Below are 72,089 nucleotides of genomic sequence, written 5' to 3'. Positions count from 1 at the left end.
GTACTTACCTGTGAGATTGGGAATGGATGTGGGAAGGGAAGGCGATTAAGGGTAGACTGTCAAGTTCGGCCTACTTACTAATGTATTGCCAGAATATATTATTATATTATAGCAAGTATATATTCAAGTACCACTTGTGTCCAAAAAATAAAAAAAGATCATTACTGAGGATCCTCATTGGTGAAAGTGAAAGAGATAGCAGTGCAGTCCCAAGATAAAGCCCTCAGACACCTGCATTATTTTTGCTGCTGTCAAGAACATTTCTGTCAATGAAAACTATTTTAGTGACCAGGACAAATGCCCCCTATGCCCATGGCTCCTGAGGTTTTACCAAAATATAAATTCAAGTAAAAGCAATTTAACTAGTAGAAATGTAGGAGCTTTTATGGATTCAAGGTACACTCTATGCCATGGGTATCAAACAATGAAGAAATATGAGAGATTATACCAAAAAACACTAAGCTAAATTTTCCCAGTTCCCTCCAAATTCCAAGCACTTAACCAGTATAACTCCTGGATGAGGTGTTTGGGGGAAGCTATAGAAGAAGGAGCATCCTAAGGTGTGACAGGATGAATCAGCTCAGTGCCACATCCTCATCCATTCCTAGAAGGAACCTTTTCCCCTCCTCCTGGCAATCTCTTGGCATTCCATGGTGTTTAGCATGTATCATAAATATGGAATGACTGGATTCTCTTAGAGGTCTTGGTGCTTGAACTCTTCCACTGTGTCAGCCTCATTAGGTCAGCAGGCATGCACCCATGATCGTTGATATCCTATGTATTATCACAGAGCAAGGTGAAAAGCCAGGAGGGTTCACCTATTGGTCCTGAACATTGGATGAGGAAATCCACACTGAAGAATGTGAGCTAATTGAGACCCATCCCATTCCAGTGCTTAAGTGAGAAGTCCAGAATATTCCCTAATTGTGTTAATGCTAGCTTGTATGTGTGCTCATTCACTCAGTCTAGCCCAACTCTTTGTGACCCCATGGACTGTAGCTCACCAGGCTTTTCTGTTCATGGGATTCTCCAGGCAAAAATACTGGAGTGGGTTGCCATTTCCTCCTCCAGGGGATCTTCCCCCCATCTAGGGATCAAACCAGCATCTCGTGTGTCTCCTGCATTGGCAGGCAGATTCCTTTACCACTGAGCCACTTGGGAAGCCCCTGAACAAATCATCTTTGCCTAAATTTTAACCATGCCACCCGGTAAAGAGATGGCCCTTTTATGACTTAGCAGGTTGATTGGTCTGTGAAATAATGTTTGAAATGAGCAGACTGGATAAATTTTCCCTAATCAATGACACATGTTTGTTCCCCCCAAACTTTTTTTCCAAACTGGCACCCTGTCTGTATTCCCCTAAATACTAAAAAAATCACAGTTACCTAAGATGTTTTAACAAAACAAAACTATCAGCTCTATCAGAATGACAAAGTTAATGAAATTCCCACATTTTTACTCAACGCATCCTTGGTTCATTTTAAAGAACATCGGAAGTTTTCTTAGTGGAGGCTGCCCACTGGTGATGGTCTGTAGGCTGTGAGAATGTCCCCAGGACTGATTCAGTGGACCACACCCCCACTCCATGATCCTACCTCTCTAACCTCAGCCACTGATGCAGGGGGAACTCAGACCCCACCAGGCCCATCAGGTGCTCCTTCTAGGAGATTTGTCCTGGATGAAGACAGAGAGGAGAGTCGGAGCTGGGGCACTTGGCACTGTGGCTGTCTTGAGAGCGAGTCTCCAGACCTTTGACTGAACTGCCACAGGGTCCTTTTTAGTTTCCTTAAGCTACCTGGAATTGATGTCTGTTGCATCCAGCAAGAAGAAAAAAAAACCCTTTTAATTATTGCCCTATACATTATGATTAAGCTATGTAGTCAACACTACAGTTTTCATTTAATTAAGGGGATTTTAATCATTGTTACAATCTTTCTTCTGTTTTCTTCAAAAGTCAGTGATTAAAGAGGTAGGCTGCAATAGAAATGTTGAAAAAAATATTGTCTGTCTTTTAAAACATCTGACATAACACTTTCAGGTGAACTTCTTGGCATTTTATCAAGTAATGAGTCTCAAAATGTATTCTGTTATACAGGTGCTATTTCGATGCTTCCTAAGCTCAAATATGTACAGGGTCTTCTTAAAGGAAGACCCCAGTACACCAGCATTTATTCAGCTGATTAGAGATTGAAGAATAGCTTTAAACTACCAAAGTTGGAAGTGAAAGAAAAAAACCAGTGACTCTATTTCAAAATAAAACATTACATAAATATGAATTTATGATTACATAGAAATACTGTTACTAATATTAATAATAGATATTTTTGCAAAGTAAAACAAGGGAAAGTCATTTCCATTAACTTTCTGCTCTGGAAATTTGAAACAACATTTATCCTGCCTTTGAGGAGGAACTGCATTTCATCCTCAGTAGAGGAGGGAAATCTTGTTTCACTGTAGAATGCCAGCTAATATGTGGAGAAGAAATGAGAGAACTAGGAAATCACCATTTTCTGATTTGCCAAGTAATCATAGATTCAGTCAAGGGCCATCAACACATCCTGAAAAGTATCACCCTATAGAGAACTTACTAGAGAGAATGAATATAGCTTTACAATGGGGAGGTAGGGTGTCACCACCAATATGATCTTCTGCGCTTCCTGAAGTGATGTTCTTTACCACAGTATTTTATTGAATCTAATAAAGCCTTTGAAACTAACTGCCAGGATACAGAAAATATAGTGGGTACAGAACCATGGTAAATGACACCACAATAAAGTAGGCAGATAAACACAAGATGTAGGACATTATACCTGACCTCCTAAAAAAAGACAACGTTCTAAAAAGATTGGCGGGGGACCACTCTAGACTTAAAGCGAATAAAAAGTCATGAGCACCACAAGCAATGCACAAATCTTGACTTGATCTTTCTTTGGGGAAAAAAAAACAGCTATAAAAGATATTTTAAGGACTATTGGAGAAATTTGAGGGCTTCCCTGGTGGCTTGGCAGTAAAAGAATCCACCTGAAATGTAGGAGACCCAGGTATATGACCTGAATATTAGAAAATTCTTAATTCCTTTAGCTGTGATAATAACATTTTGATGCTGAAGAAGAATGTTCTTAATTGTAGGAGATATAAATTGAGGTATTTATAGCTGAAGTGGCATAATATATCAATGTTTAGCTTATTTTCAAACAGTTTCATTTATACTTTTTGCCATTTATACAGTGAAATTAAGTGAACAATACAAAGAAATAGAGGAAGATAACAGAATGGGAAAAACTAAAGATCTCTTCAAGAAAATTAGAGATCCCAAGAGAACATTTCATGCAAAGATGGGCGCAAGAAAGGACAGAAACAGCAAGGACCTAACAGAAGCAGAAGAGAATAAGAATAAGTGGCAAAAATACACAGAAGAACTGTACAAAAACGGTCTTAATTAACCAGATAGCCGTGATGGTGTGGTCACGCACCTAGAGCCAGACATCCTGGAATGTGAAGTCAAGTGGACTTCAGGAAGCATTACTATCAAAAAAGCTAGTGGAAGTGACGGAATTCCAGTGGAGCTATTTCAGATCCCAAAAGATGATGCTGTGAAAGTGCTGCATTCAATATGCCAGCAAATTTGGAAAACTCAGCAGTGGCCGCAGGACTGGAAAAGGTCAGTTTTCATTCCAATCCCAAAGACGGGCAATGCCAAAGAATGCTCAAACTACTGCACAGTTGTGCTCATTTCACATGCTAGCAAGGTTATGCTCATAATCGTTCAAGCTAGGCTTCAACAATATGTGAACCAAGATTTTCCAGATGGACAAGCTGGATTTTAAAAAAAAGGAACTAGAGATCAAATGGCCAACATCTGCTGGATCATAGAAAAAGCAAGAGAATTCAAAAAAAATCTCTACTTCTGCTTCATTGACTACACTAAAGCCTTTGACTGTGTGGATCACAACAAACTGTGGAAAATTCTTAAAGAGATAGGAATACCAGACCACCTTACCTGCCTCCTGAGAAATCTGTATGCAGGTCAAGAAATAACAGTTAGAACCGGACATGGAACAATGGACTGGTTCAAAATTGGTAAAGGAGTATGTCAAGGCTCTATACTGTCACCTTGCTTACTTAACTTGTATACAGAGGACATCATGCTAAATGAGGGATTCAATGAAGCACAAGCTGGACTCAAGTTTGCCAGGAGACATATCATCAACCTCAGATATGCAGAAAGTGAAGAGTAACTAAAGAACCTCTCAATGAAGGTGTAAGAAGAGAGTGAAAAAGCTGGCTTGAAACTCAACATTCGAAAAACTAAGATCCCATCACTTCATGGCAAATTGAAGGAGAAAATGTGGAAACAATGACAGATTTCATTTTCTTGGCCTCCAAATTAATTGTGGATGGCGACTGTAGCCATGAAATTAAAAGACGCTTGCTCTTTGGAAGAAAAGCTGTGACAAACCTAGACAGCATGTTAAAAAGCAGAGATATCATTTTCCCATAAAGGTCCGTATAGTTTAAGCTATGGTAGTCATGTATGGATGTGAGAGTTGGACCATAAAGAAGGCAGAGTGCTGAAGGATTTATCCTTTTGAACTATGGTGCTGGAAAGATTCTTGGGAGTCCCTTGAACAGCAAGGAGATTGGACCAGTCAATCCTAAAAGAAATCAACCCTGAATATTCATTGAAAGGACTGAGGCTGAAACTGAACTTCCCATACTTTGGCCACCTGATGCCAAGAGTTGGCTCATTTGAAAAGACCCTGATGCTGGGAAACATTGAGGGCAAGTGGAGAAGGGGCAACAGAGGATGAGATGATAGATGGCATCACTAACTCAGTGGACATGAGTCTGGACAAGCTCCAGCAGATAGTGAAGGACAGGGAAGCCAGATGTGCTGCAGTTCATGGGGTTGCAAAGAGTCGGAGACGACTTAGAGACTGAACAATATATGGATAATGCAAACATGGCAAAAGTGTCAATTAATATTGAATTTAGGTGATAAGTATCCAGATGTTCATTGTACATATATCATTTTAACTTTTCTGTGTTTTGAAAAACTTTCTTTAAAAATCTTAGAACAGAATATTGTAGTGGCTTTTGCCATACACTACAATATTGTAAAGCAATTAGCCTCCAATTAAAATAAATAAATTAAAAAAAATCTTAAAACAGAATAAATGAAAATAAAACATGGGGGTGATTTTTTACATTACAGAAGAAATTGATGCATAGCTCTATCCTAGTCAATCTGAAGACAGAAGAATTCTGTTAAAAATATGGATTATTTCAAGTTGATCTCATCCTTTAAAATTTCATTTTTTGTATTTTGTAGTGCATATAAAATTAATATATTAATATAGTGGTGCATATAAATACTTTATGTCAAGTATTTATGTGGATACTTGATTTAAAAAGTATACATGCTCAAAATTTCTTGTTTATGCAACATGCAATCAAAAACATTTGGAGACTACTTCTATGCTAAAAATTTCTCATATTTCCAGGTCAACTTTTGAACTGCTACCAAGGCAGGTAGAATAACCTGCTTGTGGGTTTGTACAGCAGAAAGTAAGCAGAGTAATCAATTAACAAGAATTTGTTAGGGGGCTTCAATCAAGATTGGGAGTGTTTTGTTGGGGGGTGGGGGTGTCTCGCTTAAGCCTCAGAAGTTAAAATTATGGCCATACCAAGCAAAATTGCAGAGAGCTCTCTATACTGTGTTTCTCTGTCTTCAACAACTTATTTGACCCCTTGGAAATTTGAAGTCTATGTAATATGATCAAGAAATTTCCTATAGCTGAGCTCCCTATGGCTCTGGCTGCAGTGTTTCCTGGAACTAAGACTCATGGAAAGATAATAAAATGATAATATATTATATGCACTGTAAAACAGAAAATCAAAAAATTTAAAGGATGAGGTCAGCTTAAAATAATATTTTTAACAGGACTGTTGTCTTCAGATTAACTAGGATAGCTATGTATCACTTTATTTTGTAATTTAAGAAACCATCCCCATGTTTTATTTGCCTTTATTCCAAGATTTTAAAGAAAGTTTTCAAAAAAAAAAAAAAAACACAGAAAAGTTAAAATAATGGTATAATGACCATCTGGGTACTCACCATGAAAAAGTGAAGTGAAGTGAAGTCACTCAGTCATGTCCGACTCTTCGCGACCCCGTGGACTGTAGCCTACCAGGCTTCTCCATCCATGGGATTCTCCAGGCAAGAATACTGGAGTGGGTTACCATTTCCTTCTCCAGGGGATCTTCCTGACCCAGAGATCGAACCTGGGTCTCCGGCATTGGAGGCAGATGCTTTAACCTCTGAGCCAAAATTCAACATTAATTAACATTTTTGCCACATTTGCTTTGTCTCTGTGTATATACGTATAAGTGAAACCATTTAGATCATTGGTAGAAGAAGGTGTCCTTGAGGAATGATGCTTGAGTCAAGAAATGAGTGAGGCAAGATTGTGGTCACTAGGGGAAGAATGTTCCCAACAGAGTTAACAAGTACAAAGGCCACAGGCAAGAAGGAGCTTTGGTTGTTCCAGAACCATCAAGAAAACCAGAGAGCTTAAGGTAGAATGAGCAGGGCTGAGGGGAGTAGGAGGCCAGGAGGGGTAAGAGACTTCTCCCTTTAGCAGAGGGCAGAGCTGGATCATGGAGGGCCAGATCATGGGGATGTTCAGAGAAGAAGTGAACAGTTAGGGTATCTGGGAGGTGACAGACTGTGAATTACAGAGAGTAAGTTTTGGAGTTGGGAAGGAGTAAGAAACTGAGATTTGCATATATGTTGAACACATAGGTATTAATATGACACTGCTGTTGCTGCCGCCAAGTCGCTTCAGTCGTGTCCGACTCTGTGCGACCCCATAGACGGCAGCCCACCAGGCTCCCCAGTCCCTGGGATTCTTCAGGCAAGAACACTGGAGTGGGTTGCCATTTCCTTCTCCAATGCATGAAAGTGAAGGTGAGATTAATATAAGATACTAGATGAGAAGTGATCTTAGACCTGACTGAAGCAAACAGGGCTGTGGGGCATGATGAGATGGATCTGATGGAAAATAATTAGCTCTAATTGCAGCCTCCAATTAGGCTTTGTCTATGGGCAGCTGAGTCTTTTGTGGTGTCCTGAAGGAGAGGAAGAGGAAGCATATTACCAGGGCCATTCAGAACTCATCGAGGTTTCATTATTTTTAACTGAAGGCCCTGTCCCAGCAGGGAAGGATGGTCATGCGGGTCCAGTTTCCTTGAGGATGAGAACTATGTTCTCTTCTTCTTATGCATTTCTTAGCCCCTTGCTGTACACATAGCTGATTTTCACTAAGTGTTTTTTTCCAGTGAATTGAATTTAGATCTTGTGACTTTGAGATGAACAATCTAGAACAGAAAGTGACATGCACTATAGCCAACAGAATTCACTGGAAGGACACATGCTGAAGTTTCAATACTTTGGCCACCTGATTTGAAGAGCTGATCAGGGAAACACTGCTGGGAGTGTTTGTGGGCAAGAGGAAAAATTAACAACAGAGGATGAGATGGTTGAGTGGCATCACAGACTCGATGGACATGAGTCTGAGCAAACTCTGGGAGATGGTGAAGAAAAGGGAAGCCGAAGCCTGGAGTGCTGTGGTCCATAGGGTCGCAAAGAGTTGAATATGACTTAGTGACTGAACAACAACAGGATCCAAATCCATATCAGCTGAGAGAAAGATAGATTCACAACACAAGAAACCTTATGAACATTTCTATTATAACCATTAACAACACTCATAATATTAAAAATTTAAACACTTCAAATGAAAACAATGGGCTTTATGCATATTAATAAAACACGTATTATTTTACATGTATTATGTGTATGAGATACTTATTCATGTTAATAAATCATGTGTTATTATACCATGTGTTGATCGTGTAGAAGAGATATTAAGCTTAAAACCTTCTTTGATGTTCAGTGTGTATTTGAATCTTTGTTTTCCTCCTTAAGGGAAAGAGAAAAACCTTTATTATCATTTTTATCTAATTGTTGTTCAGTTGCTAAGTCTTGTCTGTAATTTGATCTAACTTAAAAACGTAATTTCTTCTCTGGCCATCATTATGCTGGAAAAAAATTAAAAGCTATTGAAAATGTGACTAACCATGCCCTTTCTGTATAGCAGTTTCTTGAACTGATGAGAGGTTAGCTAATACTCCTGAACTTTTCTGTAGGGCTCATTAACTCCCTGCCAGACATTAACCCCAGAAAGCATTTCTGTTTCACCGTAATGACTGGAGAATATGTACTGGTTGAAAGTAGTAAAGGTATCATTATCATTTAATTTTATTGCTGGAAAAAGCTTGAGAATTTATTGAGAAGCAATGTAGACTGGGGAAGAATGTTGACTATAATTTGAGACAACAATGAGCTTGTTTCCTCTGTTATGACCCTGTGTGTGAAGAGCCATCAAAAAATATAGAACATTCATCAGTAGGGAGGCAGTCACTTAACCCTAAGGAAATACTAGTAATATCAATGTGTAAAGATCAAATAATATTTAAATTTGTAATATGCTTAAGATTTTATTTCCCAAAATCAGAGAAAACAGAGAAGCAGAAAGAATAACATAAAAGCCCCCCATGATAACCACCACCACCTCGGACCATTACTACTACTTCTCTTTCGGAGTATTCTATTCCCATTTTACAATTGGTAAATTAAGGATTAGAGATGTTAAGTGAATCCTCCGAAGTTACAAATGAAAAATTAGTAGCAAGGGTAGTTCTAGGAGGGGATGGCAGATGATTCAGGCCTTTTTGTCATTCACTATACATAGTTCAAGTTCTCCCTTCCAGCCTAGGGTCCTTTCTACCTTCTGAAGCGGCCTCTAGGTAGTAGTGGATTGGTTTAGGGATAGAACTGGTTCACCTGATGCCTGAACCAACTCTCTTATACCTGCTGCTGCTGCTGCTGCTAAGTCGCTTCAGTCGTGTCCGACTCTGTGCGACCCCATAGATGGAAGCCCACCAGGCTCCCCCGTCCCTGGGATTCTCCAGGCAAGAATACTGGAGTGGGTTGCCATTTCCTTCTCCAATGCATGAAAGTGAAAAGTGAAAGTGAAGTCGCTCAGTCGTGTCCGACTCTTAGCGACCCCTTGGACTGCAGCCCACCAGGCTCCTCCATCCGTTGGATTTTCCAGGCAAGAGTACTGGAGTGGGGTGCCATTGCCTTCTCCACTCTCACACCTAATCTTATAAAAAAAACAAAGCCATAAAGTCGGATTTTTATCTCAAGCTTTGATCTTGCTTCAGGGGACTACTTTTAGGATGTGGACAATCACTGACAGATTAATACCATTATCAGCCCTACTGAAATCCATCCTCTTAGTGAACTAAGGTCTTGTTTGCTAGATTTGCTACTTAAAAGAATGAGAGCTATAAGGGAATAAAATAGGTGCCAACTTGGCATCATTCTTTCAGTGATAAATATTTCTGAAAGAGGAGTTTCTGATTAAAGATGCAGGGACCCTGTCTTGCTAATTTCAGCCAATTTCCTGCCTCGAAATGTCTTCCTGTCTCTCTCACTGCCGGTGACTGACAGCTGGCTTAATAATTAAATTCAAGGAGTGTTTGCTTTTCTTGACCTTTACTGAGAAATGAGTTTTCAAGCTCTGGACATGAACAGAGTGCTTTAATTTGGGGGAAATAATGTGTTGCATCATTGCCAGCAAACCATGGATCTGATTACCTGTGCTATTTCTACATTCCACTTCACAGCAGACTTCCAGAGGATGACTGGTATTGTAGCCTCTCTGTAATTAATTCTGAGCTTTGGCTATCTGCACATTCATTACCTAAGAGAGGGCATGCTTGTTTTTGATTTGATGAATAAAGGCTCTAGCTGATCACTGCTCTCTAGAGCCTTCAGAACCTATTTATTTTGAACGCTCGATTTTTCATGTTTTACTAAGGTCTTTGTTCATGCTGGTTCATATGATCAAATCGTTTTGTCAAGTTGTAGTCTTGATTTTCTTTTTAAAAAATTTTATTTATTTTAATTGGAGGTTAATTACTTTACAATACTGCATTGATTTTGCAATACATCAACATGATTTTCTTGCCTGTCTTCACTTTGTCTTTCCTTTGTTTCCCTGTTGCTCTCCATCCCCCTCTACTGGGGAAGGCCTGATGGTGCAGCAGTAAAGAGCCCTCTGGTTTAAAGAGTGAATTTCAGGATTTCAAGGGTAAAATGGAGAATAGCCATTTCATCCGTCTAGTCAAGGCTATGGTTTTTCCAGTAGTCATGTATGGATGTGAGAGTTGGACTGTGAAGAAGGCTGAGTGCCGAAGAATTGATGCTTTCGAACTGTGGTGTTGGAGAAGACTTGAGAGTCACTTGGACTGCAAGGAGATCCAACCAGTCCGTTCTGAAGGAGATCAGCCCTGGGATTTCTTTGGAGGGAATGATGCTGAAGCTGAAACTCCAGTACTTTGGCCACCTCATGTGAAGAGTTGACTCATTGGAAAAGACTGATGCTGGGAGGGATTGGGGACAGGAGGAGAAGGTGACGACAGAGGATGAGATGGCTGGATGGCATCACTGACTCGATGGACGAGAGTCTGAGTGAACTCCGGGTGTTGGTGATGGACAGGGAGGCCTGGCGTGCTGCAATTCATGGGGTCGCAGTGAGCTGGACATGACTGAGTGACTGAACTGAACTGAACTGAGTCCATGGGTCGCTAGGAATGGACACGACTGAGCGACTTCACTTTCACTTTTCACTTTCATGCATTGGAGAAGGAAATGGCAACCCACTCCAGTGTTCTTGCCTGGAGAATCCCAGGGATGGGGGAGCCTGGTGGGCTGCCATCTCTGGGGTTGCACTGAGTCGGACACGACTGAAGCAACTTAGCAGCAGCAGCAGCAGATGTATTGAAAGGATGAGGTCAAACTATGTATGTAATGTGCCCAGCAAGTGCTTGGCACATGCTGAAGGTGCTGAATCCATGTAACTGCTGCTATTTTCTTACATATCCAAAGTCTTCTTTATGACCTTGATTTTTCCTGCTGTGTGGCCTTACAGGTGGTCTCCCTTCCTTCCTTTTTTTTTTTTTAACTGTGCACATTTCTCAAATCCTTCAAAGAGAATCAATTTCTTGAGTGAAAACTCCCCTCTCCCCTTTATCAGCATTGGTTTAGCTATTTCAGAACATCCTGGGACTCTTTCTTTGGTTAGTCCTTACCCTGAAATTTCTCCAGTCCTCTCTGGACACTGGAAGACTCCACCTCTAAGAACTCAGCTGACTCCAAGGAATAAACCTCCTTTGTAAATGAAAGGGTGATTCCATTTCTGAGAACTCATCTAAATTGAGTCTAAGGAGGAGTAAGGACAAGCCCATAAACCTTAGAGGCCTGTGGTGGAGGTACGGGATGTCCCGACATTTTATGTAAAACCAAAGTGACCGTATTATATATCACCCCACTGGGACACTTCTGAAAGTGAATGGAGACACTAAAATTATCAGAATTAAATTATTTTGAAAATACTTACTTAACCAAAAAATTGGTTTCATTATATTGGCAGGCCTGCAAAAGAGTTTTTATCCAAAACTACTTTTCAAAACTAAAAATCTTTTTAAAAACTTGAATATGTAAGAGCATAGAGTAGATCAAAATTTAAAATTCCCTTATAGGGTTTCTTTAATATTAAAAAATAACGTTAGCAGAGTATTTATTTTGGATAAATCCAAACAGACTTCTAAAAAGATGGTCAACATCACTTATCATTAGGGAAATGCAGATAAAACCTGCAATGAAATATCACCTCACACCCACGGGGATGGTTACTTTCCAAAAACTAACTATTTCCACAACAAAACCCAGAAAATTACAAATGTTGATGGTGATATGGAGAAATTGGCACACAAGCGTGTGTACAATTGGTGGGATAAAAGATGATGAAGCGATTGTTGGAAACGGTACAGAGGTTCCTTAAAAAATTAAAAATAGGACTGCCATGAGATCCAGCAATTTTACTTCTGGGTATACACGCAAAGGAGTTGAAAGCAGTGACTTAGATGTATTTGCATACCCATGTTCATAGCAGCGTCATTTACAATAGCCAAAAGGCAGAAGAAACTCAAATGCGCACTGACAGATTAATGAATAAACAAACTGTGCTGCACACACACAATGCTGATTTTTCAACTTCAAAACAGAAGGAAATTCTGACACATGCTGCAACATGGATGAACCTGGAAGATACTATGCTCAGTGAAATAAGCCAGTCACAAAAAGACAAATAGTGTTCCACTTATTTGAGGTATTAGAGGCGTCAAATTCATAGAGACAGTTTGCTAGGGGTTTGGGGTAGGGAGAAAGAGGGCAATTGTTGTTTATGGGTATAGAATTTCAGTTTTGCTAGATAAGATCTGAGATTTCCTTGTAAAATAATGTGAATATACTTAATATTACTGAACTATTCACTTAAAAATGGCTAAGATGGTAAACATTATGTTACATGTATTTTTAACACAATTGAAAAGAAAGAGGGCAGAGGTGAGAGGAGGAGCCTGGGGAGCGCCCCACGTCAACCTTCCTGCAGTTGCCTCACTACCATAACTTCACCTACCCTCTCAACCACCTCTCCAATCCCTCCAACCCCCAATTCCCAAATGGTAGCATCCACCAGCCTTCCCAGCTTCCCAGCCTTCCCTTGCAGTCGCCAGTACCTGCTTTAGCCTCTGGGACTCAGTTCAGTTCAGTCGCTCAGTTGTGTTCAACTGCAACCCCATGGACTACAGCACGCCAGGCTTCCCTGTCCATCACCAACTCCCGGAGCTTACTCAAACTCATGTCCATTGAGTCGGTGATGCCATCCAACCATCTCATCCTCTGTTGTCCCCTTCTCCTCCCGCCTTCAATCTTTCCCAGCATCAGGGTCTTTTCCAATGAGTCAGCTCTTCACATCAGGTGGCCAAAGTATTGGAGTTTCAGCTTCAGCATCAGTCCTTCCAATGAATATTCAGGAGTAATTTCCTTTAGGATGGACTGGTTGGGTCTCCTTGCAGTCCAAGGGACTCTCAAGAGTCTTCTCCAATACTACAGTTCAAAAGCATCAATTCTTCAGTGCTCAGCTTTCTTTATAGTGTAACTCTCACATCCATACGTGACCACTGGAAAAACCATAGCTTTGACTAGACAGACTTTTGTTGGCAAAGTAATGTTTCTGCTTCTTAATATGCAGGTTTCTAGGTTGGTCATAGTTTTTCTTCCAAGGAGTATGCGTCTTTAAATTTCATGGCTGCAGTCACCATCTGCAGTGATTTTGGACTGTGGGACTATTAGAAAATATCAGTTAAAATTCTCATTTAATTTTTAAAGGTCCTGTAACATATATAGGAATAAACGTCAATGTTTTTGTTTATAAGCTTTGTTTTCAATGATTGTAATTTGCTAAAAGCTTTAAAACTTGATTTATTTTGGTATTATAGTTAGTGACACTTTAATTGCAGATTTTAAACTATTTTATGCTTAAAATGCATCCAAATTTAAAATTTTAAATTGAATACAATTGTAAGATACTTTAATTTACAAAATTATCCCTTAAGGGCCCCAGTTTTATAAGATCTGATTAACAATAGAAAATAGAGACAATAGATTCTGCCAAGCTAAAGATTTTTCTTTAAATTAATTAGTTAACTTGGCTGTATTGTGTCTTAGTTGTGGCACACAGGGCCTTTGATTTTCATGGCATGTAGACTCTTCAGCTGTGTTATATAAGATCTAGTTCCCTGACCAGGGATCGACCCTGGGCCCTATTGGGAGCATGGAGTTTTAGCCACTGGACCACCAGGGAAATCCCAAAAGGGCTTTTTTCTTTTTTTTTGGTATTTAACAATAACTTAATTTTCTGTACTATTCCATAGATACTTATATTTATAAATGTTGTCAACTGCAGCTCTTACGTGGTTTTGTAGAATATTTAAAGCTTGAGTATAATTATGAATTATGTGTGCAAAAACCTAATTCTAGAGATAGAATTCTCCCCATAAGTTTTTTAATTTAATAAGAACATAGCTCTTATTACAAAACTGTGCTCCACTGAAAGTCAGATTACCAACACACACACACACACACAAACACGCACATCCCCCTCAAATAATTTTATCATAAATGTTTAACTTATTACTTGATTCTATAATAGCATTTAATATAATAGCAAATGTTTGTCTTTGCCAGAATGAAGTTCCAAAAGCTTTACTATGATTCTGTGTTTTAAAAAAGTAGTCAAACCATTATTGGAATCAGTCCAGCTGATTTTCAATTAGAATCATTTGATGATATCAATGTAAAATAGATTATAAAGATTTTTTCTTTGGTAAATGGGGCCTGCCTATATACTAACAGCCATAACTTCATTTCTACACGTCAAAAAAACTTGAGTTAAAGCAGAGTTAGTTTAGAAAGTAAGAACTTAGAAGACTGATCATTTGATCTAAAATATTATAAAGTAATTAACCTCCAATTAAAATAAATAAATTTATATTTTAAAAAATTAAAAATAAATAAATAAAATGAAAAGTTATACTTCACAGAATGATAGGTGAATGCACCTTCTGCAGTTGGTGATGGCAAATTAGACACAATCTTAAAATAATCTCTGGCTCTTGTAGTAGATACTGATGCTTTTCCAAGAGATATGTATCTTCTTGTTTTCATGTGGTCAGTGATATCACTATGGCCCCCACAGTAAACATTTATCATCAATTTATCATCAATTTCCCTTAAAAAATAATTAGTATTTTCCTTTCTGTAATTTCATTGCTACCAAAACGTTTTATTGCAAAATAATTTTTTAAGCACCAAACCATATTGTAAAATTTTAAAACTTCATATTTTACTGATGCCTGAAGATTCCCATAAATAGACTGGGAGCACCCTGCCCAGGTGACCAGGAGATAAGACTGGTCCCTGCCACATGTTTCCCCTTCTTGCCCTCCCTGACTGTGACCTAGTGGCTTTCAATCACCCCAGTGGAATTCACTCACACCTTTTACTTATGTACTTTGCCTTAACCCCCAGTATAGGCACTTGTCCACAGGGCCTCACTCTCTCTTGGCTCCCCACCTGCTTGGGGGAGCCCACTCCCCTGGCACTCCTCCTGTGTGGCCCCTGCACATAGTGCTGGGTTGACCTCTTCTAGGACCTGTGAACATAGTAAATCTGTTGCACATTCACGTCTCTCTATGGTGTTATTCTGTGTTTGTTCACTGATCAGCCAAAAGATCCATTTTAAGTAATAGAATTATTACAACACACAAACCCTAAAATAAATACACAGATCTGGATTTACACTGTCCCCAAAATAATGAAACTACTATAACACAAGCCTTCAGACCACTCTCTATAAACTCCAAGGCAGGACAAGTCAGCCTCTGTTCCCACAATCCTGTCTATCCCCTGACAGCTGGTGGCAGGAAGCTTGGGGCATCTCACAGGCCACAGCACGTGGACTGTGGCACAGCTGGCCGGTTTACCAAGGAGCCGGCAGGAACAGAAATGGTGAAGACCTGAAGGAGTTACATGACTCTCAAACCTGGTTTTATCTGCCCCTGGAAGAGTCATCTATTTACACTTCCTTCCAGGCAGACGTTTGAGTGTGTCACTCCTAGTTCTAAAATTCTTTTACCATTCAGTTTTGTGAAGGTGTATTTTTGTTTATCATCCTTGGATTTCTTTAGATGATTTCTTTCTTTGCTTTCTTTTCTTGTAGCAGCACATTACCTAGTTTTATTTTTAATTTACTTTTTCTTATTGAAACATTTGACTTGGATCACATGTTAATTGGATACAGTTTTATATTGTGATTTGATTGCCATTTTAGTGAAAATTAGCAACTTTATTACGTTCATAATTTTCCTTTCTTTTTAGGAGTTGGAATAGTTGAGTTATAGTCTCTTAGCAAGTTTGGTAATCATGGTACAATATGTTACCCAAGACTGTGAATTGCATCTCTAAGGTTCATTTGCTATTTGTTATATCTGGATGGTATCTAGGGCTTCCCAGGTAGTGCTAGTGGTAAAGAATTCACCTGCCAATGCAGGCGATGCCAGAGATGCGGGTTCAATCCCCGGGTCAGGAAGATCCCCTGGAGAAGGAAATGGCAACCCACTCCAGTATTCTTGCCTGGGAAATTCCATGGACGAAGGAGCCTAGCGGGTTGCAGAGCCAGACACGAGTGAGCACGCACGAATTCAAGAGATGGTCTCAAATACTTCTTCTGTCCATCTACCAACTTTCTCAAGTACTTCTGACAGAAGCAAAGTGCTGTTCCCTTTCCTGCAATCCAAGTAGAAAGTACAGATGGTAAATGACAGCACAGGAACGTGGACCTTGATTTATCTGATTTCAAGGCCCATGTTCTGTCCAAGACTCGGTACAGCCTGGCTCGTACCTAAACCCTGGTAAGAACAGAGATAATGGATGACTGTTATAGCCCCTGTTAGTTGAGAGCTGCCAGGTTCCATCATAAGCACTTTAGGTTCTGAAACACTTCAAAGTTTCAAAGTGGTTGTTTTAAGTTGCTTGGTTTGGGTGATTTGTATGTAGCAATCAATAATTAAAATGATTAATGTTTAATTTGAACCACCCCAGAGAGAAGGGGTGGTTCATGGAGACTGGTATACTCATGATTCTGTGTGTGTTAGTTTTCCTTTTAAATTTGTAAATGGAAATAATTTTATTCTTCAGTCTCGCATGGTTGGCTAATATGAGCCCTCTTAAGAGATGGATCAGCTATTATTTGGCCACAAAATCAGGTTGTTGAGAACTGTAGCTGAGTGGTTGTGAACATAGGGAGTTCCAGCCTTCAGGCCATTTTTTCCATGATGCACCTGCTGCTCCACACAAAACTCCTCAACATGGGAATAAAGAATAGGAGTTCCGAGCAGCCTAACTCTCATGAAACCTCAAAATGGCAGAGCCCCATGACTCATCTCTTCTGTTTTAAGTTTTAATGGACGTTGAATGAGATTGAGGCAGTTGTGGTTAAGGAAACTGAATATTTATGGGCGTGTTAATTATTGATTATTGTATAAAAATTATCCAAAACAACGAACACTTATTATTTCTCTGTTTGTATGGGTCAGAAATCTAGGCGTGTCTGAGCTGGGAGCCTCTGGGTTAGGACCTATCACAAGACTGCCACCAAAGTGGCCAATGTGGTTGTGTTTATCTCAAGGCTCAGCTGGGAGAGTCCACTTCCAAGCTCACTCACATGGAGTGTCAGGCCTTATGTCTTCATTGGCTATTGGCCAGAAGCATCAGTTTCTTGCTCCATGAACCCTTGCCCCAAAAGGCAGCTCATATCATTGCAGCTTCCTGGCTCTGGATCAATTGAGGGAGCAAGAGAATGTGCCCAATACAGAGTCACAGTCTTTTAAAACCTGTTCTCAGAAGTAATATCATCACTTTTGCTATGTTATGTTTATTAGAAGTGAGGCATTAGGACTAGCCTGCTTAAGCAGAAGGGGTTACATGTGGCATGAATACTAGGAAGCAGGGTCACTGGAGGTCACTTTAGAAGCTTCCTTCCATAGCCCTCCTTGTTCTTTTTGAGAGTTGTCATGGTTGTTCTTGCAGATGAACTTTAGAATCAAATTTAGTAAGGAATTCTATTCTGATTTTTAGTGGAAATGCACAAAATTTATAATTCAGTGGGGTGATGCATATTTACAACCCCCTCGAGAAGGAAATGGCAATTCACTCCAATATTCTTGCATGAAGAACCCCATGGAACCTCGCAGGCTACAGTCCATGAGGTCCCTAAGAGTCAGACGTGACTGAGTGACTGAACAGCAGCAGCAGCATATTTACAAAATTCAGTCTCATCCATGAACATACCAGTCCCTCCATCTATTTGGTTCTTCAATATGCTTTAGTATTATACCTTTTAAAATAATGCCTTGCATATATATTTCTTATCACTTTTATTTCTAAATACTTCATAATTATTATTGCCTTTGTGAAGGGAACATATGTATTTTCTAATTGGTTATGGCTATTGCTATGAATAAGAAAACAATCCAAATTTTCTGTGCTGGCCTTTTATCAGACCAATTGAATGGAGAGCCTTATTAGTTTTAGCATTTTTTTTTAACACATTCTGAGAGATTTTCTAGTTTGACCATGATACCATGTGCAAACTATGGCAGCTTTGTTTATTCCTTTCCAGTGTTGACACTTCACTTATTTTTCTTGTTGCATTAAGTGTTGAATGATGGGAACTTGTAGCCAGATTCCTTACCTTGTCCCTGATTTTAACGGGATTGCTTCTAAGGTTTCACCATGAGGTATGGGACTCACTGCCATTATAGATTAAAAAGATCATAGACTTAGAACTTTACAAAGCTTTTGTTCTTTGTATAAATAATTGTATAGAGAAAGAAATGAGGGGAACACAGTATTTAGTCTTTTTCACATAAAAATCAATGGGTCTTTTTTACAATATTAGCATGACCTAAGAGCTGCTCAAGGCTGTGCACCCTAGAGCCCATGCTCCACAACAAGAGAAGCCACGCACTGAGAAGCCTTCACTCCGCAACTAGAGAGAAGCCCCCACTTGCTGCAGCTAGAGAGAGCCTGCATGCAGCAATGAAGACCCAGGGAAGCCAAAAAAAATTTGCATTATTTTAAGCAAGGAGGAAAGGGATCTCATGACATGAAATTGAGGGAGATAAGACCGAAGACACTCAAAAAGGAAGATTAAAGTGGTACTTATGACATAATCTAGAAACTCCAAGGTCCGCTTTAAAAAAGTCTTTGATAACATACACATTATTTGTCTGGAAAAATATTTGAGAAAGCACCCTGGCATCTTTTCAAGGAGAAGGCTTAGAATTTTATGAAGTTTTGTTTGTAAAGCACTGAAGATCTATAAAGAGATCATGAAGTTGGTCTAGAGGAATAAAATACTAAATAATTCAACTCTTGTGACCTCATGGATTGTTGCCCGCCAGGCTCCTCTTCCGTGGGATTTCCCAGGCAAGAATACTGGAGTGGATTGTCATTTCCTTCTCCAGGGGATCTTCCTAACCCAGGGATTGAACCTGTGCTTCCTGTATTGCAGGCAGATTCTTTACCACTGAGCCCCCAGGAAAGCCCAAATAATTCTTTGCTGAGAGTTTAAGATCTGCAATATGTGATGTGAAGTTTTATTGATAGTGGGTCTGTTTTTTTCTGTACGATAGGTTTCTAGCTAAGTTTACTTTTATTCACAGCTTATGAAGAATTTTTAAAAGAAAAAATGTGTTTTAATTTATCAAATTCTTTAGCATCTAGTAAGTATGTTTCTTCACCATTTGCTGCTTCATGTAATGAATTACATAGTAGATTTCTAATGCTGAACCACGCTTGTAACCATGGAATATATCCTGGTTGTGATTCTTCTACTGTATCCAGTTTTACTAATATTTATCATAAGTTTTTAATCTTTGTTCATAAGAAGGGTGGGTAAATATTTTGGGGGGATTTCCATCATCTGTTACTCACCCTTCAGTAGACTTTTTACATAAATCTGACTTTGTAAACTTTCATACGAAGAAAGTATATAATCTATAATTATTGTGATTTTTACCTCTTTTGAGTCAATTTTTGTAATTTCTAAAAAATGATTCATTTCATCAAGTTTATAAAACTTTACTGTCATATTTTTAAAAATCCTATACAACCATATTTACTTCCTTTTCTGATTGCTAAAGCTATCCTCTGTCACTGATCTGTTTATTTTCTTCAGAAATTTTGTGCCTTTGAAACTTTGCCTTGGTAATGGTAAATGAGGTTTGTAGGTGATTTGAATGTGTATGATTGTTGCTTGCTTTCCTAGCGTTAACTGTTAATTCCTTTATTCTGTTTGCTCTAGCTGCCTCCTCAGATCACTGACCACTGAAAAAGCATAACCAAATAGGAAAAATGTTCTAAAATCCAGCCAGACACCTGGATTCTAAGCCTGGTTCCAAAATTTGCAGTTTGTAAGCCTAAAACTCAACCACATACCATGTCATGAACAACCCACTTCTCTCAAAATGAGAATTATTATAATAAGGGCCAGTGGCCCTAGGTGTGTGTGTGGGGGGATAAGCCATAGTGCTGTTTAGTCTCTAGTCTTCCCCTCATTCAAGCAATGTAACTATAAAAAAGCACTGTTATGGATTGAACTGTGTCCCCCACCTCGACTGATACTGAAGCCATAATTCCCAGTACCACAGAATATCACAGACTTGGAAATAGGGATACTACAGATGTATTTAGTTAAGATGAAGTTATACTGGAGTAGAGTGGTGGACCCTTAATCCAATATGACTGGTGTCCTTTAAAAAAAATTCATGCTTATGAAAACATCTGGGCACAGGAGAATGCCATGAGAAGATGAAGAGAGAAATAGGGCGATGGTTCTACAATATTACAGATTGCCAGCAAACCACCACAAATGGAGGGAAACACACAACTGAATCTTCCTCATAGCTCTTAGCAGGGACCAACTTTGCACCTTGATCTCAGACTTTGATCTTCCAAAACTGTGAGACAATCAATTTCTGTTTTTTAAGCCACTCAGTTCGTGATGCTTTGTTACTGCAGCAGTAGAAAACTGGCCCTAGATGGGCTCTCAGGGATTAATTCTAGATACCCCAACATTTCATGCTGTTCATCTTTGTGAACCATTACAGACTGTGTTAGTCAGCGTTTACAGCAATAATGGAGCATTACTAAATACCTCAAAGCTTAGTAGCTCAAATCCCAAACAGTTATTTTTCACTTGTGGGTCTGTGGCTGTGGCATTGCTTGATGCTGCTGGGCTGTGCTGGACTCGACAGCATGTGGGAAAGATCTAGATTTCTCTGTCCTCTTGTTTTGGGACCAAGACTGAAGGAGCAGCCACTTTTTAGACATGTTATTTGCAGGTGGAAAATAGGAGTTCAGAAGGCCAAATCAAACCATGCAAGTGGTCATAATATGTTCATGCACATTCTATTGGCCAAAGCAAGTCCTAAGACCATGCCCAAAGTCAACCCAGGAGGCGCACGGCTTGTAGCTAATGGAGTTAGCAAAGTATACTCTACCTAGACAAGTATGAACAAATAATTAGTAACAAATAATACTGTCTAGCGGAGAAGGCAATGGCACCCCACTCCAGTACTCTTGCCTGGAAAATCCTATGGACGGAGGAGCCTGGAAGGCTGCAGTCCATGGGGTTGCTGAGGGTCGGACACAACTGAGCAACTTCACTTTCACGCATTGGAGAAGGAAATGGCAACCCACTCCAGTGTTCTTGCCTGGAGAATCCCAGGGATGGGGGAACCTTCTGGGATGCCGTCTCTGGGGTCACACAGAGTCGGACACGACTGAAGTGACTTAGCAGCAGTACTGTCTAGTGCACAGTCAGGCTTAAAATAAGCTTGTTGGTTTGTTTCAGAAGATGTCTATATATCTACATCTATATATACAGTCATATTTGTATTAATCCGTAGAAGTTCTCTGAGCCATCACTTTGTTTGATTGTCCTGAAATGCCCTCCCCACCTCCATTTCCTTATTTCTCCTTTCAAAATCTGCATTATTTGGCATGGGGCTTTGCATACATCAAGCAATCAATAAATGCTTGTTAAATTTATTGTTGAATTTAACCTTTTCTTCTTGATGTGACTTGTAAAAAAAAAAGTAGCCTTTCAAAAAGCAGGCATTCATAAAAAATGACTGAATTGAACTGAGGACAGGAAAAAGAACTCTTTAAATACAGCTGTTGATGGAGACCCAGACAACCTTGTCTGAGTCAAGGATTACAAACAAGAAAGCAGAGTACCACCCTACTGAGATTTTCTGATGTCTTTAAGAGCTAATAAGGTAACCCCAATTAATTAAAATATACTGTTTGTTCAGTACTTTTCCTTTAAGCTTTATTCATTCTCTCACTCTTTTTATTTGGTGTCTTTTCTAAAAATTACAAGGAAATATAAATAAACTTTTTTCTCTTACTAACCAGATCTTCCAGTGGGTAAATTCCAGGCATGCGTATAAAGAAAATGCTCCTCTGGTGATTTTGTTGCACAACAGGTAATAAAAATCATGGTTTGAGAGGTAACAGAATGAAACCCCAGGAAGCCTATTATTCTACTCCCTACCCCCGAACTTGAGAGTTGGGAGGCCATATTCAGTCCTGTTTTCCAAATCAGTGTTTCATTTGCCTCACAAGAATGGGAAGGACATACATTTGAAGTTCTGGAAGCTTGAGGTTGCATTCTGGCTCTGCCATTTACTGCCTGTGTGACTTTTTTTTTTTTTCATTGTGAAAAGGAACTAATAAGTGGACTTAGCTCATAAAACTGTGAGGAGTAAGTGAGTAATGTGTATACATACAGTGTTGGCACATAACAGGTGCTCGATGGACACTTGCTCCTTCCTTAGCAAACCTTGGCATCTGGCTCCAGAGGTGACCAGATCAGGAAGGAAGAGAACACTGTAGAAAAACCTGGATTCTCCCTTTGAGAGTCAGTCCCCTCCATTTCCAGAAACGTGCCTCAGGTAAAAACACTGTGTGTAGGTAAAATATTGACTTTGAATGCTGTTGTTTTTTTGTTTGTTTTGGTTTGCTTTTATTTTTTAATCTAAAAATTCTATGGGGGCGGGGGTATGAAACTGAAGGAATAAAGGACTACAGGGGATTTTAAATGATCTACTAATTTTGCTAAAGCTTTTGCCTGCTGATTACTCAAATTACTGACTTGTGAACTGGAGCTCAATCCTTCCTGTAAAGGTTCCATGATGCTGGCCTTTTGTGCCCCATGAAAATGCTGGTCCGCTGGCCATGCCCTGTTTCATGCCTGTTCAAATCTGCTGCTGAGCTACTCTATTGAATCTTTCATTCCAGTTACTGTGCTTTTCAAGTGCAGAATATTCTGTATTTGAAGAGATACATTCTTTTTAGTTTCTTTTGTTCTTTCTCTACTGTTCCCTTTAGTTCTTTGAATATATTTTAAACAGCTGACTTAAAATCTTTGTCTAGTAAGTCCAACATCTGGACTTCCTCGGGTATAGTTTCTATTGATGCTTTTATATATCACTGGGTATTATTTCTTCATATCCTTTGTAATACTTTATTGAAAATTGCACTTTTTGAATATTACATGGGCAACTCTGGAAACCAAATTCTCCTCTTTCCTTAGGATTTATTGTTGTTATTGCTTGCTGTTCTTTTGGTCTTTTTAGTGGCTTTTCTGAACGAATTCTGTAAAGTCTGTATACTTCATTGTGTATGAGTACTGATGTTTCTGGTCTGTTCATTTATTGATTACCTAATGATTTGGGCAGAGATTTTCTTAAACACCTGGGACCATAAATTCTTACAGCTTTTGCCAAAGCTTCCAAAACTGTGAGACAATCAATTTCTGTTTTTTAAGCCACTCAGTTCGTGATGCTTTGTTACTGCAGCAATAGAAAACTGGCCCTAGATGGGCTCTCACGGATTATTTCTAGATACCCCAGCATTTCATGCTGTTCGTCTTTGTGAACCATTACAGACTGTGTTAGTCAGCGTTTGCAGCAATAACGGAGCATTACTAAATACCTCAAAGCTTAGTAGCTCAAATCCCAAACAGTTGTTTTTCACTTGTGGGTCTGTGGCTGTGGCATTGCTTGATGCTGCTGGGCTGTGCTGGACTCGACAGCATGTGGGAAAGATCTAGATTTCTCTGTCCTCTCGTTTTGGGACCAAGACTGAAGGAGCAGCCACTTTTTAGACATGTTATTTGCAGGTGGAAGATAGGAGTTCAGAGGCATACCTTCAACCTGTCTGGAAGTTTACAACTCTGTCCTTTGAGGCTTATGTGCTTTGAGGCATACCTTCAACATCCTGTCTGGAAGTTTACAACTCTGTCCTAGGTTTCACCTTTGCTTTTGCAGAATCTCAAAGTCTGCTAGAAACAAGAACTAGGGCCTTCTTGGGTCTCTCTTGAACAGGTACACAGCTCTGGGTATGTATGTGGCTTTCTGTACTCCCAGAAATATTTAGGAACTTTGCAAAGTTCTTCTTTCCTTACTCTTTCTTTTCAAGCTTTGAGTTGAGTCTGTTGTTTGCTGAACTTATATCCATTGCCTCAGGCAGCAGTGGCTAAAATTTTTCCCTATAATTATTTTTGACAAATGTTCCCTGGGTATTGGCTTTAGTACTAGGTGAGTTTTAAGTCAAGTGAGGTGAAGATAGCCTTTCAAGCAATCTTCCAAGGAGGCACTAGTTGGTGAAATAATGGCAATTCTTTGTGAATGGGATTTGTTCTGCTCCCTCTGGTACTGAGAATGTGGACTGTTATTTTCAAGGCTGTTACTGAGCTAGTTAGTGGGTAAAGGATTGGGCTACGGTAAGTTAAAACACCACAAAGCTCACCATTCTAACATAGAATGTTAGCTGTTTTTCTTAAATAAGTGCTCCCTATCTTATTGCATGTCTTTTATTAGTTTCCTAATCAAAAGCTAATTCTGATAGTTTAGGACATTTTTTTTATTGCTTTCCTGGAAGGACATACTTTTGGAGTTACTTACTCTCATTTTGGTGATATGCTTTCTGACCTTGAATAACCATACCAATAGTAAACATTTGGAGATGTTTTTCAGTATGTCAGGCAACATCATATCCATTTTCTCATTTCATCCTTATAACAGAATTTGAAATTGAGAAGTAAATATGCCTTTTATAGCTGAGGATTTTTAGGTATCTTCCAGGCAGCTGCTCTGTCTTCTGTGTCTTCCCAACTCACCTGTCGTGTCATTAACATTGTGAGTAATGTTTTCATAGGTAGGCCATGAACTGCAAGACAGAATACATAATTATATTTGTACTATTAACATAATTCTTAGATCAAAGTACCTGTTTTTGGAATTTAAAAAAATGAACAGTGAATAAAGTTTAACATGTGGGACCTCTTTCCTGATGAATGATTTCATAGAATCCTACAATGTTAGGTCCTCAGGGGCTACATAGGGAGGGAAAGGAAGGTGTAGGACTTAGCTTCCTTCCCTAATGTTTCAAACAAAACCAATTCCATATTAGTTTTCCCCCACCATGTTCATTTAACAAATATTAACTGAGCTTCTATTCTGCCACAGGCCTTGTACTAGCAGCTAAGAACTTAGAAATTAAGACAAACTCCTTGCCATGAAATTTACTTTTCATGGGACAAAGAATGAGTCTATAATTTCTATAATTAAAGGAAAAAGAAAAGCAAAACAAGGCAGGATAAGGTAGGGTACTAGAAGACACAGAATTATTTTTAGATAGCATTAGATAGTATTACCAGAGATGTCTTTTATGAGGTGGAATTTGAGCAAATATATGAAGGGAATGAAGGATCGGGCCATCTGAGAATGTAGGGGCAGTGCTACAGGCAGCACTGTGCTGCAGAGCAAGGGCCGAGACCCTGAGGTGGAAGAGAGTTTAGCATGAGAAGGCAGGTGTGGGCTGAGCAGGCGCAAAGAGCCGTGTATGAGAGGAGAGAGCAGCCAGGACAGCTCGTGGGCTGCCATGGTAGATTTCTTCTGAATAAATAATTCTATAGATAAAGAAAAGGCTTAAAATGCAAAATTTTATATTATAATTTGTGATCATTTATGTACTTACTTGCTCCCTTTTTTGACCTTTTTAAAAAAATTGAACTATAGTTAATTTACAGTGTTTTGTTAGTTTCAGATGTATAGCAAAGTGATTCAGATATATATATATATATAGATCTTAAATATATATTTATATATATGTATATTGTTTTTCAAGTTCTTTCCCATTATGAGTTATCATAAGATATTGAATATAGTTCCCTGTGCTATATACATCAGGTCTTTGATGTTTATCTTTTTATTTATATATAGTAGAGTGTATATGTTAATCCCAAACTCCTAATTTATCTCTCCACCCGACACCCTATACTCTCTTCCATCTTTTCCTTTATTTTCTTCTCTTCCTTCATTCCTTCTTTTTCTTATATTTCTTATTTTTCTTTCTTTCTTTGTGTTACCCATCAGCAAAGAAATCTGGACTATGTTTTCTTTACCTGTGATAAACTTACTACATTTATGTGTGCGTGCGTGTGTGTGTGTGTGTGTGTGTGTGTTAGTCGCTCAGTCGTGTCCAGCTCTTTGTGACCCCATGGACTGTAGCCCACCAGGCTTCCCTATCCATAGAATTCTCCAGGCAAGAATACTGGAGTGGCCATGCCCTCCTCCAGAGGATCTTCCTGACCCAGGGATCGAAACTGGGTCACCTACATTGTAGGTAGATTCTTTACTGTCTGAGCCACCAGGGAAGTCCCACCGGGCACATGAAAGGTACTCAAGAGATATTTTTGAATGAGTGAGAAAATTGAGACCTGTAAGGTAAAGTAGCACTTTCAAGGTCGTACCGCTAGTTAGGGGCAGAGTTAGAGCCAGACCTACATTTAGTTCAGTTTCCGCTCTTCTGCACATTACTACCATGGAATCAAAAATAGCCAAAGAATTTTGCAATTAGCGTGGCTTATTGTTTCCTGTTACTGCATCCAAGTATAGTCTAATTGCACACTCACGCTGCTAAGTCATTAGCAGAAGAGTACTTGTTGAAAGAGTGAGCTGTCTATTGAGAAGAGTAGAAGAGTACTTGTTCATTGAGTCAGGTGAAAGCTTTCATGCTGCCAGTCAGTGTCAAAGACACAACGTGTTGTAAAGAACCAAAGGGTATGTTTTGGAAGGTAAGGTGGTGGAGGGCCTGGACCACTGGTACAGTGTCCAGTCAGAGAAGGGTGACTTAGCTGCAAATCTTCTTTAATGAGGACAAGAGAGAGAAAGGAAAAATAGCATCAAAAATTGTCAAAGTAGAAAATGCCACATTTACTGCTTTGCAGATAAGGAGCCAGAGGGCAGACAGACTCAGAACATACATCATTAAAATGACCCGAAATGCTTTTTGGAGAGCAATAATGTGATTGGCCAAGGCTTGAAGGATCTCTTTCAGTGCCAGGGCAGAAGGTCTTCAGTGTCTCCACAAGATATGCAGCCAATTCAGGCAGACCCAGAGCCTGAAATGGATCTGGAAAGCAAGAATGCATGTGCTGAGACTGATGGTGTCTCCACCATCCTCGCAGCATTGAATAAGTCCCACAGCAGATCCAACTGCCACCCAAGTCAAAGAAAGAGGTGAATTTTCACAGTAGATGGAGCAAGCCAGAGACCCCAAGGGGAAGTCACCAAATCAATAGGTATCTGGCCAGAAGATGGCAGTTGTTATAGTCAGGCCAGCCCAGGTCTCTGTCTATGACTGATGGTTCTACCAGCTCAGCAATGGCAGAAACAGCTTGTGTTACTGCTGCCTTTCAACCAAGAGTGATTGGAGTAGTTGGAAGTAAGTAGCCTTGCCCAGACTTCCTCTAGCCCTAATGGCAACATCCAGTGGACTCCATGGATAGACTACCAGACACTCAGTGCACAAAAGCTGCTGCCACTCACCCATGACAGAAGGTTCTGGAGTTTACATAACAGACTGAGGTTGTACAAATATCCTAGAGGACAACACTGATGAGTCGTTGAAGCTTTCCAGCAGTGCAGATGAGCAGCAGACTGCCCACATCAAGCAGGTCTTTGAAGAACCAGAAATCTACTCAAATCGTCTTCCAGCTACAGAAGTTTTGTACCACTGGAAGTTTTGGGAGGTCGAGCAGGGTAGGATCCCATGGCCACCACAGGACATCTTCAGGGATATGCACCGGGGTCTGAAGGATGTGGAAGTGAAGGTGGATGGCTTCAGTGAGAGTGTGGTCGACTTGACAAATGTGTGCTCTCCAGCTTTTCCTAGCAGCCACTCAGAGATGGGGGCCATGATCTCAAAGCCCAGGAAGATCAACTGATTAGTTGGAACAAATTTGGCAGGACAAATTTCTCAAACTCGATGCCACAAGAAATCATGTCATTTTAGAACTTGAATGGACCTGGGAGATTCTTAGAGGTTATGACAAAGCAGAATCCCAGAGAAGGTGGGCAAGCTCTACACCACCACCCAGACAAGAACAAAGTAGAAATTTGAACTGCTGTACAAACTACTGTACTAACTCCAGCATGTTAGTCTTCTGGCCAGGTGGTGTTAGTGGTACAGAACTGGCCTGCCAATGCAGGAGAAATAAGAGACTCTGGTTCGGTCCCTGGTGTTGGGAAGATCTCCTGGAGGAGGAAATGGCAACCCACTCCAGTATCTTTGCTTGGAGAATCCCATGGACAGAGGAGCTTAATGGGCTACAGTCCATGGGATCACAAAGAGTCAGACATGACTGAAGCAACTTAGCACACAGGCACTAGTCCTGGAGCCCCTTTACCCAAATGAATGTGGAATGGAGGAATACAAACTTGGATGCAGATGACCAACTGACATACTGAGTTGATAAAGCCGACTTTTAAGGACCAAGGATTGATCCAGTAGACAGACTCTGGGCCGCAGCTAGCATTTCATTTGCATAAAGTCACCCCTTCCTCTGGGTGGACTCGGGCCACAGGAAAGCCATTAGCTTGGCATGAGGTGTGTGGACAGGGCTTCAGTCTCTGTGCTTTCTTGTCCAGCTACTTTGTGTAGGATACACCCTGAACAGTCTCACTTGGCAGGTTGGAGAAAAGTTGTAGGGAAGTCCTTGATCTGGAAGGATAGTGCAGAAAGTCAACAGTGTCTGGGGTCAGAGGAAGGGTGAGTCTACACCCCACACACCTTTCCCGATAACTGGCAAGTTACTGAAATTCTATTACAGAGGGTCAATCATGAGGCTTGTGACTTTACCTCCATAATGCATTGAAAAGATCCTTTATAAAACAGCTGTGTTGGAGAAGGTGATGTGTGCAAGCTCAGTTTGTAAGCTCAGAAAAACGGGAAACGACATAAATATCTATCAGTAAAAGATTTTATAAAGAAATTGTGATATATCCATTCATTGCAACGCAATACAGCAGCTAAAAAGGATGGAGTAAATCTATTATATATACAATGGCATGGAAAGGATCACATTGATAAGTGAATAAAGCAAATTGAAGAACAGAACACAAGATAAATTATTATCTTATAGAAGTATATATGTGTAAATTCCCTGATGTGTCCACATCATTAGACTGGAGTCCAAAGTGAGGTCTAGTCCTTTTACAATTCAGAATAAATGTCAGTGAGCCTATATGTCAGTCCTTTATGAGAATTTCCTTCTTGTCATTCCCTCCAGGAACAAGTCCAGGATTCCCCAGGATACTTTTGTATCCAAAACCCTGTTCTTTGTGTTCCTGTCCAGCTACTGGAGTCAGAACTCAGATGTGCCCCCTAGAGGCTGGAGGACCCCACACCGGACCCAACCTGGTTCCTCCAGGGTGTGGAGCTGAGTTCTGTGACTCTCACTGCTTAATCCATGAAACTCAGAGACTCTCACCAGGAGCCTCTCTTCCTCACTGTTGCCTCCAGTACCAGAATGCATCTCTCCCTTATATTGGGTGCCTAGGGTCAGTTCTAGTTGCTGTCTTGGCTAGAGGTGGCACTGAGGCCTGCTGCCTAGAACCTGGGGCTCCAACACACCACGAAGCCTTTGCTCAGTCATTTCCTTCATCATCAGAGGAAAGTGGAGGAAGGGTCTGACCACATAACCATCTTGTCTCTCTAGGACCAGGGCAGTTCACTTCTACCACTGGACCTTACCTATGGCCCCTCCATGCCTCTGGCCACATGCTTCAAGCTCTATCCTCCTGCATGTCCGAGGCTCACCAATTTCCTGCCTGAGTAAAACTGATATGCAGAGTAGCTGCATTCCTGTCTTTTCTTCATGGCTTCCAGGAGACAGTCTCTCCAGGGAAAATAGTCTGAGCTTGGAATTCTACCAAAGTGCAGATTGCACAGTCTTCTACCTGGTTTCTTTATTAAAAAAGCATATACAGAGAGTCTTCTAACAAACCATGTTCACCAATAGAATGTTAGACTAATGCTATGGCCCTTAGGTGGGTTTTTTTTTTTTTTTTTGGTAGCACCCTGTGGCAAGCAGGATTTAAGTTCCCTGAAAAGGGATTGAACCTGTGGCCCCAGCAGTAGAAATGCAGAGTCCTAACCACTGAACCACTAGGGAATTCCCATGAGGTGTGTGTTTTGAACATTTGTGACTTTATAGTCTACTGTCTACTTGTATTTTAAAATACATTGACATATGCTAGCATTACATTAATAAATTCTGTATAAAATGATTTTAAGACACTCTGTTCTTAGTTAAATACCTACATCAAACTGCTAATAATGGGATTAAGGATAAAGGTAAGTGTGAGAAGTTGCATTTTCTATACTTAATATGGTTTGAGATTTTGTTTTACAACAACAAATATTGCTTTTGTGATCACAGACAAAACTTAAAGACCCTGAAAATACATACTTTATGTACTATGCCCAATTAAACACCATATATGTGTGTTCTTGAGAACACACATTTCTTTGTTCTTGAGAACAGTATATGATGTTGAGGGGAGAGAGAGCACACGAGCAGGTGCAAGTGAGCATGGAGTCTAGAGACACACCTGAGCCTGGATGAGGCGATGTCATCAACAGGTAAAAAGCTAAGGAGATGAAGTTCTGCCATACAAAATAGCATTTTGGTCTGAACAGCTTCAACTTTTCTCAGACCCTTCCATCTAGGTCATGGCGTCTGCTCTACTTTACCCAAATTACAAAACGTCATGTACTTTGTTTCAGTATTCACTCCTTTCACCCTTTTGGTTAATTAACATCGAGAGCAGTTTCATTAGATGAGCTATATCACTACAGTCTGGCTTTTGGCCAGTGATAAAAGTGCTTCCAGGTGGTTGCCGTGTATATCGCTTGTCTCCCACCTCCTCTACACATCCTTGCAAAACCATTCACAGACACACACACACAGACATGCACACACACACACATAACTTGAAAACGGTCTGAATATAAGGCAATTTTGTACATTATTCAGTAAAACATGTAAAAGATCAATTATACCTTCTCCTGTGCATTTCTCTACAAGTACAAGAAACACAGAACTCTGACACTTCACTTGACTTAGAATGACATCATCTTCTTGGCTCTGTGCCTTTGGCTGTAATTCAAGCAAATGTTAGGCAGATCGAAAATCAGAAGAGGGAAAAATGGTTGTGTGAAATCAACTGAATCAACTCACATTTATTATAAAGCAACTCTTGGCAGAATGCAAGAAAGGCTGAAAAATCAGAAAAAGCTTAAGATATTCTCAAAGTGAGAGGGTTTATTTGAATTCTTAAATTAAGCTACTGATTCAGTTTCCATTTTTACAGTCTGTGATTGTGGCTAATTGGGGATACGCAAAATTACATCTCATTGTTTTTAGATGAAATTTCTTTGATTACTGGTGAGAATAAGCACTTTAAAATACATTTTTATTGTTATTGGCATTTCTTTTCATGACTTGTCTATTCGTATATTTTGCTCATTATTCTTTTGAGATACCAGCTTTTTCCTTATTATAATGTAACAGTACTTCATATATCAAGAATCTTGACCTTTTGTTTGCAGTATTTGCCATAATATTTTTCCTAGTTTGACATTTAGTTTTGACTTTTGTTTATAGTTTTTCTGACTTTCAAATGTTTTTAATCTATCCATTGCTTTGGAGATCATCTATTACCTTTTTGTTTTTACTTCATAAAGCCTTCACCATCACTACTGTGAAATCTCATGAATTTCATAAATTTTTTATCAGTGTATTCTTTTAGTTTTTAATTCTTTGCATTTAACTCTTTAATATTTCCTTACTGCATTTTAGAATACAGTGTGAAATAAAGATCTAAATTAATGATTTCCCTTAATAGTTGATTCTCCTATTCATTGTATTGATTAATTCACCCTTTTCTCATTTATAAAATTTAAAGCATTATACAAATAATATAGATTCATTTAAAAATAAGAAAAAATAAAAATATTTGAAATGAGGGATAGAACACTTGTATTTTCTTTCCATTCTGAGTCGAATGTTAGCAATTTTAAAGACATTTTCTTCTCTAGAGGATACATGTATTTCCCCTGATGTTTTCCCATTCAGTAATGCATCATGACTATCTTTCCATGTCAATCAATATCCTTTTACAGTACTATGTCCTAAGTAACTTTTCATTGAAATATACTGTACTTTCAGAAATATGTACATGACATAAGTACATAGGTACTTATGGATGAATTGAATTTTTACAACTGAGCACATTCATGTAGCCAGCTACTAGATCAAGAAAAAGAATATTACTAGCACCCCCCAAAACCTTCAAGATGGCTCTTGGCTGTGATCTTCTTTCTCCAAAGGTAACCACAGTCCTTCTGTCCTGACTCATAACACCATAGATTCATTTCACAGTCCTATTTCTGACAGCTAAATGTATTCCATCATACATAAATGCATCACAATATACTTGCTTTGGGTTAAACTGTGTCCTCTCAAAAGATATTTTGAAAACCTAGCCCCTAGTGCCTGGGAATGTAACCTTATTTGAAATAGGGTCTCTGCAGATGTCAAGCTAAGATGAAGTCATTAGGGTGAGTCTTCATCCAATATGACTAGTGCCCCTACGAGAGGAAAATGCCATGTGAAGACAGAGACACACAGAGGAGAAGGCTATGTGACCCTGGAGGCAGAGGTGAGAGGGATGCGGCTGCAAGCCAAGGAGCATGGGTTGACAGTCACCACTGGAAGCTAGGAAGAGGCAAGGAAGGATTCCAACCAGAGACAGAGGGACCATGGGCCTGCCAACACCTTGACTTCAGATGTTAGCCCCCAGACTATGAGAGGATAAATTTCTGTTGCATTCAGCCACTTAGTTTGTGGTACTCTGCTACGACAGCCCAGGAGACTGATGGCCCAGTTTTGATGGCTTTGGTGTTTTTCTAACATTTTGTTATTCTATAGTGTTATGAATATTTATTGTTTTCCTTAGAAGAAACTGTAAGAATGAACTATCTAAAACAAAGAATACTAGTAGACAATATGAGTACAGTGTACTTAGTAAGACCAAGGATTTGTGTGTGTGTATGCTCACCCCATGGACTGTAGCCCACCAGGCTCCTTTATCTATGGGATTTCTCAGGCAAGAATACTGGAGTTGGTTGCCATTTCCTCCTCTAGGGGATCTTCTTGACCCAGGCATCAAACCTGTCTCTTGTGTCTCCTGCTTTGGCAGATGGATTCTTTACCACTGTGCCACCTGGGAAGCCCGAAGATAAGCCTCAGTTCAGGTCAGTTCAGTTCAGTTCAGTCACTCAGCCATGTCCAACTCTTTGTGACCCCATGGACTGCAGCATGCCAGGCTTCCCTGTCCATCAGAAACTCTGGGATGTATCTAGTTCTTAACAGTGGGCACACTTTCTGCTCAAACTCATTACCTGCTGCCTTGTTGAACTTTCATATTTTTGATATTAACAGGTAAAATTTCCTCTTATTTCTCTTCTTTTTGCAAAACATGTTTGTATGCTATAATATGTTTACTTTTCCAGATAAACATATGATAGTTTTGTCAACCACTAAAAGTTGTCAGGGATGGCATCAAACCAATTAAGTTTACAAGAGATTTGATATCTTTGGTGTTTGGGAATGAGAGCATGTCTCTGTGCCTAGCTGAATCTCTCTTCACATCTCCTCCTGAGGGATTTGGGGAGCTGGAGAGGAAGGCAGAGAGCAGTCCAAATGACCTGCTGAGTGGGCTTTGGGAAGCCGATCAAGCATTGCTGGCTTGAGTATAGGGGAGGTCATCGGAAAACGAGGCAGGTTGAGTTCTGAGCCAGCTCTGGGTGTTTTCCAGGAATCCTTCATTTTTTTCATGGCACAGAATGAGAGCGTATGCCCAGGGAACAAATCTGATGAAAGCAGAAAATAAGCTGTTTTAGTAAATTTGCCAGACAGGAGGAATTGTGGCTGAACCCTGGAGCCAAGGATCATGGAAAGAGGGGCAAATTGAGAATAGGTAATGATGTGTATTGTGGGTATGGCTGGCCAGGGAGGCAAGGGTTGAGCTGAAGTTAAGAAGATTGGATTCCAATCTGAGATCTGAAGTCAGCTTGTTCCCTTGGTCTAGAGGCCTTCCCTCTTGAGCATGGGTTTGCTCCTTTCTCAATATGAGTGCTCACAGAATGACCTCTAAGCCCTCCCTGAGCTGGGATTCTAAGTGGCATTTGCTGGAGCATCATGGGAGTTGCATGGCTTAAAAAAGCCCCAACATGTTAAATTTTCATGTCTAAACCAATGAACTTAATTATAGAATAATATGATGAAGAAATGCAATTTCAAAGGGCCTTTGGGATGATTCCTACTAGTGGAATGAAGTGAAGTGAAAGTGTAAGTCACTCAGTTGTGTCCAACTCTTTGCAACCCCATGGACTGTAACCCACCAGGCTCCTCTGTCCATGGGATTCTCCAGGCAAGAATACTGGAGTGAGTTGCCACACCTTTCTTCAAGGGATCTTCCCAACCCAGGGTTTGAAACCCAGGATTTTTGCATTGCAGGCAGATTCTTTGCCATTCTAGTCACCAGGAATAGGAGAGGACAAAAATCCAAGGTAGCTCAAGAACATTATTTAGGGGTGAGGGACACCTAAAAGCACTAAAAAAATACTTTCCAAGCCAGTTCTTTCTTCCGGTTTTCTTTGGTGAGGGCTCCCTGGGATGACATTCTCTCAGGTATTGTGACTTGCTTTGTAGGTGGGCTGAGGCAAAGCATGTGCCCTTTGTGGCAGCAGACTCTAATCACACACACACACAAAACTTCCAGGTCATTGGTATCTTTGGGACACCAATTTGGAAAAAAATGACATTATTGGAGTTCCAAAATTTTTAAAACACCTTTCCTTTCCTTCTTCTCATTAGTTCCTTAGCTTATTTTTTTAAGAAAAAAAAAAACTTTTTAGTTCCAGATTTTGCTATAAGTCTGGGTTTAACTCTGTCACAGAAATGAAGTATTAAAACTGACTGCAAGATGGATGTCTGCTTCTCAGATGGAGGGAGCTCCCCTGAAGCCTTTAGCAGAGACTGATCTGTAGGGACCAGGTCCTTCAAAGGAGTCCCCACCAAGACCTGAAGTGCATAGAACCTGCCAGACTGTGTCTGGCTCCAATATTTCCATTTCCCCCAGGGGGTCCTGGCCAATAAGGCATTCCAATTATGCCCTCCTGACTCCAACTCCAGAAGCCACCCACTACCTCCCTACTCTGAAGGTCAAAAAGTCTTCATTGTGGCTAACTTTGTTAGCCTCAAGAACCATTCGTTATCAGGTTTTTGATGGGAAAATAGGAGAATTCTAGTTTTGCATTAGTACCTTGCTTCCAAGATGGCCTCCAAATCAGTTCCCAGTGATCCCTCTCTCGGTATTCATGCACTTGTGAGGTCCCCTCCCACGCTGTGGCAAGAGGTGTGTGTGTGACAAATACATACTGCAGAAAAGAAGAGGTCAACTACATGTAGTGAGGTCACTTGGGCCTCACTATGAATAGGAGGAGCTATGGTGAGCCCCACATGAATAGGAGGAACTAAAGTCTCCAGCAATAGCCAGTGAAACCTAGAGTCCTGGCAACTTTGTGAGTGAACTTGCAGGTGGATCCTCTCCACCCCAGTTGAGCCTTCAGATGAGGTATCACCCAGGCCAACAATTTGACATCAATCCCAAGATAAACCTTGAGCCTGGAACTGCCCAGCTAAGCCACTCCTAAATTCCTGACCCTTAGAAACTAGGTGAGACCATACCTGTTTGTTGCTTTAAGCTCTGAAGTTTGGGGGTAATTTGGAATGTGGAAATAGATAACTAAAGCACAGTATGCTTTGCTTTTGAGTAAATAGGAAGACATACTATGTGGAATGAACACATATAAGTTATCTAGAATGACAAGTCAACAATTGTGCCTTTGTTTGGGGCAGGACCTGGGAATTGTCTGTTTAACTAACACCCCAAATGATTCTAATGATCAGGAAAGTCTGAGAAACAATACGGAACAGGATTCAAAAATGAATGATATTTGTTTTTCTCTTTCTGACTTACTTCACTCTGTAAGACAGACTCTAGGTCCATCCACATTTCTACATATATGGAATCTAGAAAAATGGTACAGATGTACCCCTATCTGCAGGGCAGAAATAGAGGCACAGACGTGGAGAACAGACATGGGAACGGGGCGGGGGAGGGGGTGAACTGGGAGACTGAGATTGGCGCTTGTGCCCTGCTGTGTGTACAGCACATGGCTAGTGGGAACCTGCTGTATAGCACAGGAAGCCCAGTGCTCTGGGATGACCTAGATGGGTGGGATTCAGGGAGGGGAGGGAGACCCAAGAGTGAGGCGATGTGTATATATATATGTATGTAGCTGATTCACTTCATTGCACAGCAGAAACTAGCAACATTGTAAGGCAACTATACCCCAATTTAGAAAAAAAAAATGAGACAGAGCCCTTCTGCAGGAAACTTCAAGATACAAAGCAAATTGGTATATAGCAGTACATTCAAGGAGAGGCACGAAGTGGCAAGAAAAGGTGTGAGAAGCCTTGAGGGAATCAAGGAATGCTTCCTGGGAGGAGTGACACACGGTAAGATCTCAAGGGTTGGTAAGGACTTCAGAGAGCAATGCGTGGAAAGTCACGGAGTGAGAGCAACTGATGGCATTTGTCAGGGGCCTGTATTGTGCCGAGCAGGCACAACTTTATCTGCATCACCTTATCCAGTCCTCAATCCTGAGCAGTAGGAGCTCTGTCACCCCACTTTACAAATGAGAGAGTAGGTTTTGGTTAGCACATGGTTCAGGGTCATGTAGCTCCTGTGTGCAGTAGTAGGGAGAAAGGAGGCAGCTGACTCCATCTGCCATGCTTTTAACCACTAGGGTGTTCCACGTCCCAGGGGACATGAGACTCACTGATGTGAAAGGGCTGTGACATTTTTGGAAAAGACAGGAGTTTCATGGAAATAACAGAAGTTGTCCATTGTGGGATACGGACCAGAGGAAGATGCTGCATGGAGTGTTGGAACCTGGCAGTGATTTCCTAGGGCAAGCTCAGCTCATTCATTTAGTAAATGAGGAAAGGGAGATTCAGAAAGGTTTTGTGACTTGTCCAAAATTTAACAGCGGGAGAAAGGAATAAAGGTCAGGTCCCTGGAAGCCCCCTTTCCAGCGTGGACAACTGGAGGCCAAACTTTGATGCGGTGCTATGGAGGTCTGAGCTCTTCGTCGGCTTATGTTTGTTTTTTCAAACAATTTTAAACGTACAAATCAATGACATTAAGTGTATTCAGTGTTGTGCAGTCATTACCATTATCCATTTCCTTGTCATCAGCCCAAACAGAAATTGTCCATTAAACAATTACTCGCTATTCTTTCTCCTCATTCTATTCGCTCCTCATTCTATTCGCTCCTCATTCTATTCTCATTCTATTCATAAATCTACTTGCTGTAGTGCCTCATATACGTGGAGTCATGTGTGTGTCCTGTTGTGTCTGGCTTTTTTCACTTAACATGTTTTCAAGATTCACGCATATTGTGTCATGTATCAAGACTTCATTTTTTTTGCCCCATTTTTTTCTATTGTGGTCAAATACATATAATATTTGGGCTTCCCTCGTGGCTCAGTGGTAAAGATCTGCTTGCCAATGGAGAAGATGCCAGTTCGATATCTGAGTCGGGAAGATCCCCTGGAGAAGGAAATAGCAACCCAGTCCAGTATTCTTGCCTGGGAAATTCCATGGACAGAGAGACTGGTGGGCTACAGTCCATGGGGTTACGAGTCAGACATGACTTAGCGACTAAACAGTAACAACATATAATATTTACCATCTTAACCATTTTAAGTGGGCAGTTTAGTGGATTAAGTACATTCATAATATTGTACAACTGTTACCACCATCCACAAGCAGAACTTTTTTCATGTTACAAAATTAAAATCCTGTTTGTATTAAATAGGAACACCCCTTCGCTTATCCCCCCGGCCCCTGGCAACTACCATTCTACTTTTGGTCTCTATGATTTTGATGCATCTAGGTACCTCAGATAAATTGAATTCTGCAGCATCTGTCTTTTTGTGACTGACATTTCAATTAGCATAATGTCCTTAAGGTTCATCCATATTATATCATATGTCAGAATTTCCATCCTCTTAAAGTCAGACAAATATTCTGTTGTATGTATAATATAAGCTACATTTGTATTTATGCATTCATCTGTTGATAGACATTTGGGCTGGTTCCACCTTTTGGCTGTTGTGAATAACCCTGCTAAGAATATGGGTGTACAAATATCTCTTTCAGACACTGCTTTCAGTAATTTTGGGGATATAACCAGAAATGAAATTACTGGATCATATGGTAATTCTTTTTTTTTTTTTTTTAGTTTTCGCGGTCCTGCCGTATTGTTTTCCAGTGTGGCTGCATCACTTTATGTTTCCACCAACCGCACACAAGGGTCCAATTTCTCCACATCCTCAACAACATTTTATACTTCCTTCCTTTCTTCAAGGATGAGATCTATTCTAATGTATGCATAACCACATTTTTAAAATTCCATTCATCAGTTGATGAACATTGGGTTGTTTCCACCCTTTCGCCTGTTGTAAACAACGCTGCTGTGAACATTCACGTGCAGGTATTTGAGTCCCGGCTTTGGATATTTTTGTCTAAGTGGAATTGCTGGATCATAAGGTAATTTTATAGGGCTTCCCTTGTGGCTCAGCTGGTAAAGAATCTGCCCACAATGTGGGAGACCTGGGTTCGATACCTGGGTTAGGAAGATCCCCTGGCGAAGGGAAAGACTACCCAAGGTAAAATTTATAAATATAAGTTCTTGAGAAATTTGTAGACTTTTGAAGGAGATCAGTGCTCTGTAAGTTAGCTCTGAGGATCCTAGCCTTTTGAACAGATATCCCTAGGTAGATGGATGGATGGGTGGATGAGTGAATGGGTAGGGGTGGGGCGGTGGGGCTCCTCTCGCTCCGGCATCACACCGCTGCCCTCCCCCCAACTTCCTTGCTTTCCGGAAAGCAGTTGTCTGAGCCTCTAACACCGGGGTCAAACGGCTGAAATGAAGCTGACCCCCGCGTCCAGTTGGGTTTGCCCCGGGGAGCGACGTTTGAGTCGCTCCTAGTGTGTCCTGCGAGGGCGGTGTGGGCAGAAGGGGAGGCTCCTCCCGGTTCTTTGAAATCTCGCCGGCTCATCAGCCCGACCGCCCACTCTGGCGGTGGCTCCGGGGCAGACCAGGTGAGCGGCCGAGCCCCGGGGACTGCAGGGTGGGTACCTCGAAGTCGGCGCTGAGCCCGGCTCCCAGCGCCGCCGCCCTTGTTCCCGCCCCGGGCGGTCGTTCCGGAGCCTGAGCCCAGGGAACGCGCGCTCCCTGCGGCGTGTCCTCGCCTCCAGCTTCAACTCTGCGTCCTCGACACTCCGGCCCGGGGGCGACTCCCGGGTCCCCAGCCGCGCGCTGGCCTGGGCGCCCCGACGTGGCCCCGCCTGGAGCCCGGACCTCCCAGCCTCGGTGTCTCCCGGAGCCTCCCGGACCCGGAGGAGCACGCCTCCCAGAGCCAGCCACCCGGGCCCTGGGCGCCCCGCGGCCCCCGGGGCGGGGACTGCGAGTGCGGGGCGGAGGTGGCCTCGCCGCGGAGCCGCGGTCCTCTGATCTGCGGCGGCGAGAGAGCAACTCCTGCCTAACCCAGCCAGGAGAAAGCCCCGAGCAGGGACCGTGCTCTTCCTGCTGGCTTCTGGGAGCAGCGGCTCGTGCCCTCCCATCCGGGCTAAAGAGCCCAGGACCTCACCTGCCTGGCTGGGGATTCGGGGATGAATCAGGTACAGAGCGCGCCCTCTGGAGCGATGCTCCAAGGATTCCAGGCTGCCCTGGCCGCCGGGGAGCGGGGGCTTTTGAGTGGGAAGGGGGCTTTCCAAGAGACTCACACTCGTGCTCACGCTGCTGTCCTTAGGTGTAGCCTCTGAGGCTCCGGAGGACAAAGGTGCGAGCCAGAGACGGCTTACCAGCAGGGGCTGCGAAGGGAGGCTTCCGGAGATGGGAGGGGTCTGCCCGGGGGTTGGGGAGGTGGGGGCGAGCGCTAAACGCTGGGGCTCCAGAGGACACCAGGTGACAGTGGGGTTCCTCTCGGGGAGATGGGGATGAAGGAGAAAGAAAAGATCGCTGGATAATTTCTCCCCAAATCCCAAAGCTCCTAACACCCGGTCTCCCCAAGAAGTTTTTAATGCTCTTTGTTTTAAAAACGTGACTCTGAGTCTTCCAGGTAGCAAGCTTGCAGGGCCTTTTCCAGAGGTGCCCTGTCTCAGAGACACACAGGGCCCGCCAGGGACAAGGACTGTCCCACCCTGACTGGGTCCTTCCTGCCTGGGTGGCAAGCCTGACATCCTCTGCCGTTTAGGCTCTGGATTCTGCTTCTTACATCTGACGGGGGCAAAGGGCAGGGCCTGGGAGGGGTAGAACTGATGCTCAAAAGAGGGAAAAACTATCTGAGGAAAATAGAGGGGAAGAATTGGGGGAGAGATGGAACTGGGGCCAAGCCTCCCTAGGGTACAGAGGCACTTTAGTTCTACCCCCAAAGGTAGGCTCCAGGCATGTCACCTGGAACTCTCCTGGGGATCCTTGGAGTCTTCCTTGTGTCTCCCTGTCCCAGGAATCTCAGACTCTCACATTTCCCCTCCCTCTCCGGATTTCCTGCCCTCCACGGAGCTCTGCAGACACCAGCCTTCTTATTCTATCCCAGCAACCTCGTCTGGTGCTTGCAGACTGTGGGACGGACTGGGTCTGCAGGGAAAGTGCAGGGGACATGGGGACTCTGGCTCACTCTTGGTTCTCTGTTCCCATGGGTGCAGCAGACAACCCCTCCTGATATCCCAGCTCCAGCATCTGGGTCAGGTGGACCCTCCTCTTCCTTGCAGATGACCGAGGAGGCTTGGGTCCTCGCTAGTAATTCCTTGCAGTCCTAGGGTGTAAAACCCTCCCTCTCCACGGAGCTCAGCTTTACAGACATTATTGAGCTCTTGCCTGGAGGATGTCTAAACTCTTTATCTGAAGACACACAACCATCCCAGGAAGGACTTTGCTCCGGTGTCCCCTTTCTAAGTCACTCAGTGATTAGGCTGGGAATTCACCCTGCAGCCCCTGTCTGGGGATGGGCCTTGGTAAATGCTGTGTGTGGCTTCTAGGGTCTCAGCTGCCTTGGATGTAGGAATAGGAAACCCAGTGAGGAGAGGGACAGGCAGCTGATATATAGGCTCTGTGATTTTAGAGCAGTGTTTTGCCAGAAGGAAGGAGGCCAGCTCATGGAGAGCAGTCAGGTTTGTCTCAAAGCCTTGCTTCTTCAATGGGATTCACAACAATTTCTTTTAAGCCACAGAATGGGACAATTTCACAAGGATATAGTTCAGGCTGTTGAGACAAGGAAAGGATTTTGGAGCAGATCACTTTGGTTCTCTTCAGCCTCCCCACACTTCTTACTTTGGCCCCTGAGAAAAAGTGCGACATTCAGAATCTTCAGTGGAATGGAAATAAACTGAGTTGGTGCCTGTTTGTCTTTATAGCAATCTAACCTTCCCTAAATGAGTGGGTATGTGGTTTGGATTCCTTTGTTTTCTTCCCCTGGTTCCTTTACTTCTATTCCAACCCAGTGTTCACTCTGGGCAGGTGGCTAATGGGCCAGTTTAGGTTACATGATGGTTTTAAATTTGGCCTGGTTTGTGTGTAATGTCTTTTGTGTGCCGATTGTGTGTAATGTCTTTCAAAGGCTTAGGATGAAGCTTGGATTCTGGACCCCATGGATGTTTGCACGGACGCACTGACTCATGAAGGAAAAGCTGAGTTTCAGCAGAAAAGGGAGACCTCAGCCTAGCAACATCACCCCAGAGGAATTCCCAAGAGTGTGGCTCAAGGCTTCAACCAGCCAGATGGAGATCACCATGGGGGTCATGGATGAGAAAGCCACCAATACGTCAACCAGCTATTTCCCTCTGCTTGACCCCCTCGGAGCCCAAGCTGCTTCTTTCCCCTTCAACTTCAGCTATGGTGACTATGATATGCCCTTGGATGAAGATGAGGATGTGACCAATTCCCGGACCTTTTTTGCCGCCAGGATTGTCATTGGCATGGCGCTGGTGGGTATTATGCTGGTCTGTGGTATCGGCAACTTCATCTTCATCGCTGCGCTGGCCCGCTACAAGAAGCTACGCAGCCTCACCAATCTGCTCATCGCCAACCTGGCCGTCTCTGATTTCCTGGTGGCCATCGTCTGCTGCCCCTTCGAGATGGACTACTACGTGGCGCGCCAGCTCTCCTGGGAGCACGGCCACGTGCTGTGCGCCTCCGTCAACTATCTGCGCACAGTCTCTCTCTACGTCTCCACCAACGCCCTGCTGGCCATCGCCATCGACCGGTGAGTGGGGGTGGGGACAGCCAAGGAAGGGCAGCTGTGACTGATGAGAGGCATCTGTGTTCACCAGAACTGTGGATGCATGGAGGGGCCAAAGGTGGCCCATTTCTTGAAAGCGAGAATTCTAGTTTTCTAGCTGTAAGGAGTCAGGAAGTAGTAGAGGCCCCTAGAGTTGGGTAACCAGAAGGCTGCTGATCTCTCCACTATGGACTTGCTGCTAGGTGTTGTATCTGTCCAAGGCCTAGAGGCAGACAGCCACCAGGTGGTGTGGAGGGAGAAGTTTAAGTTGCAGGCAGTTACCTCCTGAGTCAACTTGGTAATCTTAAAGGAGGTTTCTATCTCATCAAGACCTACTGTACTAAACATGACACCCTACTAATACCAGTTGACTTTTTAATAGTTATTATTATTTTAAACTTTTTAATTTTATATTGGGCTATAGTAGATTAGGGCTTCCCTGGTGGCTCAGATGGAAAGAATCTGCCTGCAATGTGGGAGACCTGGGTTTGATCACTGGGTTAGGAAGATCCCCTAGAGAAGGGCATGGCAACCCACTCCAGTATTCTTGCCTGGAGAATTCCATGGACAGAGGAGCCTGGCTACAATCTATAGGGTCACACAGAGTCCAGCACGACTGAGTGACTAACACTACTACTACAACTATAGTAGATTAACAGTGTTAACACTGGTTGATTTTAAAGGAGGTTGAGGAATTTGTTTTGAAAAAACAAACAAAACAAGTCAAAACAACATATGCTTACTTATTCTGTTTTTGTTGCAATAATCAGTTTGCTCCTTTTCATACATTAGCGTGCAACAGTACAGAAGAGCTGATTCTAGTGAAGATAAGTAAAATCAGTAAGAACAGCCTATGCCAGTCTTATATCTTCAGGCTTTTCATTTAGTATAATCACCTGTGCTAATGGGTCAGAGCGGTTTTTGTGCCCTCGGGACAGTCTTTGAAGGCTCCTCTGCCCAAAGTTGAACTCTTGTTACAAAACACCTTGCAGTGTAGAGACAGTTACCCTGAGGGTCTGACTGGGCCTATGTGTACTTGGATCTGAATAGTCTGTCTCTCCCTCTTAACCCAGAGGGCCTGAAGCACAGTTGCTCTCTGTGTCCCATGGCCCAAAGGCTCTGGTTGCATCTGGCCCACTCCTTGCAATCAGGACATCCCGGGATTGAGAGGGGATTGAGAAGGAGCCTGGCATGTCAGAGGGTTGGCACATTAATCAGCCCTTGGTCTGTCATCTGTAGAAGGTGTTCAGAAGTGTCATCCCTAAAGAAGGCTTGGCTGAGGTCCTCAGCGTGAGCCATGGAGCCCCATGGTGTTCTGTCCACCCATGAACAGACCCTGGGTGAATATGTGGAAGGAGCAGGAGGGGGACAGTCAAGCAGAGTACCTGCCTCCCAAGTCCTCCTCACAGCTGTTGAGGAAGATCTCCAGGGACCTTGTCTCTGAACTTTTCTGAAAGTGGAAGCTGCCCTGTCTCTTTTAGCACAAGAGCAGGACAAAACATACGAGGTCGTTTCCTGAAGTTTTGCTCTAGCAGGACATCTTTTCAGTGGCTGGGTGCTCCTAGCCACTGCGGTAGGTAGGTAGATGCCTGCTGTGGGGTGGGCCCCTGCTGCCTGCGTGAGACCCATTTTACCAGGGAGGGTCCTATTGGTAGAAAGGGGTAACACTGAAAGAAGAAGCACTTCAAGGGGAATGGAAGCCAGGGTAAAATCAGGACATCAGGCTATTCTGAACATGTAAGAAAATATTGTCTATTATTATGGCAATCAACTCACCTCCATTTACCAAACTCTTTCAAATTCTTATTCAACTTTTGTATGAAACTCAGCTTGTCTGAAATATTGCAGGCATTTCTCTTATAGTAGGGGTTTTAATTGGGAGCATGTTTTGCATCCTGGGGACTGCTCTTGTTTAGAGTAGCGTTGTGATTGGAAACTTGAACCCAGACACTGGAGGAAACGGTGTTGCCTGCACAGGACCATCCAGTGGCCTTGGCCAACTGACTGACTGCTCCAACACCTTAAGTTCATTTAGTGATGATTGTGATCTTTGTTTCAAATTATTTATATTTTTATGTGTTTTTCACATGTCAAATTTCAGTTTCATGAATAGATTCCTGTTTGGCCTCATGTGTTCAGGATTTGATCAGTGATTTTCAGGTTTGATTTTGTTGTTGGGAACTAGTTTTTATCTTGATATAACAAATATGCCCACAGTTATGAAAATATCTTTAATTTTATAAATTTCTGTAGGAATGGTATGAGCAGTTGGTCTGTTGTTCAGTCACGTCCGACTCTTTGTGACCCCATGGGCTCTAGCCTGCCAGGCTCCTCTGTCCAAGGAATTCTCCAGGAAAGAATACTGGAGTGGGTTGCCATTTCCTTCTCCAGGGGATCTTCCCAAAACAGGGATCCAACCAGGCTCTCCCACATTGCAGGCAGATTCTTTACCATCTGAGTCACCAGAGAATCCCAAGCAGTTAGTCTGCCTGGGTTTAAACTCCTACTGCACTGTCTGTTGGCTTCAGGGTTTTGTTACTTGACCCCTCTCTGCTTTAGTTTTCTCATGTAGAATATGAGAATGATAAGAAAACTTAATGTATTGGATTGCTTTAAAGATAACATGAAATAACACATATAATTCTTTAGAACAATGCTTAAAGCAGAGTAAGGACTAAATAAACAGCGGATGTTATCATATGTAAATTACCCTTTAAAGGAACAGTAATAACAAAACTGGATAAACTATGACTATTTCTGATTGGCTAGCCTCTTTGCTTTCATCACAGTGGTTGTTTTATGATTTGATTAAAGAAATAATACTACAAAGTTTCTAAGAAATACAGCTCTCAAGTTATAGTAGAACAAAACTATTTATCTCCTACCTGTTCTCTGTCTCTACTATTGGTTCCAAGGTTCTCCCAGGCATCTAACCTGGCAAATCCCTTTTGTCCTTGCTGCTTTCTCCCTTTCTCCACCATTCATTTTATTCCCAGGGCCTGACAGTACCCCCCACCCACAACCCCCGCTCCCACTTCCCACTTTTCCAGCATGGGCTGAACTCTCACAGTCTTCTCTTGGTCTTCCTGCCACCTCTGTTTTTCAGCTCTGCCCCTCTGCCAACCCTACTCTCTCACAATCCATTCTAAACATTCATTCATTCACTCATTTGTTCATTGAAACAATGCATTTTTATAGAGAGCCTCTGATGTGACAACTATTACAAACACTGGTGAAATGATGGTGAATAAGCAAAAAATTCCTTGCACTCATGAAGCTTGATGGAGAGAGATCAGCCAGGCAAGCAAAGAAGGAAGGTAATTTCAGAACATCAGAAATACTCTGAGTAAAAGCAAAAATACACATACCCTATAATGAAAAAGAATCCAAAAAACAAGTACATGTAGGCATAACTGAATCACTTTGCTATACACCTGAACCTAACGCAACATTATAAATTAAGTGTTCTTCAATAAGACAGACAGACACGCAAGCAAACACTGAGAGTGACGGAGCATGGGAGATGCTCTAGGTGGGAGTCAGGAAAAGTATCTCAGAAGAGATATTGAAACAGATCTCTGAATGATGGAGGCAAAAAAAACTGGCCTTGTAAAGACTGGGAAAGAGTATTCCAGACCCAAGGTGCAAAGGCCTCAAGATGGGAGCAAAATTGAAGGTTGTAGGAATAGTGAGAAGGGCCCTGTAGACTGAGGGAAGAAAGCAAGACTACAGCCAAATTAATCTTCTGCCTCATACACCCCTCCCTCTCTTGCTTGAAAGACCTCTAACACCACCATTGTCTACAGAACACAGCTGGAATCTTTTCATCTGCTTTTCCAGTGTCTTATTGAGCTCCAGACCGCCTGCCAGTCTCATGCTGGGTAAACACATTGATGTCCTGTTTTCCAAAAACAGGTTGCAATTTTGTTTGAGAATGGTCACCATGGCCTATTACATTTCTGTTCATCCACAGCTAGGTACTTGTCGAGGGTAAAGTTTTATTAAGATTCTAAGTACCCAGAGTTCACAGTCAGCAAAAGGTTATGAAAGAAGTAAGACATGATCCCTATTCTTGGGAAGCTTGTCATCCAGGGTGCAGGGAGGGGTGAGAACTAACATGGAAGAGTTAGAGAGGAAGTAAAGTGTCAGTTTGAAATGAAATTTAGAAAAGGGGAAGATCATCCAATACCGGAAGAGTCAAAGGAGGCCTCATGCAGGAGACAGATTTTTAACTTGGCTTCAACCAGTGACTATCAGTAAAGAAGAAGAAAGGATTTCTAACAGGGTAGAATGGTGTTTGCAAAAGCTGAGAGGTGAGAATGCTTGAGGTGAGAGTGAGATCCAGGGAGGACAAGAGGTGTGGGGACAGAGCAAAGAATGCAAGAGAGTAGAGCTCAGAAAGAACAGAAGCCTGCTCTAAAAAGTAAACAAATGGGACCTAGTTAAACTTAAAAGCTTTTGTACAAAGGAGGAAACCATAAGCAAGGTGACAAGACAATCCTCAGAGTGGGAGAGAATAGCAAATGAAACAACTGACAAATAGCTAATCTCCAAAATATGCAAGCATATGAAGCTCAATACCAGAAAAGCAAACAGAACCCAAAAGCAAGCAGAAGATTTGGACATTTCTCCAAAGAAGGCATACAGATGGCTAAGAAACATGTGAAAAGATGCTCAACATCGCTCCTTCTTAGAGAAAGGCAAATCAAAACTACAATGAGGTATCATCTCACACCCATCAGAATGGCCCTCATCAAAAAGTTTACAAACAATAAATGTTGGAGAGGGTGTGGAGAAAAAGGAACCCTCTTACACTGTTGGTGGGAGTGCAAATTGAAACAGCCACTGTAAAGAACAGACTGGAGATTCCTTAAAATGCTAGGAATAAAACTACCATACAACCTAACACTCCCACCACTGGGCATATACCCTGAGGAAACCATAACTGAAGAATACACATGTACCTCTATGTTCATTGCAACACTATTTACAATAGCTAGGACATGGAATCACTCTAGATGTCCACTGACAGATGAATGGATAAAGAAATTATACATATACACAATGGAATATTGCTCAGCTATTAAAAGGAATGCATTTGAATCAGTTCTAATGAGGTGAATGAACCTAGAGCCTATTATAGAGTGTGAAGAAGGTCAGAAAGAGAAAGACAAATACTGTATATTAATTCATATATATGGAATCTAGAAGGATGGTACTGACGAACCTATCTACAGGGCAGCAGTGGAGATGCAGACATAGAGAACAGACTTTCAGACACAGTGTGGGAGAGAGAAGGTGGGATGATTTGAGAGAGTAACATTGAAACATTATACATTACCATATGTAAAGTAGAGAGCCAGTGGGAATTTGTTGTATGATACAGGGAACCCAAAGCTGGTGCTCTGGGACAACCTAGAGGGGTGGGATGGGGAGGGAAGTGGGAAGGAAGTTTAAGAAGGAGGAGACGTGTGTATACCTATGGCTGATTCATGTTGACATATGACAGAAGCCATCACAATATTGTAAAGTAATTATCCTCCAATTAAAAATAAAATAAAATTTTAAAATAAAATTTTGCGCTATAGGATCACAAAATCTGGGCACAGGGAGTTAGACCTGGGGGTAGCAGGGAACTGAGAAAAACCCTCAGAGCACCCTGTCCCCTAGGTCTGGGTTTCCTCTTTGATGGCCGCACAATCCTTGGGGATCTCAGGCACATAGGGCACTGAAGTCCCTTCTTTTACCTGGAATCTAGGGGAAGCTGACCAGTCAGCCTGCCTATTGGCCGCTCTTCTCTACTGTCTGGATGAGGCAACTAAGGCAGGAGGAACAGCACTCAGCCTTAGGAAGCACAAATACTTCCTGGTGAGCTTTTTGGTTGCTTAAGGAGCAGGTTGTGCATTAGCTGCCCATCCCATGAGCCACCTAGTAGCCACTGTCATCACCATTTACCATGATGAGATCTGGGGCTGAGTCCTGGGGACAGAAAAGGAGCTCCAAGCCTTTTTGCTTAGTCACACAACCCACTGCCATCACACAGCTAGTGGCTGGACATTTCTTTGTCTGGCAGCCTTCATTCTTTGTTCTCTGGGAAATACTGACTGTAAGTGTATCTGAACCTGAGCCATTGTAGTGTTAGACACACTGGTCAAGCCAATGGCATACTCCTAAGCAAAGAAAAGTAGTTGCCAACTATCTAACTCTACGTTGGAACATCTATAGGTAGAAACTGACTATGATGAAAAGAAGAGAGAGGCTGCTAGGATTTCAGGAGGGAAGGATGAAGGGTTGCTTGTTCTGGTTGGAAATGGAAAGAACAAATGGAGTACTGGAGAACGCACTGGATTTGGAACAAGATACGATGGATCTGCATCATCACTATCAGTTCAGTTCAGTCTCTCAGTCATGTCTGACTCTTTGCGACCCCATGAACCGCAGCACGCCAGGCCTCCCTGTCCATCACCAACTCCTGGAGTTCACCTAAGCCCATGTCCATTGAGTCGGTGATACCATCCAACCATCTCATCCTCTGTCATCCCCTTCTCCTCCTGCCCTCAATCTTTCCCAGCACAGGGTCTTTTCAAATGTGTCAGCTCTTCGCATCAGGTGGCCAAAGTACTAGAGTTTCAGCTTCAGCATCAGTCCTTCCAGTGAATATTCAGGACTGATTTCCTTTAGGATGGATTGGTTGGATCTCCTTGCAGTCCAAGGGACTCTCAAGAGTCTTCTCCAACACCACACTTCAAAAGCATCAATTCTTTGGCGCTCAGCTTTCTTTATAGTCCAACTCTCACATCCATACACAACCACTGGAAAAACCGTAGCCTTGACTAGACAGGCCTTTGTTGACAAAGTAATGCCTCTGCTTTTTAATATGCTATCTAGGTTGGTCATAACTTTCCTTCCAAGGAGTAAGTGTCTTTTAATTTCATGGCTGCAATCACTATCTACAGTGATTTTGGAGCTCAGAAAAATAAAGTCAGCCACTGCTTCCCCCTCTATTTGCCATGAAGTGATGGGACCAGATGCCATGATCTTAGTTTTCTGAATGTTGAGCTTTAAGTCAACTTTTTCACTCTCCTCTTTCACCTTCATCAAGAGGCTCTTTAGTTCTTCTTCACTTTCTGCCATCAGGGTGGTGTCATCTGCATATCTGAGGTTATTGATATTTCTCCTGGCAATCTTGATTCCAGCCTGTGCTTCCTCCAGCCCAGAGTTTCTTATGATGTACTCTGCATATAAGTTAAATAAGCAGGGTGACAATATACAGCCTAGTTCTGTCAACTACTAGCTGCATGGCTTTTGACAGTTATTTAACTTCTTCACATCTCAGTTTGCTCATCTGTAAGATGGGCATCTTTGCTTCCTTAGCAATAGGGTTGGGGTTATCTAATGAGAAAGTAGATTTGAAAACGCTCTGTAAATTGTAAGCTGCTTTACGAACTTTAGCAAGTATTACTAATAATATGCCTCCTTGGTGGCTCATGTAGTAAAGAATCTGCCAGCAATGCAGGAGACCTGGGTTCAATCCCTGGGTTGGGTTGATCCCCTGGAGAAGGGAATGGAAACCCACTCCAGTGTTCTTGCCTGGAGAATCCCATGGACAGAGGGGCCTGGTGGGCTACAGTCCATGGGGTCACAAAGAGTCAGACACGACTGAGTGACTATTACTTACTAATAATGGAGTTCGGAGTGTAGCATAGCCAAGGCTGGTGGCTATCCTTGAAACAGTTTTCTGCAATTTGCTTATTGGTAAATGTATTTGGAAGGCCTCTTGCACACCTCCTGGTGCTAACCTTGGGAATGGAGGTGGGGTGATGTCAGGATGAACTGATGGACAGTCACAGACTACCCTGAAGATTAGTGTTGATGCAAAGATGAATAAATCCAATAAAGTAGATCCAATAAAATAGAGCCAAGTAGCAGAGAACTTGCAAATGCAGGATTTACAAGTAACAGGTGAAAACAAATTGCTTGCTATACAAAATAGCTCTGAAAAATACATTTTAGGATAATAAAAATTTCTTGCATATTAACAGTTTATTGTTTATATGCAGTGTCACTTTGGAGCCTCATAGTATCTCTGTGAGTTTGGAAAGGCAGTTGATATTCCCATGTCACAGATAAGGAAATTGAGTCCACAGGGCTAAGAAAATGACAAATTCATATAATAAGTCTGTGGCAAAGCTGGGATTAGATTCTTAATATTCTCATTCCTGGATCAGTATTCTCTCCTACATGGTCATTGAAAAAACACTCTGAGTTTGAAACAGCATAAAAACTTAGGAAATTACTAGTGGGAAAAGAAGGAATAGAATTGTATAGTGTAAGTTCAGATAGCAAGCAAGTATGAATACAGAAACACTCTTTGACAGAGTAATCAGCAGAACACGGTGGGGTAGATAAGAGAGAGAGATGATGAGAACAGAAGCTCTAAACTCTTAGTTTTTGATATGACTCAGAGCAGATTGGATGCCCTCCTACGGCAGGAGTGACATGGTCTTCAGGGAGGTCCACTGCATGCATTGGCAAAGGCACTGCCAACACGCTGCAGGCATTCCCATTTCACCCTCAGCATCCAGCCTGGGAGACTGGTGACTACCAGGGTTTGTTGTTGGTGGTAGAACCTGTCAAGCAGTCAGCTGGGTGGCCAGGGTGAACCCAACCCATCCAACTTCATCTAACATCTGGAAGAGAGCAGAAGTCTTGTGCCAGTGAACTCTCCAAATGACACTCAGTCGGGTTGGTTGTCTGTGTTCTGGGATGGACAGAAACAGCAGAAATATGATATGGAAAAAAAAAAAATGAACCACTTCTTCCAATCAGAATCCCAAGTAAGATGACCTTAAGGGGATCAGTTGCAAAGAAAACAGAATTGTTTAGCTTTCTTCAGGCCCCTGTCATGTTTGCCTTGGTTTTACCAAGAATAAGCTGTGGACGTGTGAGGATATGTTTATTTCCAGTGTTGATTAGTCATTCCCTCCCACTTCACTTTCCATCTTTCTCCTTCTCCTGCTTCTACCCCCTGCCAGACAGAATGTCTTCCAGGAAATCAGAGCTGTCTGCCTAAGTGTGTGCACTCTCTCTGGGAAGGATGCTTTCATACTGCACGAATGACTCACATCCCCCAGAAAATGCTCTCTCTTCTTTCCTGGATGACTGTGGTAACAGCAGTGTGGTTTAGGGGGAAAGGACAAAAGCAATATCTTTTAATGTCTGTTGCTTTGTGGTTCAAAAAACATGTTCATGTGTATTCTCAATTGATTTTCACATCAACCATGTGAGATAGGGTTAAATGTTTTCTATTGAGAATACTATGGTATATGACCTTAAGAAAGTCCGTCATTTCACACTAAGCTGCATTTTCCAGCCTGAAAAATAAGATAAATGGTCACATGGTTTTCTTTCACCTTTGCATGTAGAGCAATGTTTTTAATGTATTTAAAAGTATTGAATGAAAGTAAAACCTTGCCCACTATTTCTATCAGAAAGGGCAAATTCTCCCAACAAGTCCTTGGAATTTTCAAGTCCTATTAACTCTAAACTGTGGGGTAATTAGAGTGAATTTCCCTGAAAACAGCATGGACCTGGAATAGTGCCAGGCTAGAAACCAATAGGAGATGTTATTATTACTTTTAATAATAATAGTTGCCATTTATTGAGTATATGCCATGTTTAAAACTGTGCCAGAAATTGTGTATGTAATGGCACGTTTAATCTTTAAAAAACAAACAAGCAAAAACTTTTGCAGATAAGGAAGTTGAGATTCAGAGAGATTAAATATAAGTTGCCTGGCCTGGGCATATATCTGGAGAAAATGCTAATTCAAAAAGATATATGCAGCCCTATGTTCATAGCCATACTATTTGTAATAGACAAGACATGGACCTAAATGGCCATCGACAGCTGAATGGACAAAGATGTGGTACATATATACAATGGAATATTACTTAGCCATAAACAATGAAATAATGTCACTTTCAGCAACAAGGATGGACCTAGAAGTTATCATACTCAGTGAAGTAAGCCAGAAAGAGAAAGATAAATATCATTAGGTATCCCTTGTATGTGGAATCTAAGAAGTGAAGTGAAGTGAAGTGGCTCAGTCGTGTCCGACTCTTTGTGACTCCATGGACTGTAGCCTACCAGGCTCCTCTGTCCATGGAATTTTCCAGGTGAGAATATTGGAGTGGATTGCCATAAAACATGACCTAAATGAACTTATCTATGAAACAGAAGAGACTCATAGATATACAGAACAGACTTGTTTTTGCCAAGGGGCAAGGGGTGGGGATTGGAGCAGGGATAGATTACCAGTTTGGGATTAGCAGATGCAAACTATTATATATAGAATGGCTAAACAGCAAGGTCCTACTGTATAGCACAGGGATGTATATTTGCTATACAGCAGAAATTAACATTGTAAAACAGGTGTCCTTCAATTAAAAATAACTTGCCTGAGGTTGCACAGCTAGTAAGATGTGGGGCTGGAGCTGGCATGCAAGTCTGCCCTTCCTGGAAGTCCACATACCATAGGTGCCATTTGATTGTGCCTCAATGTTGCAAAAATAATATCCTCCAGCACTTCCTTACTACGTGTTGATACCAACTGTGTCCTTATCCTAGATATCTGGCCATTGTCCACCCGCTGAGACCCCGGATGAAGTATCAAACAGCCACCGGCTTGATTGCCTTGGTGTGGGTGGTGTCCATCCTCATTGCCATCCCATCAGCCTACTTCACCACGGAAACAGTCCTCATCATTGTCAAGAGCCAGAAGAAGATTTTCTGCGGCCAGATCTGGCCAGTAGACCAGCAGATCTACTACAAGTCCTACTTCCTCTTCATCTTTGGCATCGAGTTCGTGGGCCCAGTGGTCACCATGACCCTATGCTATGCCAGGATCTCCCGAGAGCTCTGGTTCAAGGCCGTCCCTGGTTTCCAGACGGAGCAGATCCGGAAGCGACTGCGCTGTCGCCGGAAGACGGTCCTGGTGCTCATGTGCATCCTCACTGCGTACGTGCTGTGCTGGGCGCCCTTCTACGGCTTCGCCATCGTGCGGGACTTCTTCCCCACAGTGTTTGTGAAGGAGAAACACTATCTCACGGCCTTCTATGTGGTCGAGTGCATTGCCATGAGCAACAGCATGATCAACACCGTGTGCTTTGTGACTGTCAAGAATAACACCATCAAGTACTTCAAGAAGATTATGCTACTCCACTGGAAGGCTTCTTACAACGGCAGTAAGTCCAGTGGGGATCTTGACCTCAAAACCACGGGGGTGCCTGCCACAGAAGAGGTGGACTGCATCAGGCTGAAATAACTCCAGAACAGGACCTTTGGGCCCCTGACAATGTGCTTAAGCCCACACTATCAACCAAGAACTCTAGGTCTGCCACAGGGCAAAAGAAATGGACAAATATGTCAGTGCTGTGTTCCGGGAGCTCAGAATCTCTAAAACTGGTGTGACTACTCCACTACCAGTGGCTGACATTCAATGAACATCTAATTTGTGCAAAGTGTAGGCACTGGTGAAATCTATATCAGTTGACTATATTTGACTGGCATAAAGAAATAGGGATTAAACCAAAAAACAAACAAACAAAAAAGAGACATAGTGTGGAATGATGGGTTTTCCAGAAGGGAGCCTGAGTAGTCACCTACAACCGTGGTATATATGTTTGTAGGGTGAGCTTCTCTCTGGATCATCTCAGCTACTCATCAGATACTGCGATAACCTATCTCTGGGATTGTTCTTAGGCTTGAGTTCATTCCTAACACTTGCTGGCCTGGGGCAAGAATACAAAGCAGGTTCCTGGCTCTTTCTGCAATCTTCCCTTCTATGCCTGGTTCTGACTCTCACCCTGGGCACCCAGGAAAGAAAGAAACATACAAATAGGTGGTGGTGATGGTGGTGGTGGTGGTGGTGGGGGCAACAGTGAGATTCAGAGACTACAGGCTTATTGAGGGCTTGTCCCTCTCTTTAATCCACCTCCTTTGTTTGGTGTTTTGGCTTTGGAAATTTGGAAGCAGAAGATATGACCCAGGCTTGGATCTATCACCTGTATGGGCCTGGGTAAGGCCTCTCGGAGGCAATGAAGGTGATATAATACCTGTGACAGCTACCAGTGCAGTGACCATGAAGAACCAATGAGATAATAGGAAAAACTCTTTGAACCGTGCAAGTAATCAAGAGTAGACTAATAGCTATGTGTAGCGCCCTGGAAAGGAAAAGCGTGTCATCTTAGCTTATATATCTAGAATCCTCACCATCTCTCCCTTTCATATTGTTTGTGTGAATTATTCCTTTACCCCTGTTAGCAGTTCTATATATGCATTATGTTCCTAATAACAGATTGGTACAATAAGGCATTGAAATTTGGTGGCAGAATTGTGAAAGGAAATGGTAGATAGGTCTCCAGTGAGAAAACGAGCTCAAGGTTTTAGAAACTTCAGAATCAGAGCATTTTTGTGATTGATCATGGAAGTATCAGTCATGCCTGTTTCTAGCCATGTGAATCTGGGGGATGTGATACTTGTTTCTCTGTCTGGTTTCATCTCATGGGGGTGGATAGATGTGGAATGGACTTATCTTCTTATTAAATAATTCTAGAGCAGCACATCTATTGACATAATGCTATTTAAGTGATGTATGTATGGTGTTTCCCCCTCCAAATATAGTCAACTCTTTAGTTTTGGTGGCAAAGTTGTTGTTGTTGTTTTTAAATAGTTACTATATTTGCCTGGAAGACATATTTCTAAAACCTCTTTGTTTCCTTTTATTCATCATCCAGCAGATTTACCCTCTGGTTTAACTAGAATACTCTCAGAGAATGAAAACTAATTAAAATATTAGCCTGAAGCCAATCTGCTTTGGAAGGCAATTCTATCGCATTCTAAAACTAGGAAAGTTTAATTTTTGAACTGAAAAATAATAAAATGACATAATTTGTTGTCCTTATGTTCATCTTTTCCATTAGGAATGTTAAACATGAGTTGACTCTATTAAATGGGAGCTTTTTACATGTTACAATCGAACCTGTTCCTGATTTTCAGCCCAAAATATCAAATTTTCACTTGTTTGCCTGTCTGTAATATTTCTAGATATTATGTCTGTTTGTTATTGTACAATGAATGAAAATGTTATTATCAAGTGTCTCTCCCTATATATAATTATTAACCATAGTATTCCTGTAATTTTCTCCCTCCCCCATTCTTTTCCCGGTTACACTGTGATGGTTTTCTGAGTGAACACTGAATAGATGCTGATTCCATGATCATATGACTTCTGAGAACAATGCGATTTCATGTTCTTCTTGCCTGTGAACTTCTCTCCATCCTAAAGAGATTTAGCTGGTTTATATTTTTCTCCTATAAATTTACTTTGGTAAATCCATAGCACCTGAGTGCCAAGACTGGAAATCAGAGGACCACTTTATACTGGTTACATAAATCTTTGAACAGGGTCAATGTCCACACATGGAAAGTGAGCCAGGAGATTAACTTAGTGTACTACATCTCTTTCAGATTAGCGGCTGAGTCACTGAACTGAGCAGTGGTCTGTCCAGCTAATGGCTTCTCTAAAAACTGGTAGAAAATCCAACAAGATGGCACTGTCCTTGTGTATTGCTTTTCTATTTTCTAAATAGTTTCAGTATGCAAAGAGATATGCACATTGTCCCACACAGAAGAATAAAAACATGATTTTATAAAATCAAACCATCTCCTTAACCAAAGTAAAAGAGGAGGGCAGGTTTAGAGTAAAACTTTGAGAGGTTTTACCTAATGAGTATACATTTAAAGAATAATTTCTTAAAGACATTATGAAATGGCAGTCAGCATAGCAAGCCCTGAAGCGTGAAACAAGTTCCATGCTCAATGTGGAAAAGAATGTTCAAGAAATTGTAAGATTGCCAGAAAATTATAAACACACGTCCTGTTTCTTGAAAAATATGATTAATTTTGGAATGTGTCCACAAAGAATGAATCCAGTTCTCCTTCCTAGAGTGTAAGAATATCAAATTCCAATGATTTATTTTGCAGGTAATGAAACTGAAATCCAGAGAGGGGAAGAAAAGTTCAATATCACACAGCTGGTAACTGTAAGAGCCAGGGTTAGACCCCAAAGCTCCTGAAGCCCAGTCCAGAGTTTTTCTACCATAGCATTCATGAATGTAGGGAGCATCAGTCTTGGAAAGAGAAGGATCCTTTCCAAGAACCCTTGAGAGGACTGTTCATCTCCAGCTTGACCTTCTCTAGAGACCCTTAAAGAGTTTAACAGAGACATTCCTGGTTCCTTTGCAAGCCAAGTTTAACTCATGCTACCCCTGGGAACTTTCAGCACAGACATGGAGATCAGGAGGTTTTAGGGAAGAACTCCTAAAAATGTTTATAGCCATTCTTTCTTTAAATGCTTAGTTGGGGATCCCTAGGAATATAAAAGAAAGTTATAAGGCCCCTGTCCCTGAGAATAGCTGCCTTGCCCTAGAAAAGCAGAGAAAAATGATAAAGAAGACTGCCTTAGTCTGGTGCCCAGATGAAGGGCAAGCCTATGTGTTCAGTGGCATCAGAAGTGAAAATGAGAGGTAAAGAGACTGTGGACAAGGTCAGACTTGAACAGGACAAGTGGGGTGTAGAAAAGCAGAAGGCAAGCACTTTACATGGGAAGAGAAACATCTCTTTTATCTGCTCCAGTAAACCGAAATTGGTCTTTTGCTGGGAGAAAAGGCTTCTCACTCAACGATAAGACTGTCATCCCTGGAAGAGGTGACTAAGCACTGAAAAACACACAGAGACATAAGTAATAGTGCAGGGCTTATCTGAGAGTGGGTTCTGATAGGAGTAGAGGGTGGAGGGAAGGAGAGACAGAGAGCAGCTTTGGAAAGCCAGTCTGTATGATGCGGTGAGGGAGGCATCTCATTATTAGGCGGAAAAAGTACAGAAAGGATGTGGAGGAGGAAGTTGAAAACAAATTTGGCTGACTTTAAAAAACCTGCAGTGGGGGGCATCCACCAAGTGTCAGGGGCTGAGCTGAGCAGGTTACAGGAATTACCTTGCACAGTCCTCAGAAAAGACCCTCCAAGTGGGGGTGTGTGTGACTCTCACTTTCTAGATGAGGAAACAGAGCTGCTCAAGGCCACTCAAGGAGTGAATGGTTGAGATCTGAACACGAGAAGCTCCACTCGGGGACTCGAGCTTGTGATCACAAGCCCGAGCTTGTGTCAGTCTGTGCTGCAGCCTTCGCAGATCTTCCATCTGCCTTCTAGTATACCAAATAAATCCCTGCCTCCTTTGTGATAAATCATCTCTTAAGTTTATCAGATTTTCTCAGCCATTCTTTCTTTAAATGCTTAGTTGGGGATCCCTAGGAATATAAAAGAAAGTTATAAGGCTCTAAGAATGACACAAATCCCACCTTCATTTTTCCTTCTCTGAGAAGTTTTTATTACCCTCAGCAGCTGACCCTGATATAGAGTTCTTAACCTTTGAATGTCATGGGTGCTTCTGACATCTTCTGAAGTTCATAGCCCCTCCTGAAAACAGTATAATGAATAAAAGATATTAAATAAAATACATAGGTATGCCAAAAACTCAATTATATGGACATACTCTTATCAAAATATTTTTAAAATTTTATAGTATAATATCAATATTTATATTAAATTTTTAAGTTAAATATTTAAGGCCTTAAATTATCAGATTAAGATCAGGGTTATTAACTACCATGACGGTTGTTATAACTACCGAGATGGTTGGATGGCATCACCAACTCCATAGGCATGAGTTTGAGCAAGTTCTGGGAGTTGGTGATGGACAAGGAAGCCTGGCGTGTGGCAGTCCATGGGGCTGCAAAAAATTGGACGGGACTGAGCAATTGAACTGAACTGAACTGAATAACTACCATGCTTCCGAAGTAGTGATGAATGTGAATGACATTTTGAGCTCTCTTTTCAAGCTGCAATGTAATATAAAGTATCTTATCATTTCTCTTGGGAACAGTTTCAGCGAATGTTAATATTCAAAGGATTTGTTGCTTATGTCATAATAGCAGGAATTACTAAAGTTTAATTATAGGTTAGTGAGAGAGTAACAGTTGATTTTTTCTATCAACGTTTGTGCTGTGCTCAGTCGCTTAGTCGTCTTGGACTCTTTGCAACACCATGGACTGTAGACTTCCAGGCTCCCCTGTGCATAGGATTCTCCAGGCAAGAATACTGGAGTGGATTGCCATGCTCTCCTCTGGGGGATCTTCCCAACCCAGGGATTGAACCCAGGTCTCCCGCACTGCAGGCAGATTCTTTACTGTCTGAGCCACCAGGAAAGCCCACCATCAGTGTTTATGGCCCCTAAACTTGTTAAGAACACCTGCCTGAGAGGAAGGCCAAGGCAAAACAACCATATATTGTCTTAGACTGTGAAGTTACAATAATGAATGCAACACAAATTCAGCTCCTGTTCTTTAGCAATTGGTCTCAAAGAGACCAGGCATTTGGTTGATGGAAAACACAAGACAGATTTACCTATCAAATGACTGCTTTTCTTCTTTTGTTTTGTTACTTTTAGGTCTTATATCGGATTGACCAAAAAGTTCCCTCGGATTTTTCTCCATAATGTTCTGGAAAAACCCAAATGAACTTTTGTCCAAACCAATAGTTTCATTTTGTCTCTCTTTTCCTCATTTTAATATTGTTGACCCTTTCATACATTCTTGAGTTGAATATACATTTCTTTTATTTTTATTCTTTCTGTGTCTTGTAAGTAACTAAGGGAGCAAGCTTTCTCTCTTTAGAGCTTTACTCTTGGTTGGAAGTGAGTAGTATCCTTATCTCTGAAATACATTTTTTTATTTCATTATGTTTAACAAATGTATTTCTTTCTTCAGAGTTTTCATATTCTCTCTATGTGTTTAAGATTTCTAACATTTGCTGTATTTGTTTCTCTTTGTTCCTTTGATATTTATTTATTCCATAGTAGACTTCATTTTTCTTTTGCAGGGTCTCTTTCTTTTTCCTCTTTTTTCTTCTTTCTTACTTTCTTTTTTGCATAAATGTGCATTGTTGTCCTACTTTTTTTAAATTTTTTTAATTTTACTGACCTTGGGCAGAACCAGCTCAACTGCCCAACTACAGTGATTTCATGTCTTCTCTGTTTGTTTCTTCCATTTGAGCTTCAGCTAGATAGCATGTGCTCCATGTTCTGCTTTGCTTAGTTTGGGAAGAGAGGACTACTTATAGCCATGATTGGTGGGTTGGGTCTTTTATCTTATTTTAAGTCCTATCCTGGGGTTCAGGCTTCCCAGGCAGCACTAGTGGTGAAGAATCTGCCTGACAATGCAGGAGACGTAAAGAGACATTGATTTGATCCCTGGGTGGGGAAGATCCCCTGGAGGAGGACACGGCAGCTCACTGCAGTATTCTTGCCTGGAGAATCCCATGGACAGAGGAGCTTGGCGGGCTACTGTCCATAGAGACAAATAGTCAGACATGACTGAAGCGACAGCACACACACGTGCATCCTGAGATTCACTGTTGCTAAACAGGTGCACATGGGTTTTGGATTGTTCCTTCAGCTCAAGGAGAGCCACTGAATCTTCACTTCAGTCAATGATAATCTTCCCTAAATTAATTATTCCCAATTTCATCTTATTTTTCCCCTCCTATTTCTCTTTCTCCTCCACTAGTCATTTGGTGGAAAAATAGAACTTGAAGGCTTTCTTGAAAGGTTTTTCCAGTAGTCATGTATGGCTTTGAGAGTTGGACCATAAGGCTGAGCGCCGAAAAATTGATGCTTTCGAATTAGTGCTGGAGAAGACTGTTGAGAGTCCTTTGGAGAGCAAGGAGATCAAACCAGTCAATCCTAAAGGAAATTAACCCTGAATATTCATTGGAAGGACTGATGCTGGAGTGCCAATACTTTGGCTACCTGATACAAAAAGCCAGCTCATTGGAAAAGACTCTGATGCTGGAAAAGATTGAAGGCAGGAAGAGAAGAGGGTGACAGAGGATGAAATGGTTGGGTGGCATCACTCAATGGACATGAGTTTGAGCAAACTCCAGTAAATAGGAAAGGACAAGGAAGCCTGGCGTGCTGCAGTCCATGGGGTTGCAGAGTTGAACAGCGAATGAAAAGCAACAACAATTTCTTCTTTGTGTCTCTGAATCCTCCCTCTACTCTGTTCTAGAACCTAGGAGACTGACTTTGGGGTTATACCATTGATAAGCCATATATTGTATTTCTTCTAGCTTTTTGTTGAATTAAGTCAATGGCAGACACTAGCAGAGGGTCAGAGGACAAGACAGAATGAAGATGGGAATTTATTCAGTTGACTCCCAACTTTCCAGATCACAGGGGCTACATTCTATAGCTGTTGGTCCCCTTGGGTACTGCTCCTCCCCTTTTCCTTTGGGGCTGGGGAAGATCTTGGCTGCCTTTGTTGCTGGCTTTAGGGAGCTCACTACTCCTAGTTACTTCTTCTTAGTCTTATCTGTACCATTACATACTTGTCCTTTATTAAGGATAATCCCCAATCCCATTTTTCCTGATAGTTCTCTGGCTGGTAGAGTATCAATCACAGCACTGTGAATTCTAGTGGAAGAAGGCAATCATGCATATCTCTTATGGGTTACCCACCCTGTAAGATTTAAAAACAAGTTTTTATCTGACTTTTAATTTTCTCTTTCCATTTTGCTAAGTCATTTATCATTCTCAGAAATATTAACCATGGGTGGTCATTCTTAAAACCTCTTGACTTCTTCCCAGTTGGTGAAAAACAAAATGGTGAATCCTGCAATTTTTCTCATTTCTGGTATGTTATCACCCATAGTGGTGAGAAAAGCTTTAATCCAGAAAGGAATTTTTAGTTTGTTCCTCTAAGATGTCTACCTTCCACATGCAGTATGTACTTCCTTTGTAGTATTTTTCAAAATTTCATCTTCTCACCTTGTTCATGGTACCACTTCTAAAAGATACACTGTATATATATACGGTTGTGATATATATCATTAGGTTTTATGGTCCTATGTCTCCTTTACCATATTTCCCTAACAGTCCATCATATGTGTTAAGAGTACTATTGGAAGATTAATATGTTGGAAGGATTTTTGTCAGAAGAACTAGAACCAGATAGATCATTAGAAAGTTAAAGAAAATGAAAGTCACTCAGTCGTGTCCAACTCTTTGTGACCACATGGACTGTAGCCTTTCAGGCTCCTCTGTCCATGAAATTCTCCAGGCCAGAATGCTCGAGTGAGTAAGTAGCCATTCCCTTCTCCAGGGGATCTTCAAACCAGGTCTCCCACATTGCAGGCAGATTCTTTACCATCTGAGATCATTAGAAGGGAGTTAAAAATACATAGGAAGACATGGATGGAGTAAAGGTTTTTTTTTTTTTTTAATTTTAATTTTTACTTTATTTTTCTTTACAATACTGTATTGGTTTTGCCATACATTGACATGAATCAGCCACGGGTGTACATGAGTTCCCAACCCTAAACCCCCCTCCCACCTCCCACCCCATATCATCTCTCTGGATCATCCCCATGCACCAGCCCCAAGCATCCTGTATCCTGTATGGAACATAGACTGGCGATTCGTTTCTTACATGATAGTATACATGTTTCAATGCCATTCTCCCAAATCGTCCCACCTTCTCCCTTTCCCACAGAGTCCAAAAGTCCATTCTAAACATCTGTCTCTTTTGCTGTCTCACATAGAGGGTTATCATTACCATCTTTCTAAATTCCATATATATGTGTTAGTATACTGTATTGGTGTTTTTCTTTCTGGCTTACTTCACTCTGCATAATAGGCTCCAGTTTCATCCACCTCATTAGAACTGGTTCAAATGTATTCTTTTTAATGGCTGAGTAATACTCCATTGTGTATATGTACCACAGCTTTCTTATCCATTCATCTGCTGATGGACATCTGGTTGTTTCCATGTCCTGGCTATTATAAACAGTGCTGTGATGAACATTGGAGTACACGTGTCTCTTTCAATTCTGGTTTCCTCGGTGTGTATGCCCAGCAGTGGGATTGCTGGGTCATAAGGCAGTTCTATTTACAATTTTTAAAGGAATCTCCACACTGTTCTCCATAGTGGCTGTACTAGTTTGCATTCCCACCAACAGTGTAAGAGGGTTCCCTTTTCTCCACACCCTCTCCAGCATTTATTGCTTGTAGACTTTTTGATCGCTGCCATTCTGACTGGTGTGAAATGGTACCTCATTGTGGTTTTGATTTGCATTTCTCTGATAATGAGTGATATTGAGCATCTTTTCATGTGTTTGTTAGCCATCCATATGTCTTCTTTGGAGAAATGTCTATTTAGTTCTTTGGCCCATTTTTTGATTTGGTTGTTTATTTTTTTGGAATTGAGCTGCATAAGTTGCTTGTATATTTTTGAGATTAGTTGTTTGTCAGTTTCTTCATTTGCTATTATTTTCTCCCATTCAGAAGGCTGTCTTTTCACCTTGCTTATAGTTTCCTTTGTTGTGCAGAAGATTTGGATTTTAATTAGATCCCATTTGTTTATTTATACTTTTATTTCCAGTATTCTGGGAGGTGGATCATAGAGGATCCTGCTGTGATTTATGTCAGAGAGTGTTTTGCCTGTGTTCTCCTCTAGGATTTTTATAGTTTCTGGTCTTATGTTTAGATCTTTAATCCATTTTGAGTTTATTTTTGTAAATGGTGTTAGAAAGTGATCTAGTTTCATTCTTTTGCAAGTGGTTGACCAGTTTTCCCAGCACCACTTGTTAAAGAGATTGTCTTTAATCCATTGTATATTCTTGCCTCCTTTGTTGAAGATAAGCTGTCCATAGGTGTGTGGATTTATCGCTGGGCTTTCTATTTTGTTCCATTGATCTATATGTCTGTGTTTGTGCCAGTACCATACTGTCTTGAGGACTGTGGCTTTGTAGTAGAGCCTGAAGTCAGGCAGGTTGATTCCTCCAGTTCCATTCTTCTTTCTCAAGATTGCTTTGGGTATTCGAGGTTTTTTGTATTTCCTTACAAATTATGAAATTATTTGTTCTAGCTCTGTGAAAAATACCGCTGGTAGCTTGATAGGGATTGCATTGAATCTGTAGATTGCTTTGGGTAATATGCTCATTTTCACTATATTGATTCTTCCGATCCGGAGTGAAGGTTTTAAAGTGTTACTGGAAGTAGGGAAAGGGGAGCAGGAAGGGATGATGCTGATGTTTTGAGTTTGGCTGACTGGAAATTCAGGAGGAGAAACTGATTTAAGGGGGGCAGATAAGTTTATTATTAGATATATTGATTTTGAAGTACTGATAAAATATTTGGCTATATCCATCAAGTTTTTATTGATGAGGAATATAGGAGAAAATTGGAAGTTAAAGAGTGTGGCTACCATCCACACTGAATTATCACAAAGGATCAAATTGTCAAATTAGACTCACAAATTAGAGCTCCTTTTCAGTACCAAGGTTTACTAATGATCTCAAGTCTCAAGAAATCCAGAGGCTTAGGTCAAGGAGGGATTTTCTAGGACAATCTAGTGGCTACCTACATCCTTCCTATATCAGACATTGCCTTTGCTCCCAAATAAAAGATGAGGTCTCTAACTGAGATTTGTGGGTCATTTCACTGGGTAGGGGATATTTAAAATCTGAAATGATTCTTTTTTTTTTTTTTTTTAACACAGATCATCACAAGGATTTTGTGACTTTTTTAGAGGTCTTAACTCGTAAATGCACAAACTATATTTTCATTTAGCATAAGTAATCCTGAAACAGGGTTATCCTACTAAGAGAATTTTACTGATGAGGACTCTTTTCATATGAAATCATTCATTGATTATAGAAGATCCAGTGATCGGGAGATTTACAAGGAGATTAGACTGAATGATCTGCCTTCTCACCTGTGAACACCCCCCTGATAATATGGAGAGAAATGGACCATAAACCAGCTGGCTTAACACCTTCCTAACCTCATACAAACTCAACAACTGAAGCCTTTGAAATGGATAAAGTTGAAATATAGAGAGAATATAGAATATATAGAGAAAAGTAGAATGATCATTCAGAAATAAAAGAAGGAAAAACCAGGAATGAAAAGGGAGAGAGATAAAGAATATTCAGAGAAGAATGAATTTAGTGTGACTGGGAATTTTAGCTTCTTTAACTCATTAATATCCTCCTTTTCCTTAGTAAAAGGACCTTTTATTTCAGAGTAAAGACTATGTTTCCCAGTCTTCCTTGCTGTTAAAGGTGAATGTGTGACTAGTAAAACCTAGGGGAAAAGTTGTGAAAGTAGAGAACTCATTTCCCTAAACAGGGGAAAGTGCCTTTCTCTTTCCTTTTCAAAATCCCATTATTTAGAATGAGATGTGAAGGCTCCAGCAGCGATCTTGTACAATGAAAATAAGGCTTGCAGTATAAGCTTGGGGGACTGGAGACCTGGAAGGATAATGGGCCCATAGTAACTCTGTGGTATCCATTCCAACACTGGACTAGCTCTGTATTTCTCCTAAGTGAGGTGAAAGTAATTTAATTTTTTTTGTCAAGTAGCTTTCAGGTTCCCCATACTCCCTGCAGTAGAAATAGGGAGTCTTAACCACTGTACTGCCAGGGAAGTCCCTTACGTTACTATTTAAGGAGGTCTGCTATGGCACCCCACTCCAGTACTCTTGCCTGGAAAATCCCATGGACGGAGGAGGCTGGTAGGCTGCAGTCCTTGGGGTCGTGAAGAGTTGGACATGACTGAGTGACTTCACTTTCACTTTTCACTTTCATGCATTGGAGAAGGAAATGGCAACCCACTCCAGTGTTCTTGCCTGGAGAATCCCAGGGATGGGGGAGGCTGGTGGGCTGCTGTCTGTGGGGTCGCACAGAGTCGGACACGACTGAAGCGACTTAGCAGCAGCTTCTACCTAACTTTAATGGCAACCCACTCCAGTATTCTTGCCTGGAAAATCCCATGAATGCAGGAGCTTGGTGGGCTACAGTCCACGGGTCGCAAAGAGTCGGACACGACTGAGCAACTTCACTTTCACTTTCTACCTAACTTTGTATCCAGAATGGCTCAGTATCAACTAGCCTGACTACATTTTGTCTTCCAATGACTGTCTTCTCAAGGGAAGTTATGTTATCCAACTACCTGAACAGGATTTCAGCATTCTCCAGCATATTAGTACCTTAATAAAAACAGAATCTGAACAATTCTAATTGAATCTGTACCACACACATGAGGAAAAATTTTCATCTGACCTTAAGGTGCTTCCTTATCATAGTTAAGCTTTTCTTTTTAAGAAAAAGAATTTCTTAAATTTTCTTTTCAGCTATTATGATATGGAATATAGTAGTAGTGGTAATGATAATAATAATATACTATACTATTACTTCTAGTTAATCAAGTGTCTCTGTGACTCTATTAAGCACTTTACAAGCATGATTTTATTTACACCTCATAACCCAGTAAGATGGATGGTAATATTGTTGCTGAAGATGGAACTACCCTATCTGGTCTTCTGTTTTCCCCCTCTACTAGCTCAGACGGTAAAGCGTCTGTCTATAATGAGGGAGACCTGGGTTTGATCCCTGGGTCGGGAAGTTCCCTGGAGAAGGAAAAGGCAACCCACTCCAGTACTCTTGCTTAGAAAATCCCATGGATGGAGGAGCCTGGTGTCCACGGGGTCACAAAGAGTTGGACACGACTGAGGGACTTCACTTCACCTTTGGGATGAGGAGCTTCTGAGGACAAGGATGCCCCCATTTAGTTGTCTTGTAATGAGAATTCTATCTAAGCATACAAAGTTTCTGAATTTTTGCCCTTGACTCTAAAGCTGAAAGACCACAGACAGGTCTGGTGGTTTCAATGTCCAGTGAAACTCTCGGCTTCTCCACACTGCCAATTAGAAAAGATCTCAAACTAACCACTAATTTGGGATCTCTGAGGCTGTGGATAGTAAATAATGGACCACCTATGATTCTGTTTCAAGATTGGGCTCTCTGAAGTACCAGAAAGCTAAAATTAACAGATTTTGTTGTTGTTGTTGAGAGGTAAGCTTGCAGAAACCCAGGGTTAGAACAGTTCTCAGTATGAAGCATTAAAATGTATGTCTCTAGCTCTGATCTTTTTATTTAGGAAGTGGGCCAACCGAAGTCTTCTATGAACTTCAAGGAGGAGCTGTCTGAGCATCAATAAATAATTCACAACCTAATGAATACATTTTGTTTTTCTAACAGCGCTGAAAAAGCATGGAACAAAGAAGGTGGTCTTCATGTAAACATACACAGAAGTTTATAGACTCCTTGGATTGGAATAGGTATTTGAGTTTTAATATAGTTATTTTAGTATTCTACCAAGAAAAAAAATGTCTGTAGACTCTGAAAATGGCAGTTTGTTAAATAAACCGCCAATAAATAAATTCTTGGTGTACCTCCAGACAAGTGTTTAGATCCTGAGGGGGTGGTCAGTTCTTCAGATAAAATGTCCTTAGGAGTGAGTCAGTGTATCCATGGCAACCTATTTCCAAACCAAACAAATATACCCCTCCTCCAATTGTGAGTGCGCTAATACCACATTTGCTTAATGTAATTGTCATTTCATTGTCACCTGTCTGTAACAGCAGCAAGTCCTCATGTGTGATCCTCTTTTGAAGTATTACTGAGGCTTCCCAAGGAAGGTCTAGGTCCCACAAATTTCTTCTTGGTTTTTGCCCATCACTTCAGCCAGGCTGTCATGCCCACAGTCTGTACCACCTGTTGTTTGAGTCTGTAGGCTGTGCCCTCCACAAGGGGGCTCCAGATGGCCTGCATGTTGTAAGCATTTGTCTGCCTCTCCTGAGGTCCTTCAACACAGAAGACAGAGGCTCATCCAGTCTGGGACCAGGCTGCATGCATGTCCTTTGGCACAATTTTCTCATCTCTCACTCAAGGGTTTACTGATATTTCTCTCCCCAGTGGCTCAGCGATAAAGAATCTGCCTCCAATGCAGGAGCTGCAGGAGACTCGGGTTTGATCCCTGGGTCCAGAAGACCCCCTGGAGGAGGATATGCCAACCCACTCCAGCATTCTTGCCTGGAGAATCCCATGGACAGAGGAGCCTGGCAGGCTACAGTCCAAAGGGTTGCAAAGAACTGGACACAACTGAAGTGGCTTAGTGTGCTTGCATGTACTCACAATCTGAGTTTTTAGTCTTTAATGCATGGGGTGGGGGTGGGGGTACCAGTAGTCCACCTCAGCTGACTTGTGCCAGGAAGTCTAATGCCCTCCATTCAGAGGGAGGTAAGGAGCAGTTGGCCCTAATGTGTGGTCTTGAAAATGTGCTATTCAGTCAGTAAATTTTGGGGGAAAATATATATGCACCTCTACTAAAAATGAACTCTTAATTGTAGGGATTATTCACAATCCACCCTTGGGATTGTGACAGGGGAGAAGATGGTCGCTTTTGGTTATAAGGACACGCTGCTGCTGCTGCTAAGTCGCTTCAGTCGTGTCCGACTCTGTGCGACCCCATAGACGGCAGCCCACCAAGCTCCCCCATCCCTGGGATTCTCCAGGCAACAGTCTCACCAATTATGTATTGAATTACATTGTGAAAGCCAAATTTATCTCAGTCTGAAGTATCAACAGTCATGTAATGGTGTCTTCTCCATGAACAGTGAAAAAGGAGTGGTTATTATGAATATATATACAATACATATATAGTACTGCATGAACTAACACCATCCTGGGCTCTTCCAGATTCTCCTGTCCTTTCATTGACCTTACCAGGGACTGTACTGTGTAATAAATCACTTCTCTGTGGTCGATGGCTTCGCACTTAATAGATACTGTTTAATCATTAGGATTGGGTGGCCTCTCTGCCCTGCTCATCTCCAAACAATAATGAAAACCTTCACTGTCATAATCCCGGCACTCGAGAGACTAGTTACCCATTCATGAATTTTAAAAATAATTAATTAACTTTATTTTAGTTGTGCTTGGTCTTCATTGCTGTGTGCAGACTTTCTCTAGTTGCAGTGAGTGGGGGCTACTCTCTTGTTGCTGTTCATGGGCTTCTCAATGTGGGGCTTCTCTTGTTGCAGTTTGTGGGTTCTAGAGCACAGGCTCGGTAGTTGTGGCTCACAGGATTAGTTGCTTCATGGCACATGGAATCTTTGGGGATCAAGGACTGAACTCATGTTCCTTGCGTTGGCAGGCAGATTCCTATATACTGTAATACCAGGGAAATCCCCCATTCATTAATTTCACTTAGGAATGTACTTTCTGTTTCCATAGCATCTACTGCCACCTCCTAGGTTAATTATAAAATTGTCCCCATGGCCCCTTAGCTATGCGAAGTGCTTCCAGATCATTGTTCATGGGATCCTGATCCCACCTTGGAAGTAAGTAACCCTGTAATAAATGAATCCATTGATTATATAGAGCTAGCTTCCTCTTTTTTTTTTTTTTTTTGGTCTCAAGATTGGTTTGATGGACACTTTTCATCCCTTCCTTCCTCTTAACAAGTATATAGAATTTACTTTATATAATGTGATAGGCTGAATAGTGGCCCTGAAGATACCCAGGCCCAAATCCCTGGAGCCTATTGAATACTTTGTTATATAAAAAGGGACAGTGCAGATGTGACTTAGTCAAAGATTGTGAGATGAGGAGGTAGTTTTGGACTAGCCAGGTAGACCCTAAATGTAATCATGTGTCCTTAAAAGTGGGAAACAGAAGGAGGAAAGGTGGCCCTGTGACCGTGGAAGCTGAGGTTGGAGTCACATGCTTTGACGATGGGGAAAGGGTCCAAGCCAAGGTCACTAGAAGCTGAAGAGAAATGGATTTTCTCCTGGAGTCAGCCCCACCAACACCTTGACTTTAGCCCAGTGAAACTGATTTTTGGACTTCTGACCTTCAGAACCATTAGATGACACCAAACTCTACTTAAAATTGCTGCCTGAGACTTTCCTTTTCAACCTTCTCAGATCTGCCTCTAGAATCACTTGTGGGAACTCCAGGATAGGTCTTGCCTTCATGCAAAGTCCTCAACTCTGGATTCCTTTTGCTGTTGGATTTCAGGCTCCAATTGCCAACCCTGCCTTGTCATGCTGAAAATGCCTGCCAAGGCCTTCCTTGGGGGACTGCATTTTTAGAGAGTGAGATTATTATTGTGGTAAATGAGATATTTTGACTATCACTGAATTTCTTTTCATTGTCCTCTCTTTACCCCTATTACAATGTAGATAGTCCATAGGAGTTGACAGTCTAAATGAATAAATGCTCTTCTTAGAAAAGCCTCCTTCGTGGCGTAAAGTCCATCCCTCCTGCTCCTCACCCTCCCCTCCTTCTCTTCTCCCCACCCCTCCTCATGTCTTGGAACTGAATCCATCCCAGCTGTGAAAAGGCAGATCAGTTGATCTATTCTTCCTCCAAAGGATTCTCCTTGAACCATCAGTCAGGAACCACTTTCCTTGGTAGGTCCTTGGTCCATCTTTAGTAGGAATGTAAATTTGTGCAACCACTATGGAAAACAGTATTGACGTTTTTCAAAAAACTAAAAATAGAGCTATCATATGCCCCAGCAATTCCACTCCTGGATCAGAAAAAAAAAAAGAAAATACTAATTAGAAAAGATACATGCTTTCCAATGTTTAGAGCTGCCTTATTTACAGTAGCCAAGATATGGAAACAGCTGAAGTGTCCATCAACAGATGAATGAATAAAGAGGATGTGGTATATACATATATATGTATGCATGTTCGTATAATTGAATACTACTCAGCCATAAAAAATAATGAAAGTTTGCTATTTGCAACACCATGGATAAACTTGGAGGGGGGTACTATGCTGAGGAAAATAAACCAGGCAGAGAAATACAAATACTGTATGATATCACTTATATGTGGAATCTAAAAAATAAAACTAGTGAATATGACAAAAAAAGAGGTAGACTCACAGATATAGAGAACAAACTAATGGTTACCAGTGGGGAGAAGGAATAGGAAGGGGTAAGATAAGGATAGGGATTAAGAGGTACAAACTGCTATGTATAAAATAAACAGGCTACAAGGACATATAGTACAATATAGGGAATATAGCCAATATTTTATAATAACTGTAAATGGAGTATAACCTTAAAAACTGTGAATCACTCTTATATATCTGAAACTTATATAATATTGTAGGTTGACTATACCTCAATTTTAAAAAACAGAATCACTTTCCTGGAGAATTCAGCTCACTTGGAACAGAGAATGCTTCTCCCTTGGTGTGTCCCAGTGAAAGCATTTTATTTATATGCAGATAACAAGCAAGGCAGCAGCTGATTTGTTTATATACTTAGCTAACAGAGGTGCTTAACTCCTCTTCTGTGCCTGAGGCTCTGACAGAAGGGAGGTGCCTCGGGCTCACAGAAGAAATGTCAGAGCATGCTGTTAGTCTAAATATGGTGTCTGCAGCTACTCCCTTGAGGGCATAACAAAGATGAAACCAGTTTCTTTTGTTTTGCACAAACTTTTACTTTATTATTTTTCAGATTGAAAATCAGAGAAGCTATAAAAACAGTTATTGCAGTTGGAATCATTGTTTTTACCATCTGACATTATTTATTCATTTAACAAATCTTGTTTTTAATGCTTACTCTGTACTAGGACCATGTAGGTGTTGGGGATTCAGCAGTGAATAAGACCAAGTTCCAGCCCTCGTGGAGCTTATAGTCTAGATCAGTCAATCAATTAAACAAGCAACAGCACATGCATAAACATAATTTCTGATAGTGGTAACCATTATTAAAAAAAAAAAAAAAAGTAGAGCAGGGTGAAGGGACAGCAAGTGACAATTCATGGAATGAGGTCTAAAGGAATTGGAGGTGGTTTAGGTTGGAGGTCAGGGAAAACTTGGCTTCTTGGAGACTTGAAATGAAGGAGCCAGCTCTGTCAAGATCTGGGAAAAGAGCTTTACAAGCAGAGGATCTAGCAAGTGCAAAGCCCCTGAGGAAGGAGCAAGTTTGTGTGATGTGGAACAGCAAGAGACTAGTGTGGCTGGAATGTCAGGAGGGAAAGACCAGAATTGCCCTTGGTGAGGAATACATTAGATAATGCAGGACCTCACAGGCCACAGTAACTGTGTGAATTTCATCCTAACTGTGAGGGGAGTTAGCTGGAGAGTTTTACGCAAGGAATTAATATGGGTCTAAACTAGGATTTAAAATTAAGCATTCTGCCCATTGCACTGAGAATAACTTAGAGTGAGTGGGCCAAGTTTGGAAGCTGAGAGACCAGCTGCAGAACTATGACTTGCTCTAGTTTCTGGAAGACTTCCGTTCCAAGGAGTATGTTTCTATATTTTTAATTGCTAAGGAGATTTGTTGGTTCTCCTAGTATTCCATTTTAATAGCATTCTCTTCTTCTTCAGCATTCTTATTTTCTTAGATAAAACTTCTTCCCTTATATCACAGAGGATTATATTATTGTTAATTTTTGAAGTTCCATTTTCTAATAATTGCCTTTATTACTAACAAGTCTAATTTATTATTATTATTGGCTTTGTGGTTAACAGCATAGATTTAAGCCAGATTGCCTGGTTGAAATAACAGCTTCTCCACTTATTACCTGTGTGACCTTGGACAAGTTACTTACTATCTTTTTGCCTCTGTTTCTTTATTTCAATGGAGATAACAACAGTGTTAACTCAAACGCTG

General features: G+C 41.5%; 1 protein-coding gene across 3 annotated transcripts; it reads left to right on the top strand.

Annotated features, from left to right (window-relative positions):
• Nucleotides 1-22,018: 22,018 nt before the first annotated feature.
• Nucleotides 22,019-55,719, top strand: PROKR1 (prokineticin receptor 1). Of its 3 annotated transcripts, XM_069582966.1 has the most exons (4): nt 22,019-22,089; nt 38,393-38,644; nt 41,772-42,416; nt 53,061-55,710. In XM_069582966.1, the coding sequence occupies exons 3-4, from the start codon at nt 41,830-41,832 to the stop codon at nt 53,755-53,757; spliced, it is 1,284 nt and encodes a 427-aa protein (XP_069439067.1). In that variant the 5' UTR covers nt 22,019-22,089; nt 38,393-38,644; nt 41,772-41,829; the 3' UTR covers nt 53,758-55,710. The 3 variants fall into 3 exon arrangements, with proteins under 3 accessions (XP_069439067.1, XP_069439070.1, XP_069439069.1); XM_069582969.1 differs by lacking the exon at nt 22,019-22,089 and having other exon boundaries at nt 38,609-38,700; XM_069582968.1 differs by lacking the exons at nt 22,019-22,089; nt 38,393-38,644 and adding an exon at nt 39,384-39,834 and having other exon boundaries at nt 53,061-55,719.
• Nucleotides 55,720-72,089: the final 16,370 nt, after the last annotated feature.

Source organism: Ovis canadensis, chromosome 3 (assembly GCF_042477335.2).
Source record: "Ovis canadensis isolate MfBH-ARS-UI-01 breed Bighorn chromosome 3, ARS-UI_OviCan_v2, whole genome shotgun sequence".
Lineage (NCBI taxonomy): Eukaryota > Metazoa > Chordata > Mammalia > Artiodactyla > Bovidae > Ovis > Ovis canadensis.
The sequence above is the reverse complement of the archived record's forward strand: the minus strand, read 5'-3'. Positions and strand labels throughout refer to the sequence as shown.

Coding starts and splice junctions, on each gene's coding strand:
- PROKR1 (XM_069582968.1), top strand. CDS start 41,830: ATGAAGGAAAAGCTGAGTTTCAGCAGAAAAGGGAGACCTCAGCCTAGC. Junction 42,417..53,060: donor CTGGCCATCGCCATCGACCG/GTGAGTGGGGGT, acceptor TCCTTATCCTAG/ATATCTGGCCATTGTCCACC.